Source organism: Molothrus aeneus, chromosome 18, assembly GCF_037042795.1.
Source record: "Molothrus aeneus isolate 106 chromosome 18, BPBGC_Maene_1.0, whole genome shotgun sequence".
Classification (NCBI taxonomy): domain Eukaryota; kingdom Metazoa; phylum Chordata; class Aves; order Passeriformes; family Icteridae; genus Molothrus; species Molothrus aeneus.
Genome location: NC_089663.1, coordinates 10277979 through 10331201, shown reverse-complemented (window position 1 = coordinate 10331201; position 53223 = coordinate 10277979). Strand labels below are relative to the sequence as shown.

Below are 53223 nucleotides of genomic sequence, written 5' to 3'. Positions count from 1 at the left end.
AGTGAAAGCCCTGAGGAAAAGCAGCAATGGTGGTGGGAGAATTTTTTTCCCTCCCAGTTCCCTCTCACCCCCAGTTTGGGAAGGAGAAGCTGCTCCCTTGGGGGGGTGGCAGCTCCAACCAAGAAAGGATTTCCTTTTATTTGTTCCCTTTTATTTATTTCCTTTTATTTATATATTTTTATTTCCTTTTATTGGGGCGTTTTTAGGCTCAATTCCCAGGGCAGGGCTGGTGGGTGTCACAGGCATATTTTATGAAAAATCCTTTTGCCGGGACTTTTTTCTCCTGAGAAGCTGAGAGGCCTCAGAAACGAAATGTGAACAATGGTTATCTGCTGCTGTGGGATGCAACAGGTGCATCTGGGATTGGTCCATGTGAATTGTTTCTAATTAATGGCCAATCGCAGCCCAGCTGTGTCAGGACTCTCTGGTCAGTCACAAGATTTTATTATCATTCTTTTCTATTCCTTGCTAGCCTTCTGATGAAATCCTTTCTCTTTCTTTAGTCTAGTGTAGTGTAGTTTTGGTATATCAATGTAATATGATATGATATAATATGATATAATATAATACAATATAATATAATAGATCATAATATAATATATCATAATATAATATGTCATAATATATCATAATATATCATAATACACATTATATCATAATACACATTATATCATACAATAATAAATCAGCCTTCTGAAACACGGAGTCGAGGTTCTCGTCTCTTCCCTCGTCCTGCGACCCCTGCGAACGCCACCACAGGTGGGAGCCCCTGCTCGCAGCCCTGGGTGGGGACATGGCCCCCCTGTGTCCCCCGGCGGTGGCCGGGCCGGTGGCGATGCCCAGAGACAGCAGCAGATGTCACTGGAGCTCCAGGCATGGAGCGGCGAGGAGGTGCCGCAGGGATGTCCCGATATTTCCAGGAATTTGGGAATTTTTGGGGGCGACCGCTCCTCCTGCCGCTCGAACCTTCAGCGGCAGGGATGAGTTGAGGCTTTGTCCTCGGGGAAAAACCTTCCCAGCAGCCCTAAAATTGAGCTTTAACTTCTTTTTGATGTTTTTGGTTTTTCAGCGTTGGGTTCTCCTCATTCATTTTCCCTCCTCTTTTCCATTTCCAGCAGAGAAATCCCAGGGGAGGAATTCCAGTCCCATCCAAGACCTCCCAGGCAAGGAATCCAACCCAGGAGGTCCCAGCAGGGACCATCCAGCTCCAGATGAAGACTGGGATGAGGATTCTCTGGGATGAAGCTGCTGTGGTGTTTGCTGATAAAGCAGAACCAGCCGTGGTTGTGAATTCCTGCGTGGAAAATGATTCCAAAGAGGGATTCTGCTCAAATCCATGGGAATAAGAGAGGAGCATTTATTCCCTCTAATTCCTGTTTCTCCTCCCATTTTCTTCTCAGCCTCTCCAGAAGGAATGGCAAACTGGGCTCGTTCAGGACCATCCTTTGAATCTCCTAATCTGTCGGTGGCTCCCCAGTTTTAATTCCAGCTCAGCACGTCTGAGCCACTCTGCTCTCCCAGCCCCTTTCCTCCTGTGCTAATTGGATTTGCTCCTTTGGAGCAATCAAAATTTGGATTCTCATCCTGGTGCTGGCCAGGCCGGGCAGGAGCAGGAATTCACAGGGGTTGGGAAATCAATTCCAGTTTGCTCTTCATCCGGGGGGCTGGGAAATGGGGATGGCAGCAGCACCTTTAGCAGCTGCCAGGACCTGAGGCAGGTCCTTGGCTGCTCTGGGAGAGGGGCCAGGACCATCCCTGGAGAAAAGCCATGGGATGGAGGTGTTGGCAAAGTCTTGGGCTCTCGTTCCACTCCTGTGAAATCCAGTGTGGCCAAGTGGCTCCTCTCCAAGGCTCCCGTGGCTCCAGGAGGTCACAGCAGCACCCACTGACCCAGCTCACACCCTCTGTGCTGTTTTCTGATTGCCTCCTGTGGCATAATTCATTAAAAATTCCATTTTATGGAGCTCTCCTCATGTCCTGCCTGATCCTTGGGCATCAGGAGCGGGAGAGAAACCTTCCCTGGCTTCCCAACTCCTGGGGGGGAAAAAAATAAAATAAATAAACCAAGCTTTTCCTCTTTAACATTTCACTTAAAAAACAGAGGAGCTCAAATAAATAAATCCCTCCTCTATCCGCTTTGGAGCCCAGCTTTTCCAAAAGCCAGCAGGGAGAAATCTCTTTATCTCCCAGGGCAGAGATAACAATGTAATTAGGAGCTGGGATCAATGGCTTTCATCTCATCAGCCCTCAGCCTCAAATAAATGGTTCTGTTCCCACCCCTCCTCTGGGCTGCTGGCTGCTGCAGTGCTGAGGGTCTTGCTGCCATCTGGAGAGGCCACGAAGAGTTTCCTGGGAGGAAAATCTGAATTTTGGGATGTTTATTCCACAAGGGAACGTTGGATCTTGAGTGGGAGAGGCCACTGGAGACGCTCAGGGGGTGCTCAGCTCCTCCTGTGCCAGTGAAATTCGGAGCTGTGTTTGAGTGGTTTGAGAATTTCTTTACTTTTTTGAGGAAGAAAAATCCAGACAGTAAATATCAGCTTTTTTTTTATTGCAGGCAGCAGAATGGGAGTGCAACTTACAGCAATTGGAGAGAGGAGTGGTCAGCAGCTTCCATCAATCCCAGATTCCAACAGACTCCACACTCCAAGAAAAGTAGCATGGGATAATGGGAAGGGAATTGGAAAAGAAAAGGGAACCTGATTAAGCCCTGCTTGAATATTAACTGGGCACAATGGTGACTGGTTTATACTGGGAGAGAGCCCAGGAGGTGGAGCCAGAGTGAGGGATGCACCCTGTGTGGGGGTGTTTGGGATGGGATGGGATGGGATGGGATGGGATGGGATGGGATGGGATGGGATGGGATGGGATGGGATGGGATGGGATGGGATGGGATGGGATCTCCAGCACTTGGGAACTGTCTCAATGCCAGGCTTAGCTGGGATCATTTGTGCACCTGCCTGTGCTGCCCAGCGTGGAAGGTGGCATTTCATTAGAAACAAGCACAAAAATCCAACCTTTTCCACCCTGCTCCCATCATCCCCTGGCTTTGCTTCCATGGTTTTGCTGTTTTCCAGCCAACACCGCTCCGTCCCAGCCTGGCTGTGCTGCTGAGCTCACCTCAGCTGTTCCTGGGGACTGCGTTCCAAAGAGCAGGACACAGGGAATGGGTTTGAACTGGGAGAGGGTGATGTTATCCCCAGCAGGGGTGAGAAAGGGATCACTCTCTCCCAGTCCCTGCCATGTGGATCCACCCCTTTCCACCCTGCTGCTGCACCAAGAGCTGGAAAACTTCATTTTCCTGAATCCAGGAGGGTTCTGATCAGCTGGGAATGGAAAATGTGCCTGGCCAGGAGCAGGATGAGAGCTGGGGAGCAGCAGGTGCTGCATCCTCTGTGTGGGGACACAGCCACAGCTCCTCTGGGGACATTCTGGGAATGCTGGGCAATGAAAGCAAGCCCCACACCAAAGGTCACGGATGGATTGGGAAGATCAGGATGCCAGCACCTGCCTTCCAAGCTGGCTGGAGCAGCTGGAATGAGGCTGGAAAACTGCAGTTTTCTGCTTTCAGAGATCTGAGCAGCTCCCTGAATCCATTTGGGTTGCAGAGATAACGGATTTCTCAGGTTTGCTGGGAAAAATCCCCACAAACTCCTTTCAAAAGCTGTCTGAACAAAAAGGGAATAAAAGCTGTGACAGACAAAAAAGGAGGGGAAAAAAAAATTAGTTTAGTTCAGGTCAAAGGGAATTGCCACTGAGAAGCCTTGGGGGTGTTTGTAAACAGGATGGGCCGAATTTGAGAGGGAAGGAGCCTGAGAAATTCGCGGGTGTCTCTGTCACTCCTCTTTGTCCCCTGATGAGGGTCAGCACCGTTAATTAAGGTCCAGCCGGGCAGAGCCCAGGAGCTGATCGGTATCTCCCTGATAAGAGCCCTGTCATGGAAACCCTGAGTGCCACAGCCAAGATCTCCAGAGCCTCGGCAAATCAGGGCTTTATTCAGCCTCCAACAAAGAGTATTTTCCTTTTAAAATCCGAGTTATTCAGCTCCGTGTGACTCCTGCTCCTTTGTAAAGGCAGGTGGCACTTCCAGAGGGGGAATTCAGGCCCTGCCTTATCTCCAAAGCTCTCCCAAAGGATGAGTTTCCAGGAGCTCTCACCCTGCTGGAGCTCGCACCTTTCATCCCCCGCTGCTCTCAGGGTGTTTTAAATGTCTCGGCCTTGCAAATTGGCTGTGATCGAGCAGCTGGAAAGTTTTCGGGGAAACAAGGCTTTGGAGACCGGCAGGAAAAGCGGGAATGAAAACCTGCCTGAGGGGAAAGCTGCTCTGCCAGGTGTAATCAAGGTGGGTTGAAAAATGCGCCCCTTCCATCCCCGCAAGGGCTCAGAGTGGGGTTGGACGGGGCTTGGAGCAACCTGGGACAGTGGAAAACAACGGGGGCGGGGGGAATGGGGTGAATTTTAAATTCCTTCCCAACCCCAAATTTTTTCCTGGGATTCGCGGAGGGAGCAGAACAAAGCAAAGCCCGTTAAGGAGGTGCTGAATTAAAAACCCGGGAAAATGGAAAAATAAAGCCCAGCAGGTCCCTGGGAAGGGCTCAGAGGAGCTGGCAGGCTCCGGTGCACCAGGATAACCCCGAGGCAGAGCTGCTTTCCCGGAGTGGGAATCTTATCGATCTCCTTTGTTGTACAAGCGCCGCTGACGTGATGATGTTTGGCAGCGGCGTTAACCCTGAAACATGAGCTGCGCTCGGGCCTCGTTATCTTTAATTGTTCGAAAAATGACCCGGGCATGGCGTTGGTGCCCTGGAAATCATCCCGGGGAGGCGGGGGAGGCGCTGGCGCCGCAGGTTGGGAACCCGCTGGGGTGACACGAGTGGGGGTCACTGCACCTTTTCCCCACCCCTGGAATCTCCTGGTCCTGCACCTCCTGGGAGGTCCCCTGAGCTCATGGAAGTGGCCACTGGCTGCTGTCTCCAGGGCAGGGTGTGACAGGAGGAGGGGGTGTGAAAAACGCCAAGCGCTCGGTTTTGAAATTTTAAAAGTTTAATAGCGATAAAATGGTTTATAAAAAAAATAGTAATACAATTAGAGTAGTAATAATTTGGACAAATTGAATTAGGACAATATGAGACAATAAATACAAAGAGGTACGGACAGTCCGGGTACCTTTTCTGGACAGCAGGAGCCCCAAAAAGGACCCACGTTAACAGAGGATTAACCCTTAAAAGCAATGGCCTGTTGCATATTCATACACCTCGTACATGATGCATAAATTCCATTCAAACACAGGATTCTGTCTGGTCATCATCAACTTCTTCCTCCGAATCCTAACAGCGCCTTGGAGGCGGGAAGAAGTTCGTTTCTTCTGATAAGAGGGCCATAAATTCTTTTTCTCTGAAAGATTCAGGTGTCTGCTGTCTCACTGCGAGTCCTTTCTTTAAAAAAAGTATCCCACATAGCATCGTTTCTATTTTAACATTTTTATGACCTAAAACTATATTTAACACAGTACTTAAGAGAATTAATACAGCATAACTTTCTAACACAACACACATAATATTCATTATAATATTCATTTTAATATTTGACAAAAGCCAATCATTAAATACATGCATTTTTTACAGGTGGCAACAGGGCCACCCATCCGTGGGACAGCTGCTGGTGTGGCAGCACAATGTTTATCCATCCCCGGTTGTTTTCCATGTCTTTTTCCCTAATTAACTTGAAACCCTTGTCAGGATCCCACGCAGGGGCTGGGGAGAAAGGCAGAGGGAGGTGGGGTGCGCTGACATTTAATTCAGGCGAGGATTTAAGGATTTACGCTGAAATGGAGTTTAAAATTCCTTCCCTGGTGCCAACCAGCTGCAGCCAAGATCTCGGGACAGCCGTGGCTGGGGAGTGCTGGTCTGTCCCTGGGATGGGGAGGGTTTACACCCCAGATATTCCAGATTTTGGAGAGGGATCTGACACCTCTTTAGGCTGCCACGGGCACTTGGGGCAGGTCCCTCTCTCCACATTTTGTTTTCCCCTTTTGAGGGATGGTGGGGTGGGAATTCATCCCTTTTGCTTCAGCTCCTGGAAAATCACTCCCTGCCTGAATGCGATGACCCAAATTTGCACCTCCTTAACCCTTAAATGCCGGTGAATTTGTGGAAGGGCCGCAGATGCACTGGGAGGAAATTTTCAGCATTAGTGTGGAAAGGAGCCTTTTAAACACCCCCACTTATTTATTGACGGCTTTGTGCCTCAGCGTGGAAAGGAAACGCAGCAATTTATTGACTTTTGGTTTTTCCCCCCAGTTTTTTATTCAGATATTTTCGACAGATACTCCTCAGGCCGTGGATCTCTCACTGCTGGGCTCACAGCAGCAGCAGCAGCAGCAGATCCTGGATGGCTCCTCCTGATCCACGGAGCCCTTGGGATGCTCGGGATGTGAGCCAGCCCCGGGATGGGATGCAGGGAGGGCGCTGCCGCAGGAGCCGGCTCCAGGTGCATCTTCCCGAGTTCCTCTCTTGCTCCAGAGGCGAATTCCTCTTGGAACTGAATAATCCCGGCTCTGCAGAGCTGCTGCTGCCGCCGGGAATGGCAACGAGCCGGCGCTGCGGAGCTGGGCTCGGCAAGCCGGGAATTCATCCTTTCCTCCTTCCCGGCGATGCCATCCCGACCCTCGGGGCATGTCCCCTTCCCAGGAGGACCAAGCTGCGCGTTGGAGCCCTGGGGCCAGGTTGGATGGGCCGGGATGCGGCGCTGGCGCGGGAAATCTGCTCCTTTGGGATGCGGGTGGTGCCGTGGCCTTGGGGACCCGAGGTGGCTCCAGGACAAGGAGCAGCCAGGGGCTGATAGACAAATAAACCCTGTCCACAGGTCCTTGTCACCATGTCCAGGTGTCCCCAGGGCTGGAGCTCAGACACCTCGGGCTGTCCCTGCAGCATCCCTGCTCCTTTGCTGCTGTCCCTGCCCTTCGAATCCTGCTGCTCTCCCGGGATTGCCCTTGGCTGTGGAGTTCCAGGGAGTGTTTCCAGCATTGTGTGATGCAGGAACAGGTGGAGAGCAGGAGGGTTTGTCACCAAACTGGGAAGCAGGAGCCTGGGGAGTGCAGCTTTGTGCCCTCCATGCGTCTGTCCCATTGTCCCATGGATGGATGGATGGATGGATGGATGGATGGAGACCAAAACCATCTTTACTCCTTAGTGGATCTGTTCCTGCACCAATGGAGCTGGGACTGGGGTCCTGAGCAACACCTGGAATGCTGCACATTTATTTAAGGGATGTCCAGGGGGGGGATAATGGACTGACTATGCCGTGGTTCTGGTGTCCACCTCTCCTGATGGAGCTGCTGACGTTCCTGCTCCGTTTTCGAGATGAGCCTGGCTGTGGATAAAATAATTTGCTGAGAATCATTAACCTAATGATGGAGGTTTTGGATAAACAGCTGCTAAGCCTGGCTGGGGGAAAATGAGCTCAATTGTTGCTCTGGAAAAAGACAAGGAAAAGGGATTGGGATGAGTGCTGGGGGCTTTGGGGGTATCAAAGCTGGGGTCCCCTCCCAGCCCCCCCAGTTCCAGGGGGGCTTTCAGCCCCACCCCTCTCCATCCTGGAGGTGGAAAGGAGTAGGAACAAGATGGGAGGACCAGAATCCTGCCTAGCCCTGGATTTATGGATAAAACCCCAGGACCACATCCCAGCCCTGCTGCAGGGTCAAAGGGGAAACTGCAAAGCAGCTTAGGGACCTGAAGCTTTTCCTATTTTTGGAAATGTTGGAGATGATGGGAAGTGACACTGGGCAGGAGGAAGTTCAGAGTGAATATTCCCATTTATCCCAGACAAACAGGTTTTCCAGGAAAGGAAATGTCACCAGCTCCATCTTTAGGTGTCGTTGCAATCTTTCTATTTTTATCAGAATTAACTTTGGAGCTGGATGAACTCTAAATGCCAATAATTAAACCCAAACAGCCCCAGGATCAGGTGCCACCCCCTGTCCCCAATGGGGCCCTGGCCCTATTATTTGAAATGGATGCAATTATTCTTCTGGCAGAGTAATAAGTTTCTGTTCTGCAGTACCCAGTGGACCCTAAAGCAGAACAAATGCTTTAATAAACCCAGGATGGGCCTTCCTGGAAGCCAGAATTTCGGGTTATTAAGGAGAGGAGCAGGTTTGGGAATGTTTAATAAATGATTGCCTGATATTTCTTGCTCACAACCTACCTCTCTGATTAGTAAATGTTTTCTGCTCACTGATTAACTTTGTTTATTTCTCAATTAGGTTCAGCACCGGCTGTCTCATGATTCCCAAATAATTGTTTGATTAATGGGCCTGAATTAACATTTTCATTAAGCCCCCCCCCCCCCCAGAATTAGCAGTGCCAGAACAGGCAGATCTGGGCCCTCAGAATGACAATTTTAGCCCATTAAGTAATAACTGTTCTATTGATTGGGGATAATGGAGCACAGGCAGCAAATCCATGGCTGAGTCACAGAATTCCCGGGGGAAGGTTGGGAATGCAACAACTCCCTCTGCCTCCACCCCGTGATTAAGGGGTTAATTGTTAATTAAGGGGTTAATTGGTTCCAGTTTGGGCATGGATTGGCGAGGGAGGGCTCCCAGACAGGGAGTGGAGTCACCAATTCCCTGGGGGGGATGGGATGGGGAATGAGGGATGGGATGGGGAATATGGGATGATGAATATGGGATGGGATGGGGATAAGAATGGGATGGGGAATGGTGAATGAGGAGTAGGATGGGATGGGGATTAGGATGGGGATGAGAATGGAGAAATGGGATGGGATGGGGAATGGGAGGGGATGAGATGGGGATTAGGAGGGGATGAAATGGGATGGGATGAGGATTAGGATGGGATGAAATGGGATGGGATGGGGAATGGTGAATGGGGATGGGAATGGGGGTGAGAAATAGGACTGGGATGGGATTAAATGGGGAATGAGGGATGATAACGGGGCGAGGATAGGGATGGGGCCATACCTAGGAATAGGGGCAGGAACAGGGATGGGAACACAAGGACAAAGAGGAGGACACTGCCAAGGAGCCTCTTGGCTGCTCATCCCCAGGGAAGGGAGAGGAGCCCCTGCTCGTGTCAGCCTGAAATGTGTCTGGAGATGCTTCCCCAGTGGGGAGAGGAGACTCTGGGGACAAACCACCCCTTTTCCAGCTTCCCAGGGGACGTGCCAGGCTGTGGGGGTGTCACTGTGGTGGGGATGTCACCCTGGCAGGGCTTTGTCACTCGCAGCACTCCAGAAGAGCCCATTGCTATGTTTGCTCTCACCACAACCGTGGCTTTTTCTCTCTTTTTTTTTTTTTTCTTTCTTTTAAATACTGGATTCTGCTCTCCAAAAGTAGGACACAGCCACTCCACGTGCCTGCTCCAAAGCTCCATAATCTCCTGCCTTTGGCCAGGCTTGGGAACGATCGTGCTGGGAGCTCTCTGGCCAGGAGCAGCTTTCCAGGGGCTCCAGATCCAGGGAGGAGAGGTTGGAGGGGATGGATCCCCCCAGGAACCCCTGGGATCTCCTCCTGTTTTGTGGGAGGGTGGCCTGGGGGCCATCACACAGGGATGTGGCTCTTCCTCCTTGCCACCACCCCACTGCCCTCACCCTGGCCCTGGAGTGCTCCTCATCCTCAGGAGGGCAGAGCAAACCCCTCTGCCAGGAGCTGCCAAGGGAGGGTGGCAAAATGAGGCAAAAATTGGGATTTTGGAAGGTTTTCCTGAATTTCTCCATTCCACATTGGAAGAAATCTGGGTTTGCCTCTCTGTTCTCCGGCTTCTCCCCCTCTGGAGTGCAAACCTGCCCCAGGGAGGGTGAGGAGCAGCTCACAGCTCATTCATCAGCCCGAGCTGAGGGAAGAGCCAAAATCCCGTGGCAAAGCCACGGGAAGCAGCTTTGCCTCTGGATTCACAGCTCCATGGAAGCGTGGGGATGGTCCCTGTGCACACAGATGGTTCCTCTGCTCCCCCCCAGCCAAACACCTGCGCTGCCACCAGGGTTTGGGGACCTGCTCCAGCTGGGAACCTCCTGATCCAGACCAAAAGCACCACCAAGGCCATGGCTGGGAGCAGCCACAGCCTCCAAAACTCCAAATGTTCACTGGAAAACCTCCAGCTCTGCCTTGTGTCCTGTCCATCCATGGCTGAGGATTTATGGAGCTGCCTCTTGCCCAGGTCAGGGCAGATCATCATCCCTGCCTGTGCTCCAGCCCTTCCCCACATCCATCACCCTTATCCCGGGGATTTCATCATCCCAGAGGCTCCCAGGAACTGCTGGAGGATTTATTCCCCTGCATCCCAACGCTGCATCCAGGACATGCTGCCCTTCCAGGGTGGGTGCAGCTGGGGAACCCCTCGCTGATCCAAACCCTTCATCCCTCCAAAAAATCCCTCCTTAAGCATTTTTTCCTCCAAAAGCCCCAAGTTTGCAGGGCAGGAAGAAATTCCAGTTTGGTGATGCCGTCCATGGATTCTCCTGGCAGGACCTGGCACAGTCTCATCCCAGTGCCTGCTGCACTCCAAGGGCAGCTTGGAACAACAACAACACCTGAGAGACAAACCCAGATCCATGAATTAGTGGGAAGAAATGGAAATTTGATCCCTTTTTGAGGTTTAAAGGGAAGGTGCTGTGCCTGAGGGGGGCTGGGGGAATGGGATGTGCCTCCCATCCTCCTGGAGCACCTGGAATACTCAGGACACTCCTGATAGGAATCTCCGTCACATTTTGAGTTTCACCAGCTCTGGAAAACAACAAAACCCTGCGCCCAAAACCAGCAGGAGGCGGGGGCATGGATTGCAAGATGCCCATTGCTTGGGAATTCCTGCCTGCCTTAAGGAATGCTTTGTGCTCAGGGAGACAATTGTGCTGCTGAGGACAAGGTGGGGGGATGGTTTTAAACTAAAAAAGGAGAGATTTCGATTGGATTTCAGGAAGAAATCCTTCCCTGGGAGGGTGGGCAGGCCCTGGCACAGGGTGCCCAGAGAAGCTGTGGCTGCCCCTGGATCCCTGGAAGTGTCCAAGGCCAGGCTGGATGGAGCATCCCCTCCTGCCCTAAATCTTTCTTTCCTGACCCAAAATGCTCCTCCCCTGCCCTGTGCCAGCAGCACAATCCCAGCATGTTGGTTTTTATAATTTATTAGCAGGACAATCTGATTTAGGCCCTGCTGACAAACGGGATGCTGTATTCCAGGAGTTTATTCCAGGAGTTTATCCCTGGGGGAACAAATAAACAAACACAGCGCTGGAAACCTCATGAATTTTTTAAAGAGCTTATCAAAACCTTTTTTTTTTCCCCTTTTCCCAGAGGCATGGTGGCTGAAAGGGGAAATATCCCCTCCATCTGCATTCCAAGCACTTCTTTCCCCTTCAATCCCTTAATCCTCTTCTTTCCAGCTCTAATCCACACGGTTGCCTCTTTCTTGTTTGGTTTTTTTATTAATTCCCCCCACTCCAAATAATCACAAAACCAACACCAAGACTCCAGAGCTCCGTGCCCAAACCCCCGGCTCCGTGAGCATCCACAAAAGCCTGAGCATTACATCATCCCAATTCCTATTTTTTCCCCCTCTTTTTTACCCTAGAATGACCCCGGATTTGCAGCCCCGGGGCGTTTTTTGGGATTGCAGGCAGCAGGAATTGGACATCCATCACTGGCTGAGCCGGGAGAGCCGCTCCCCCCCTGGGGACATCGCTGTCCCTGGCATCCTAATGAGTTAATTAAGGAAAAGCGGGGCGGGAGAGGTGCGGGCCCTCCGGGAGAGGCTCAGGAATTCCCAGGGAACCGTGGCTGCTTCCCGGGGGAGCAGGGCAACACCAGAACCGAGGAAAAGCCTTCAGCAGCTCCAGGGGGAGCAGGGGGTGTTGGATTCCCGTTCCAAAGAGAGGCTTCCCAAAATTCCCCCGCCGCTGCCAGGGGCTGCCCCGTCCTTTCCTTGCATGCATCTCCTGCCTCCAACCCCTCCGGATCCCAAAATTTGTCCCTAAAAGTCAGTTCAAACCCATCGGGGAAACTCTGCTCAGCCCCTTCTCGGTGATTCCAGCTCGTTCCTGCCCAGGCTGTGTGGCTGGAAAATGAATGTGGAAAGGAAGAGCAGGAAAGGGCAGCAGGAGCTCCTTATTCCACAACTTTCCTGATTCCTTATTCCCCTTCCTGCCCCACACGGCTCCAGGTGGAGCAGAGGCACCGAGAGCGCAAGATTAGCTAATTATTGACTTTTAATCAGCTGATAAATTGACTTTTATTCCCTGATAACTCAGCCCAGCTCCCCAGCCTGGGGATTGCAGGGACATTTTCCACCTGCAGAGGAACACCCTGGGAGGTCACCAGGGGTATAAATCCATCAGGAAATGAAATAAGGGCCCCTTATCCTGCCCTTCCCTGGATGTCACCTCACTGATAACCCAGACCTGGAAGCACAAGCACAGCCTCATCCTTGGGAAGGAGGCAAAACCTCTGGAAAAGCTCTGGGATGCTGCTCCAGCATCTGCCACGGGAATAGCAGAGACCAGCAGCAGAGAAACTCCCTTTCAGCTGTGCCCTGCACCCCCCAGCTGAAAAAAAAAGTTGAATTTCCACTCCCAAAAGGCCCCAGATGTGGCTTCAGTCCCAAATTAGTTTTCCCACACCCCTGCTCGTTATGGAGCAGAGCACAACAGCACCGGGCATCCCATTTAAATTGGAGATTCTGACCTTTCTGCTGAGGATCTTTCCAGCCCATCCTGTTCCCAGCTTTTTTTTAATTGTGTGTGTGTGTGTGTGTGTGTGTGTGTGTGTGTGTGCTGGCACTTCCTAATCCTCCAAATGAGATTGGATGCAGCTTTTTCAATATTAAAATGCACTGCATCCTCTTTTCCCCGAGCCCTCAGGTAATTAGGAGGCTTTTAAATGCCCATAAACCGGGGATGCAGGGGTGGAGAGGAGGGGACTGTCACTCCAGTGTCCCCACAGGGGTGGGGACCCAGAATTTGCCCTTTTCCAGTGAAATCCACCCCGGTGCTGGGCACTGGGAGCCACTGGCTGCATTTCCCTGGATAAGGCTGGCGCCAGGAACCTCCACAATCACTTTTGGCTCAAAACCCAGCGTCCCTGACGTAGGGATTTATCCGGGGACACTTCAGGACAATGTCAAAAGTCCCTCGTCAATAACCTCGATGTTTTTGGGATTAAAAAAACCCTGAAAACCCCGCGGGATTGGGTCCTTCTGGCGCAGCATCACTGGGAGCAGGGATTGGGACTCGCTTCCATTGCACCACGGTCCATAAGGAAAATAGATTTGCTGTCCCAGGAGGGTCCTGGGAAGCCAAACTTTATTCCAACAGATGGTGATCCCATCAGGAGAGGGATCTGGAATTGCATCTGGAGTTGCCAACACCCCCTGGGGAGCTGAGGAGGGAAGGGGTATCCCTGTTTTTAGAAAATACAAGGAAGAATCGCTGGGTTTGGGGGGATATGGGCGAGTTTGTAAAGCCCTTGGGCAATGGGATCCACCGGCCCAGCCCGTGGGAGGCCGCATCTCCCCCCATTCCCGCAATTCCCAGAGTTTAGCCGGAGGGAGGGAACACAATCCCGGGAGGATTGAAATAGCACAAACCAGCTCCTCGCGCCCAGGCTGGCACTGAGGCAGCATTCCCTGAGCATTCCCTGAGCATTCCCAGCCTGCTTTCCTATGGAAACGAGCGCCGCAGTCCAGCCGCGTCCCTGCAGGGTGGCTCCGGGCACAGGGATGTGAATCCCGCATGGATCCAGCCCTCCAGGAATGGGGATCCCCGCGGGATGAAGGAACCCCTGTGGATGTGTTGGACACCCCCGATTCTCCTGGCACCCGGAGAATTCCGCGCTCCCAGCCCGTGTCCCTGGATGTGGCTTTGGGAGCCGAGATTCCCAAAGATTTGGGAGAAGGTGCTGCCCTAATCAGCTTCAGGAGTTTCATCTGGAGCCTTTTGGAATTCTCTCCTCACCTGGAGGGAGTCGCTGTGTGCCACAGCTGGGAATTCTGATGGATTGGGATCACAGCAGAGCCAGCACCCGGGAGGGGATGAGGGTCTCAGCTGCCACCAGCACCCCCTAAAATCCCTCCCAGTGATTAAAGTTGGCAATAAAAGGGGTGGGGAAAAAATTCCCGCTCAGGTTAATCCCTTTTGAGTCACAATTTTTTTATTCCCAGACTCGGGAAGTTTTGGAATTAATTTTTAATTGATCTGACAGCACCAAAAAAAAAAACACCAAAAACCTCCACATATGCAAACAAATATACCCACATATGTATTTATATGTCTATTTATTTTGATATATTTAGCTATGATATATTTATTTAGAATAAATATATTTATACATTATTTCTATTTTATATATATTATTTATTATTTTCATATAAACAATAAATATATACTTTATAATAATATATTATAATATATACTTTACAATAAATATATACATATATAAATGCATTTACATTTATATATGTAGCTATATATATTTATTATAAGTATATTTATTTAGAATAAATATATTTATATATTATTTTTATTATATATATTATTTATTATTTATATGTAAACAATAAAGTTATACTTTATAATATTAAATATATTATAATATATACTTTATAATAAATATATACACATAATGTATTTACATTTATATATGTAGCTATATATGGAATGAATGCGTTTATCTATATAATTTTTTTTTTAATTTATATTTTAAATGTAGGTTTAATCCTTGCTGCCTCCATTCAATAATCCTCGGGCCGGTCCCGGGTGCCGGGAGGATGGACCCGGATTCCCGGGGGGGGATCGCGATCCTCAGCATCCCTCGCTTTGGGCGCAGCAGCGCGGCCGGGGCCACCCGAGAGCTGCTTCCCGGCGCTGCCGCATCCCTGAAAAACAGCGAAAACAAGAAATAAATTTTAAAAAAATTTTAAAAAAATTATATATATATATATATATATGTCCCGCCGGGGCGGCGGGAGGGAAGGGGTTAAGGCCGGCAGCCGGCGGAGGGAGCGGAGCCGCTGGATGGAGACGTTAAGAAGCGGCGCCCGGCAGCGGCTGCGGGCAGAGCCGAGCGGCAGCCGCCGGGCCGGGCTGGGCTCTCCTCGGCCGGCACCGGCATCACCGGAACCTCTCCCGGGCGGTACCGGCACCGTCAGAGCCCCCCCGGCAGCGGGGCCGGGCCGCGGGCAGCGCCCGGAGCCCCCCCGGCCCCGCCGCTCCCGGATGGAGCCAGCGAGGGATGGATGGAGCGAGGGATGGAGCGGCGGCGGCGGCGGCCGGGAGCAGGGCCCGGGGACGGTGAGGAGGAGGAGGAGGAGGCGGGGGAGGAAAAAGGGCTCGGGGGAGGGGGCAGAGGAGCTGCCGGTGCGGGGAGAGCATTGAAACCGGGGTTAAGGGATGATTAAAAAAAAAAAAAAAAAAAAAGAAAAAAAGCCCAAATTAACAACCGAAAAAAATAAGAGGAGAAAACAAACAACACTACCCCCACTCCCCAGATCCCCTGCGCAAAATAAAATTTTTAAAAAGGACCAGGGAGCTCCGCGAGCGGGGGTCGGCAGCAGCCCGGCCCGCCGGGAATTGCGCCTGGGAAGCGGCGGCTGCGGCTGCGGGAACTTGGGGGGCACCGGGTCCCCCCCCGGCTCTGCGGGAGTTGATGGCTCCCGCCTCATCCCGGCAGGGATTTTTCGCTGGTTTCCGCTGGTTTGGGAAGGGTTTTGCTTCGCTGAGGGAGCCAGGCAGGAGAGAGCTCTCCTCATCCTCATCCTCCTTCCCAGACTTTGTGCAGGAACATCTCCGCCGGGGAAATAAGGAACATAAGGGAACGTAATCCTGCCAGAAGCCTCTCCCCTGTTTATTTTCCTCTTCCCACATCCATGCTGGCAACTTCGGGGAATAATTTAACATAAAGATGAGCAGGGAGAGCAGAGGCAGTTGCAGAACGGCGTGAAGGTAACCTTGAGCTGAGCCCTGTAAACCCCGGCCTCCGTCAAGGCAGGATTAAAGAAACTTTCCTGGCAATCCAGAGCTGGGAATCCCAGCCTGGCCCTGGGAATTACAGCCCCGGGGTGCCCCTACCCTGCCTGGCCCTGGCCCACTGCACCTGCTCATCTGGTGAGTGCTGTATGCTTCCTTCCTCTGGGAATTTAGCTGGGAATTATCCTTCATGAGGGGCTGTCCCTTCCCTGGCCTTGGCAAAGAGCTCTCCTTTGGAACATCCAAAGCTGTTGAGCTCCAGGGGCTCCTCCAAGACAGGATTTGTTAGCATTTGTTGGGCTTTTTAGTGTATATTATTATATTATAGATATTACTAGCAATTATTGTGGTTTTGTACAGATTATATTACATCTATTTAATATACTATTAGCAGACACTATGGTTTTATATTTATTATTCTATTTTCTATGTTATTAGCCCCTACCATGGTTTTTATATACATTACATTATAATATTCCACATATTATTAGCAGGTATTAGGCCCAAGGAGAATTCCCCAGGGAGTTTTGCTCTGGTTTTTGGGATGCCTTTCCCAAATCCTGGTGCTGAAAGACCCAAGTCCAGCTGCAGCATCAGGGCTGCAGGTGCCTGGGTCCAGTGGGGCTCATCCATGTGAATGTCCCTGTCCTTTAGGGTCCTTGATGTTTGGGATGCTGGCAGATGGGAACCCCTGATTCCCCAAGGGGATTTGGGGATGGATTTTTCCTCCCAGATAAAAGCTTCATTCTTCCTGGGGGATCTTTTCCCCATGGGCAGCTGGGCCAAGCCTCAGCAGCTCCAGGCTCCCACCCAGAGTCACAATTCCCATGGCTGAGGCAGGATCCAGGAGCGTTCAACACCATCCCCAGCTCAGTCCAGATCCTGGGAAAAATCTCTGCTTCTCCCACCCCCCTTGGACCAGCAGGGACTGACTGAGCAGAGCAGGCAGCTCTGGGATGGGAATTTGTCCCTCCCAATGTGTTGGCTCTCTCTGGAGCCAGGAGCCCCTCCCGGGGCTGGGGAAGGAGTGTGGGACAGGAGGATCTGCCCCAGGCTGAGGGATGAGCCTGCAGCATCCATGGGAATGGCAGATCCCTCCCTGGATGAGGGGAAAGAAAGGAATCAGCTCTCCTGGGGAAGGAGGTTTTGAGGGAAGTGTTGCACGAAATCCTCCTTCTCACTCCATTAATGTCTGTGGGCTGTGCAAGGCATTGTCTGCTGCTGGAAAAGCTCGTTAGTTAATTGCCCCAGTGCTGCTGTAATCCCAGATTAACGAGGGCTGAGGCGAATCTCCATGGAGCAGACCTGAGCGTGGGATTTGTGGGGAGATTGGATTCTGCTCTTCCCTACCTGGGCAGTCCTTGGGGGCTCCATCCTGGGCTGGATGTGCTGGGTGCTCCCATGGGAAGAGGTTTTTGTGGGGCTGAGCTGCACCCACGAGGGGTCACTTCCCAAATCCCCCCCGATGGTCCCCATGGATCCCATTGGGATGGGATTTAGGCATGTCCAGCTGGGTGCACCTGGATTTCCCTTGGGACAATCTCCTTTTGGTGTTTCTCATCGCCTCCCCATGAATCCTGGAGCCAGGACTGGGCTCCAGTGCTCCAAACCTCGGGATGAAAGCCTTTGGCTGCTGCTGTTCCTCCTCGTTAAGCACAAGGAGGGAAAACAGCAGCATCCCGGCTTTCCCTGGAATCAGAAGCTGTCAGCTCGGGATGTGCTGGCAGCTGCAGCTCAGGAATGCTTCCCCACAGCCACAGGGACGTGCAGGTGACCATGGATGGAGTGGGCAGAGGATTTGGGGAGGATGAGCAGCGCAGGGAGGGCCGTGCATCCCCCGGGGTGGCTCCAGCCCCGGCGCTGCCTCTGGAAAAGTCCATCCCGTGTGTCCTAAACCTCCTTCTCCTCCGGGATTCAGGCAGCTCCGTCTGGGGGGAGCTTTGCTGAGCCAGCAGCTGGCTGGGATCCAGCTGTGCTTCCCTGGGGAACAGCCCCGGCCTTCCTCCCGCCCCCCTCCTCCTCCTCCTCCCGGCTCCCTCCCTGGGATGCACATCCCGGCTCCCCAAGCCTGATTGAAAACCGTGCCTGGATTTTGCAGGCTGGGCATGAAACCCCCCCGAACCCGAGACATGAAAACTGCTTAGGTTAAAGCCTGACACAGACACTCAGCGTCCTCCGAAGGAATTACATCACCTTTTCCAAGGGCTTGAGTGTCGGGAGGGTGGGAAGGAATGGGAGAGGGAGTCTGGGAGCATCCCTGGGTGTCGCTGAGACCCCACAGTCTGGGGTGGCCTCTCCCAAATACCACCGTGTGTGTCACCCAAAACCAGGGAATTAACGGGGAAGTGGAGGTTTCTCAGCCTTGGATGCAGGGATGGGGCTGATGCCAGCAGCAGGAATGCCGGAATGCCCAGGGAGGGATGCTGGAAGCTGGCAGGGATGTGGTGGGGGAAGGTTGGGATCCTGCGCCCAAATTTAATGACCCTGATCCCAAAGGAGGGAGTTTCCTGCTCCTTCCACAGCCCCACCCCAAATACCCGGGGCAGATGGGATAATGCTGCTGGAGAGAACTGGATCACCCACACCCCCGGGGTTGCTGCAGATTAATTAATTAATGAAAATCATAACGATGCTGGGAGGGGATCAGCTGGATCCCCACTGTGCTACCTCATTTCCATCATCCCACATTCCCTGGCCCCTCTCCCTGCCCCAATCTCTGCAATCCACGGCGATTTCCTCCCCTATTTCCTTCCCTGCCTTCGGCAGTGCCGGGTGCTTTTTAAATGATTCATGGCTTAAACCATTTTTCTTTATGAGCTGCTTTTCACACTTGTGAGGGGAATTCAGCCTCCAAGAACCTGGAACTGGCTTTGATGGAATTGTGGGTGGAGGAGCAGAACGTGAAGTAAAAACTCCCCATTTTCAGCTCCACTTGGGCCATTGTGGAGGAGAATACCCAGGGAAAGGAGCAGAGCCATGGAGATGGGATTACCTGGGAATTAGTGGCCTGGAGGGAACAACATTTCTTTGCTTCTGGGGGCTGGAGCAGCCTCCTCATCCCAGCTAGGATTGGTTTTGGGAGTGTCTCACCTGAACTAGAGCAAATTCCCACCACCATCATGGTGATCCCATCCCGTGCCAGCCCATGGATGTGGGGTTTGGGCAGGAATCGGCATCCTCAGGGTGGGGATCAGCATCCCTTGGGCAGGAATCAGCATCCCTTAGGTCGAGGTCTGGGAATTTGCAATGCCAGGCAGCTCAATGTCATAATTAAAAATGGGGTTAAGCTTCCTTAAATAACTTGATTAAACAAAATTGCCTTTCTGGGCCAGGCTGCAGGCCCTGGGCTCGTGCAGCTCTGTCCAGTGACTGGAATAAGCCAGGGCAGGATCCATCCTGATGTTCCTGGGTTTATTTATAGCTCAGCCCTGGCAGAAACGGGGCTGGTGCCCTGTGGGCTCTGTCCTCTGGAGAGCACAGGGAGCACTGAGAGGAGCTTGTGCAATTAGCACGACCTCATTTCAGAGGAGCCTTTTAGACCTTAATCAATTAGTCTGGGGCAACCCCCAAATGGATCCTGGATCTGAATCCCTCTGGATCTCGGTGCCTCATGCCCTGGGAAAGTGCTGAGGGCACCAATAAATCTCCAGAATATTTCAAAATCAGTTTTCATCCATAAGCAAAACCATCTCCTTAATTCCAGTCCAAACTCCTCCGTGGATTCCCAGCAAGGAGGAGGATTTGCAAACCCCACAAAATGGAAATCCCCCACAAAAACCCACCAGCAGATGGGCAAATCCTGCCCTGGATCTTCAAACTGAGCCAATAATTCCCCAATGAGAGGTTTTTCCTTTGCATCTCTGGCTGGTTTGGCCTGTGGAGGGGATTTAGTGGCTCCACAGGGAAGCCCAGGCCTGGGAAGTGTCTCACACTTGAGGATGAGGATCTGATCCCAGTGCAGCTTCCTGGGATGAGTCTGGAAGCTGCTGACTCAGCTGCTTTTAAGGCTTCCCCAGCGTAGAGGAGGCACAAATCCATTTCTCAGCAAAATGAAGGCAGAGAGAAGCTGAACAAATAAACTGGGCTTTCGTTTGAGGGCGACTGACAGCTCCCTGTGCTCGGCTGGCCCCTGGGAGAGGCACTGGAAGGTTCTGGATGCTCCAGGTCTGCCCTGCTGGGATGGGATAATCCTGGTTTATCTCAGCTTCATTCCCAGCCAAATGGGGTTTAAATTCAGCCCCATGCATCTCATTTGCTGCTTCCTTAACAGGTGGAAAAGGGTGAAAATCCATTTCCACGGGGCTGGAAAAGAGGATGGGCAGCTCCATCTGGAATTTGGGCTGCCCAAACTCTGCTTGGGCAGCAATTCCAGGCTGGCACTGGGGCGTGAAGGCTGAAGGGTTTGAGGGATGGCAGTGCCCAGGGTGCCCAGTGTCACTGGGGGTTTGTGCTGGTGTCCCTGGGGGTTGGACTGGTGTCCCTGTTTGGTGCTGGGGAGGATGTGGAGCTGCAGGAGCTGCTCTGGGATGGAGGCACACGGGGATTTCTGGTGGTCCCTGCACCCAGGTCGGTGGCTTTTAGTGACAGCATGTCCAGGGGACCTCCATGCCCTGTGTCCCATAAATCCTGCACCCCGTGGATTGGGCTCTTTTACCCCATCCCCTGTGTCCTTCCCTGCAATTCCAGGCTTGGCAGAGGCATTCCAGCATTCCCAGGGTGCCCAGAGGGGTGCAGAACCTGCTGTCCCCACGTCCTGCGGCGTGGGACTGAGGTCAGTCCCTGCGTCACAGCCCTCCCGTGGGGTCACCCCGCTGATGTCACCGCCCCTCTGCTTGCCAGCCCTATTCTCTCCCCGTCCCTGTGATAAGAAATGTTAATGAGGGGGTGAAATTGGATATTCCCGTGGCCTTCTCCTCCTAATGGAATTCTGGTGGTGGTTAATTTGCTGTTTTTAATGGGCCCTTTGTTCTCCCGGCCGGGGGGAGCCACGTGAGGGTGTTTGGGAGGTGGCGCCTGAAGACCAGTGAACCTTGGGGCTCAATAATTGCAGAGCAATTTGAAGACAAGCCCCAAATCCATAATTGATGGGCCCTTCACTCATCCCGCTCTCGCCGCTCCCGGACCTGTTCCCACCTCTCCAGGCGCAGAGGGATGGATAAACCTAGGTAAAGCTGGCAAATTATCGAGGATTTCCTTACCCTGGGGACAGCTGACACTGCTCAGGGAGGTGGGTTGGGTGTGGAGTGATGCTGAGCCGGGTATCCCGGGGCTGGGATGAGGATTTTGGCTCCTGGTGGGATTATATTGAGGCAGAGCCGGGTGTCCCATCGATGGATGAGGATTTTGGCTCCTGGTGGGAGTGTGGTGATGGATGTAGGCAGGGAACCATTCCCCGATCCCAGCTGGCCCCACATCCTGGGAAACCGCTGAGCTTTGGCTCTGGAGGGGCAGGGAGGGATTCCCCAACCCTGGCACTGCCAGCTGGGGGGGATTTTCCCAACACTGCAGCTCCCAGGGCTGGATCCCTCCCCTGGGATGCTGCAGGGGGCTGGATCACAGCGGGTCGTACCTGAGCGGGGGCTGGCAGGTAATTCCCTGCTGGATAATTCCCTCTGTTCCCTGCTGCCCCAGCAGTTTTCCATCCAAGCAGCCGCGGGGAGGCCAGGCTGAGGCCGCTGCATTGCGCTGGCTGGGGACTGTCCCCGTTTGCTTCATTAGCTTGGATGGCAAAGTGTGTCACCACTGTCCCCCGGCCACGCCGCGGGCTGGGCTGGCACCGAGCACAGCGGGGTCGGGGACAGGATGGGACCCCTGGGGACACCGTGGCGGTGGCGGTGGCAGTGGGGGCCAGGGGTGGCCACTCCTTCACCCCAGCGCTGCTGCACGGGGTGGATCCATCCTTAAAGCCCAGAGAGCGCTGGTGGGATGCAGGGAATGGCGCTCTCGGTGGCTCCTGCAGCCCTCAGCTCCCGATGCCGCCCGTCCCAGCTGATACTGGGAGCGCTGGTGCCGGGCCCGCCTGCCGCCCCCGGGAGCCCGGAGCTGAGCCCATTATCTGCTCCAGACAATTAGCAGAAGCATTAATGGAATATATGCAAATGCGCAGTAATTGACCTGTGACTCCGCAGTTCATGATGGAGAAGGATGAGCTCCAGATGGCTTAATGAGAGTAATTTAAGCCCCTTCTTTATATTCTGTGCCAGAGCCTGGCAGCGCCCAGGGAGGGGAGGAGGCGAGGTGGCACTGGGGACACTGGGGAGCAGGGACAGCCCTGGGGACGCTCCCTTTGCTCCCCAAACCACCCCGAACCCAGCTCCCATCGCAACCCCCGGAAGGAGGATTTGTTCTGGATAAGGGAGAGCCAGAATTCCTGGTCAGGAAGTGCAGGGGAGCGGCCAAACACCCCCGGGACCACCGGGCTGGGGGCTGCTCTGCCAGCATGATCATGCTGGTGCCACATCCTGCACATGGAAAACCCAAACTGCTGCTACTCCGAGGTTACTCAGCCTTTACTCCAGCTGTGTTGGGGAGGGCTGGTTAGGGGTTGTGCCCTTCCACTGCTCTGCCCCAGCCTCTCCAGCCCTGAGCTCCACAAAATTCCCGTGGCAGAGCCAGAGGTATCTGAATAACCACTCTGGGAAACCAAATTAAAATATTGATGTATAATTCATGCCATATGTTCCACCAATATTTTTTATTTAATCAACTGAAGACAGATGGCAGGAACATAGAGGCCATTAAACTAATGGCACTTTGTCTTTCCATTTATTTCCATCTCCTTTCCTAAAATAAGAGGAGACCGTGACAGGCAGCACACCCTGGGCACTCGGATGTGTCAGCAGGGGCATTTCCCACGTGGCATTTTCCCAGGAAAGGCTGGAGCAAATCTTCCATAGCTGGGGGGGGGGGGGTGGGAAGGAGAGAAATCCAGCTGGATTTGTAGGGAAATCCATCCTGGTGGGGCTGGAGGGGACTGTCCCATCTCTGCCCTTCCCATGCCAAGGCCTACCAGGGATGGTCCTGGTGCTCCTGGGACAGCACCATCCTGGTGGCAGGGTGGGAATGCCACCAGGGGATGCTCCTGGCTGGAAGATAGAGGATGTCATGGCAATCTCCAGTCCCTGGGGACATGAGGAGCTGGAGGGACACCCAGCAACGTCGTGCTCCTGCCCCTGTGGGATGCTGGAATATTGACTGGGATACCCATGCACTGCCCATGCATGGATTTCACTTGGGCTCTGCTGCTGCAGAGATGTTTGAATCCCGGGGTGCAATGTGTGTGTGTGTGCACAGCTCATCCTCCTGGGGGTGAAATTGTGTGAAACTGGAAATTTTCCCTGTCCCAGAGCCAGCCTGGAGCACCTCTCCTGCACGACAAGGCAGAGACGTGCAGGCTCTAGGATTTGGGCTCACCCCACCAGCACCGCTCCCACTGCACCCAGTTACCCACCTGGCAGAGGTGGGACTGCCCCTCCTCGGGGCTGGAAGGTGATGAAGACCACAGGTGGCCTTCCTCACCGCCTGGAGGGACAGGGCCACCATCCTCCCGTGTCCCGGGACGCTTTCCTGAGTGCGCCTCTCTCTCTCTGACTTGCAGGTGGAGATTTCTTGCCCTGGGAGTGAGCTGAAAGAGGTTTCCTTACACAAAGGCTCCCAGGCAGCATTCCAGGCTCCAGGCGCGTCCAGGCACCTTCCATTCTTTGTCTGAAAGGGCAGCGGGGCCGTTCCCATTCCAGCGATGCCTGACGGGGCCGGTGCCGCCGGGAGCGAGGAGCTGCGGCAGCTGATCGGCTTTCAAATCACCTCCAAACCTCGATTTCCTTAACATGATCCCTCCATCAGCGCAGTCCCCGGGGCACAGCCGGGCAGGAGAATAACCCGGGGCTGGAGGTGACAGCCAGCGCTGGAACACCCCGGCCACCACGCGGGGACTCAAAATCCACCTTCCCCAGCACTCCAAGACTTTTTTTAGGGTCGGGCAACGGCTCTGCACGACCTCGCCCTGCAGCTCTCACCCCGTTTGCTCACCGGGATTCACCTCCGAGCCGGGCGGGATAATCCCATCCTCGGAGCATCCCCGGAGCCGCAGAGCAGCTTCCCCGCGGCGCCGGCTGCCGCGGAAGGGATGAAGACGCTATGGCCAAGCTTTTGCTGAAACTCCAGCGGTATTTTCGGCGCAAACCCGTGCGTTTCTTCACTCTGCTGGCTCTGTACCTGGCGGCGGGGAGCTTGGTTTTCCTGCACTCCGGTTTCTCCGGGGAGCCCACGGTGCCGGGGAGCCCTCGCAGCCCCGCGGCCGCCGAGGGGCCGGGGCTGCCCTACCTGGGGGTGATGCAGCTCAGCCGCGGCTTCAAGGCGGCGGCCACGATGCCGGCGGGAGGCCGACGACACGGGCCCTGGTTCAAAAGCACCTCCAAGGAGCCGTCGGACAGGGGAAAATCCCGGGATAACGGCGGCCCCCGGAGCCGGGCGCTCCGGGGCAGGAGCGGCCGCGAGAAGGAGGAGGACAGAGGTGGGTCCCTGCTTCTGCCTCTCCATGGGGGCATCACGAGTTGGGGAAGTGGTGTCTGGGCTAGACAGGACCACAATTCCCGCCCAGGAAATGTGTAATTATTTATTTGTTTATTTATTAATTTATAAACCACATGCACGCGCTGCTGGAGCACTGAGGTTTTCTTCCCCCATCCCACGGGGATGCTCTGGGGAGCAGCATCCCACTCTGGAGAACATCAGCCCAGAGAATATTTCCAGAAGGATCTTCTCCCTCCTTCTTTCCTCTCCTCCCTCCCCAAGTGCCAATAATGTGCTTTTATTTTTCCATCTTCACTCTTTCCCCCTGGTTCATCACCGAGCCCCCCCCTTGCTGTTACAGGCGATTTTGGGGGTGGCAGCTGTGCCCCATCTTCCTCCCACCCTTTGGCTCTGCCAGGGGCCAAATTCAGTTTTCATTCTGTTGGCCTGAATCAACCCAAAATCCAGGTTTGTGTGGGTGTTGTGTCGAGGCAGGGGCTGGCTGTGATTCCCATGGAAGTGCAGACAGGGCTGGGCTGTGGCCCCTGGAGCCAGGAGATCCCTGCCTGGCTGGGGTCTTGTCAAGTGGATTCATTATTAATGATCAAAGATAAGAAAATGGAATGATTCCCACTGATTTTTAAAATGGCATTTATTTATCCTGAAGGCAGCCAGAGCTGTGCATTCTGTGGGATTTGGGTGGCTGGACTCCAGCAGGAAACCCCAAACCCACAGCAAAATGGGGCTTTCCCAGGGGTCCAGGCTTGATCCCCCCAACCTGGACTGCTCCCAGGGCATGGAGGGCTCCTCCTCCTCCTCCTCCTCCTCCTCCTCCTCCTCCTCCTCCTCCTCCTCCTCCTCCTCCTCCTCCTCCACCTCCTCCTCCACCTCCTCCTCCTCCTCCACCTCCAGCAGGACGTGGTTTGTTCATTCCAGGAATGATGCATGGTCCAGGCATGGAAGCCAAAGGAAAAGTGATGCTCACGGGATCTTGTCCTGCTAAAAGGAGCTGAAGGGGTTCCCCCGTTGTGACCCCGCTCTGAGGGGTCTCTGGGGTGTTTTGGTCTCTCTCTTAATGCAAACTGACTTCAGTGCAGCCTCAGCAGATGGTCCCTGAGCCCAGGCTGTCTGTCCCTATAAAGACCCCAAGCAGTGTCCATGTCCCAGGCCATATGTGCCAGGTGCTCCAAGATTAACCTCATCCAGCACTGCCAGCAGGGATGGGATGCTGGGCTTGGGATTCCTGGGTTTATCTGCTCCCAGCTGCTCTGGGAATATTTTTTTCCCCTTGGAGCATCTTGGCTGCTCCTGAGTGGGATGGTGTGGAGAGAAATTCAGCAGCTTGAGGAATCTCACGTGCCCGGTGTTCCTGGTGTGGCTGGCAGAGCTGCCCTCACTTCCCTGCTCCTCTGGAGCACTGGGATATCTGGCAGGAACAGGTGGATTTAATGGTGTTGGTAATTAAGTGGGGACAGCTTAACGAGGTGGTTGTGGAGGCTCTGCCACGTGAAATCATTCCAGAGGGAATTCTGCTCCAAAAATCAGCTCTGGTTTAGAGTGTGATGTGCAGTTCCCTCTTCCTCCTCTTCCTCCTCTTCCTCCCTCTCTCAGCAGTGTCAGGTGAAGGTGTGGGTGGAGAACAGCCCTGCCTGCCAGGGAATGGCCTCATCCCCATGGGAATGCAAATCCCTGTGGGAAGGGGCATCTCCTGCCTCCAGCCAGGGTGCATTTTTAGGCAGTGAAGCCAAGGGAAGCAGGAACAGACCCCAACCCTCAGCCACATCCATCTCTGGTGCCTCCCTGGACAAGCCCAGCCATTCCCACCTGTGATACACAACCAAGCAATTCCATGAGGATGCAGGGAGCAGCCACCCCAGGCAGGGAGCTGGAGCCATCCCTGTATCCCCAGCTCTGGGAAAAATGGGGTGCTTGGGGAATTTAATGACGATCACTGGGTGGATGTGTGTGTCTGCTCACAGCTGTGTTTCCAACAGGCTCCAAAATTCCTCCTGGAGGTGCCCACCTCTCCCTACAAACTGCCCACCCAGTCCCACCCTCCTCCTTCTCTCATGTCCTTGTCTGTCCCTAATTATTCCAGCTGGCTTCCCAATAAGTGGCAGCACGCATATGTCAGGAGCGCTGGGTTGAAGGTAATGCACATCAGTCACTGGATCTGTGCAAATGTCTGGAGCCATCCCACACCCACTGGAATCCTCTGACCTGCCAGGACCTGCTCATCCCTGTGGGAATGCTGTGTGGAATAACTGGGAGTGATGGCTCTGCTAGTTGGAGTTACCTGGGACATTTCTCTCCATCTTCCTCCTCTTTGGCCTCCAGGCTGGCTTGGGAAGGTGGCTCCAGCACTGCTGGGGTCTGTGCTGTGCTGGGATAATTGGGAATGGGGGGGTCTGTGCCACCATGGATGGGGTGAGGTGGCTCAGGGACCCCACGGAAGTGTGGAAAGCAGGGGGGAGGTGAAAAGTGTTATCCCAGAGTGTGGCTTGGAATTGGAGTGGCACAGTGAAAGAAATTCCTTCCTGTGAGGATGGGCAGGCTCCGGCACAGGGCGCCCAGAGAAGCTGTGGCTGAAACTGTCCAAGGCCAGGCTGGACAGGGCTTGGAGCACCCTGGGATAGTGGAAGGTGCCCCTGCCTGGTTTGGACCCAGAGTTTCCAAAGCAAACAAACAGGGAATGCTGCTGCACATCCCTATTCAGGAAAAAACCCAAGCGGGGTGGGATCAGTGAGGTGTGACCCTGTCCCCTGTGTGTCCCCAGCCCGGTACATCGGCTGCTACGAGGACAACACCCGGCAGAGGACCCTGCGCGGGATGTCCTTCTTCGACTACAAGAAGATGACGGTGTTCCGCTGCCAGGACAACTGCGCCGAGAGGTGGGGACAGGGACAGGGCCTCCATGAATCCCAGCACCCCATCTCCAGCAATCCTTTCCCGCCATCTCCATGAAGCCTTGCACACTGTCCCTCCCAATTCCTGCACGCCAGCTCCATCAATCTTTTCCCACCATCTCCATGAATCCCTGTGCACTGGCTCCATCAATCCTTTCATAGGATAGGATGGGATAGGATAGGATGGGATAGGATAGGATAGGATGGGATATTTTCAGTGGCAAGTGCCCTTAAAGGATCATTAACCCAAAAACCTCCCATTAACTGGGAGGCACTGCTGATCCCAGCACTGGCCATAAGCAGGAATATGGAATGGAATGGAATGGAATGGAATGGATGGAATGGATTGAATGGAATTAAATTATCTGATATTATATTATATGATGGATTAGGATATGATAGGAAAATAGGGTAGGATAGGAGATAGAATGGAATGGAGTGGAGTAATAGGATAGAACAGACTAGGAAAGAATAAGGATAGGATAGGAAAGAATTGCAGAATGGGATGGAATATTGGATTGGATAGGATAGGATAGGATAGGATAGGATAGGATAGGATAGGATAGGATAGGATAGGACAGGAAAGACTTGCAGAATGGGATGGAATAATGGATAGGATAGGATAGGATATTTTCAGTTGGAAGTGCCCTAAAAGGATCATTAGCCCAAAAACAAATCCCTGGGATGCACTGCTGATCCCAGCACTGGCCATAAGCAGGAATGCTCCATGGAATGGAATGGATAGGATAGGGTAGGTTAGAATAGAATAGGATAGGATAGGATAGGATAGGATAGGATAGGATATTTTCAGTTGGAAGTGCCCTAAAATGATCACTAACCCAAGAAGGAATCCCTGGGGTGCACTGCTGATGCCAGAAAAGCAGCAATGCTCCTCCCAACACCACTGGAGCCGGGGGGGATGTTCTGAGACCCCGTTTCCCCTGGGCAGGGGGTACCTGTACGCGGGGCTGGAATTCGGGGCTGAGTGCTACTGTGGGCACAAGATCCAGGCATCCAACGCCAGCGAGTCCGAGTGCAACATGGAGTGCAAGGGAGAGCGGAGCAACACCTGCGGCGGGATCAACCGGCTCTCCATCTACCGCCTGGAGCTGGCCCAGGAATCCGCCCGCAGGTGTAAGTTGGGGGCTGACCCCAGCTCAGCCCTGGGATGGGGGGGAATTCTCTTGGTGCTGGAGGGGTGATCCTGGCATTCCCGAGCCAGGCTGTGGCTCCATGGAGGTTTTTGGAGAGCGGTTCTTGAGTCCTGGGGTGGTTTTGCTGCTGCAAACATCAGGAATCTCCTTGTGGGGAATGCTGCTGGCTGGGGTTGGGTGGAATGAGGAGCCTCAAGGACTCCTGCTGGGATTCAGGGAATTTTGTGAGGCTTTGGGTGGAGGTTTCTTTCCCCATGGCCAAACAGGACCGTCAGTGTCTCCTGCGTGTGCTGCAGGATGAAGGATGTGTGGGAATTCCAGGCAAGGCTGAGGGTGCTCCCTTGTTTGGCTCCCAATTAGGCAGCTCTATAATCACCCACATTCCCTGCTCACCTTTCCTCATATCCAAGGAATGGGAAAGAGGATGGCAACAACCAGGTATGCACAAGGGGCTGAGGGTTCCAAGGACCAGGGATGGGATTCCAGGCCTGACCAAACCTGGCCCCGCTTTCCTCCCTGGCCCTGCCCCTGCTCCATCCCTGGGATCATGGAGCTGATAAAAACAGCCAGGAAAATAAAATATCCCTGACTTTGCCTCTGGGGTTTTGCTCTGATTGTGACTGCACTGCTGGAGGGGCCAGGAGCCGCTGGAGCAGTTGGGAATGCCGTGTCACACAGAGTGGCAGCAGTGTCATTTTTGGAGTGACACTGGGGCCTGTCTCTGTCTCTCTCTCCCAGATGGAAGCGCAATATTCCGGGGGTGCTTCCGCCGGCCGGAAAACGTCTCCATCGCCCTGCCCGCCAGCCAGCTCATGCTCAACATGTCTGTGGATAAATGTGTGGATTTCTGCACAGAGAAGGTACTGGGATAAACTCCTCTTCTTCTTTGTTTCCATCATCATCAGAGTCACACCGGGAGATCTGAACCCAGTTTAGGAACATCATTTATCAAAAAAAGGGATAAATGGATTTGTGTCCCTGCCACGGGAGGGAGTGGAGCCAGCAGCAGCCCTGGGAGATTTTGGGAATGAGCATCCCAGAATTAGAGTTTAGGTTGGAAGAAGCATTTAAAGGAGCCTCATGGGGTCCTGCTCTGTCCAGGGGTCTCATCCTGGGGCACAGTGCCTCTGGGCAGGGGGGAAAGGTTGGGAACTGATGGAGGGTGGATGCTGGAGTGGGCTGGAAGGATGCTGGAAGTGGTCTGGAATGATGCTGGGATTGGAAGGATGGTGGAATGGTCTGGAAGGATGCTGGAAATGGGCTGGAAGGATGTTAGAAATTAGGTGAAAGATGCTGGAGTTGGAAGGACGCTGGAATGGTCTGGAATGATGCTGGGATTGGAAGGATGCTGGAAATGGTCTGGAATGATGCTGGAATGGTCTGGAATGATGCTGGAAATTGTCTGGAATGGTGCTGGGATTGGAATGATGCTGGAGTGGTCTGGAATGATGCTGGGATCGGAATGATGCTGGAATGGTCTGGAATGATGTTGGGATGCTCTGGAAGGATGTTGGAATTGGAATGATGCTGGAATGGTCTGGAAGGACATTGGAGTGATGCTGTAATGGTCTGGAAGGATGCTGGAATGTTCTGGAATGTTCTGGAAGGATGTTGGAATTGGAATGATGCTGTAATGGTCTGGAAGGGTGCTGGAATGTTCTGGAATGTTCTGCAAGGATGCTACAGACCACCCCGCGCTGCCCGGCAAGGGCGGGCGCAGGGGCGCGAAGGCCCTGCTGCGGCTGGGGGGCGGTGCCAGCGCCGTTCCCTCTGCCCATCCCGGCAGGAATTCCCGCTGGCAGCGCTGGCGGGCACCACGTGCCGCTGCGGCTTCCCCAGCACGCTGTTCCCGCTGCACGAGCGCGAGGACGAGCAGCTCTGCGCCCACAAATGCGCCGCCGAGGAGTTCGAGAGCTGCGGCTCCGCCGACTTCCTGCTGGTCTACCAGACACAAGTGCAGGGTGAGCTTCTCCCCCACCTTTACCCCGCCAAAAAAAATGAATTTTCGCTCTCCTTCTGAGGATGAAAATTCATTATAAAGGTCAAAATTCCCATCGGGTTAAAAATGATGGGAATTTTGAGTGAGTAGAAGGGTGTGACCGTGTTCACAGGGGTCCGAGGATGAGGGGAGAGACGAGGATCTGACTCCATGTTTCAGAAGGCTTGATTTGTTATTTTATGATATATATTATATTAAAACTATACTAAAAGAATAGAAGAAAGGATTTCATCAGAAGGCTAGCTAGGAATAGAAAAAGAAAAAATGATAACAAAGGCTTGTGGCTCGGACTCTCTGTCCAAGCCAGCTGGGCTGTGATTGGCCATTAATTAGAAACAACCACATGAGACCAACCACAGATGCACCTGTTGCATTCCACAGCAGCAGATAACCATTGTTTACATTTTGTTCCTGAGGCCTCTCAGCTTCTCAGGAGAAAAAAATCCTAAGGAAAGGATTTTTCATAAAATGTGTCTGTGGCAGAAGGGAGACTTCTACTCACTCACCTTCTTCCCTATGGCACTGTTCGTATCGTGATCTATCCTGCAATTTGCAGCATGATTTGCCTCAAACCCTTACATCACCAAATTCCTCACTTGCCTACTATTTTTCCTAATTGCAATACTCATCCTAATCATTGCCAACAACCTCAGTGTGAGGATCCCATTAAAAATGAGCGGGTTTTAATTCCCCTGGGAAATCAGCGCTCCCCTGGTGAGCTGTGGCTGCGGCCTGGCTCAGCTGCAGGGCACAGCAGATTCTGCCTCTGGCAGGATTCCTCCTTCCCAGGGTTTCCCCACCTCTCTGTGATCCCACGGGAGTCTGCTATCCAGACAAGCTCCAGGGAAAAAAAAAGTGGGGTGGAAAAAAGGCTGTGACCAGGCAGAACATTCCTGAGAGAGCAGTGAGCCAGGGAAGCACTGGGAGAAAGGAAAACCGTTCCTGGGAGAGGAAAGGGCTGAAGGGAGCAAGTGAGGACCCAAATTCGGGTGGTTTTGGGTCAGTCTTGTCACAATCCGTTGGTGTTTGGGGCTGTGCTGGAAATGCTGTTCATTGATTCATCCAAAAAGCAGGAGCGTTTCTTGGCACAGGAATCCCTGTTAGTCACTCTTCCCTAAGCACACAGAGCTGGGAATGACAGAGAACTCTTGGGAAAAATCCTCTTAGGACTTTTTGGGTGTTTGGGACTCTTTGAGGTGTCCAGAACCCTTTGGGATGTCCCTCTAAGCCTTAGGCAGGGCCCCTATTCCTGGCCCAGCCCCTTCCCCAAGGTTTTCCCGGGAGAGGCAGCGTTTCCTCAGACATCCCAGTGGGACAAGCAGATTTCCGTGACACATTCCTGACGTGTCTCCCTGCAGACAACCGCTGCATGGACAGGAGGTTCCTGCCCAGCCGTGCCAAGCAGTTGGTGGCCCTGGCCAGTTTCCCTGGAGCTGGGAACACCTGGGCCCGGCACCTGATCGAGTTGGCCACTGGCTTCTACACCGGCAGCTACTACTTTGATGGCTCCCTGTACAACAAAGGTGAGGGGAGGGCACTCCTGGGGTGCCACCCCAGCTGGGGACAGTCCTGGTGACATCCCAGGGGCTGCAGGAAGGGCGGAGCAGGGCTGGGCGTGAGCGCTGCTGCTCCATGGGGTGGTTTGGGGTGGAGTGTCCTGGTGACGGAGCTCCTCCCTGGGAGCGTGGGGAGGTCCTGGCAGGGACCAGCCCAGAGCAGCTGTGGCTGCTCCATCCCTGGGAGTGCCCAAGGCCAGGCTGGACAGGGCTTGGAGCAACCTGGGATAGTGGAAGGTGTCCCTTTCCAAGGAGGTTGGAATGAGAGGAGCTGTAAGGTCCTCTCCAACCCAAAGCATTTGGGGATTCTGGTTCTAATAACCCACCCCATTCCCAGCTCCCCCAGTTTAGAACCACTCACAACAGTTTCACCTGGACACCTTGAAGGTTTCTCCTGTCGCTCCTTCACTTTTTGTGGCTTTGAGAGGAAATTCTCCGTCCCTGCTCAGCTGTGGTGGAGTTGGGATCTGTATCTGTGCCACGTGGTTGGTAGAGTCTGTACCCAGACTATTCCCTAAATCCCCTAAATTTTCCTGACATTCCTTCCCAATTCCTGCCAAATCCAGCCTTGCAGGAGGGAGATGCTCAGTGAGGGAGCACTGTCCCAGCCCCCAGGGTGCAGCAGCATCCCAGGGAAGGCAGCAGCACTGGGAAAAGCCTTGGCTGGGTTTTGCTGAGCCACACGAGCGTGGGCTCCGTGTTCATTCCCTGTTGGAGGGGCCAGGAGGTATCCAGGCAACCAGCAGATTTATCCACTGCTGAGAGCCAATTACACCTCTCTAATTGATGGAATACAGCTCCTTCCAGCTTATCCCCCTCTCCAGGTGCATTCCAGGGGCTGGGATTGATGCTGGCTCAGCCCCATGCTCAGTGCAGGGTCCCCTTTCTGGACCCCCCACGGCATCACCCCCACCTTGGGCTGATGTGCAGCCCCACAGGCACAAGGATTTCCCCTTCTTTATTTATTAGAGGTCTCTTCCAACCTCATTATTCTGTGATTCTGTGATTACTGGGAGAGGTTTCAGCTGTGCTCAGGGCGGTTATAGCCATTAAATCTGCCCTTGACCCCTCAGAACAGGCACAAGAGCTGAGTGTGGCCAGGGAGATGTCACCCTGAGAGGCCCCTGTTCCTGTGAGCCACCCACTCATCAATTTTATGAGACTCATAACATGGGAAAATAAATGATTTCCATCTGGGAGAGGGATGCAAATCCTCCTTCACGCCCCAGCTGCTTTCATCATCCAACTGGATTTTGCAACCTGATATCCCTGTGATGCTCCCTTTCATGGAACCCTGGGATCCTTTGTGTTGGAAAAGCCTTCTGAGGCTGAATCCAACTGTTCCCCCAGCACTGCCAAGGCCACCACGTCCCCAAGTGCCACATCCACACGGCTTTTAAATCCCTGCAGGGATGGGAGCTCCATCACTGCCCCGGGCAGCTGTGCCAGGGATTGATCATCTTTTGGGTGGGGATATTTTCTTTTATATCCCATCCAAACTTTGCCAGCACAGCCTGAGGCCATTTCCTTTAATCCTGTCTGGTTTCCCCTGGGAGCAGAGCCCAACTCCCCCTGGCTGTCCCCTCCTGTCAGGGAGTTGTGCAGACCCAGAAGGTCCCTGAGCTTCCTTTTCCCCAGGCTGAGCCCCTTTCCCAGCTCCCTGTTACTCCCACTAATCCCAGCTCTATCCGGGCAGGATTCAAGGGCGAGCGGGACCACTGGAGGAGTGGGAGGACCATTTGCATCAAGACCCACGAGAGCGGGCAGAAGGAGATCGAGTCCTTTGACTCTGCCATCCTCCTCATCCGCAACCCCTACAAGGCCCTGATGGCCGAGTTCAACCGCAAGTACGGGGGCCACATCGGCTTCGCCGCCCACGCCCACTGGAAGGGCAAAGGTAGGGCAGGGAACCCTCTGGGAGAGCTCCAGCCCGGCTGCTGGAGCTGGGAATTGCTTGGGAAAGCCCAGCAGAGCTGGAGTTGGGTGTGCATGGGGGAACTCTTGGGCTGTGCCACCATTTTGGGGACAGTTCTTGGTGTAACCGTCGCCTCTTGGTTGTGGGTTCCTGTGTTGGGTGGGATAAGAGGGGAAGGGATGGAACAGGACAGCAGGACCAGGCAGGGATGGGCATCTCCTGTCCCCAGCCCATCCCTGTGGTTTCCAGGTGTTATTTCCATGTGTCCAGCTGCTCCCCAGCCACCACCTTTCCCACGCACAGGCGCGTGCCAGAGGCTGCTTAATTACAGCAATTTCCAAATTGCTGTTGTGGGATTGACTTCATTGGAAAGAGTTAAAATGTTTAGCTTGATTGAACATCTGCTACCCTTAATTCTGAGTTTATTTAAGGGGAGCTTTGGCTGCTGTGGCTGGGATGTGCCTGGATTTCGTTATCTCCATGTGCTCACAGTGCTGGGCACAGCCCAGTCCTGCTCTCCCCATCCCATAAAACCAGCGGGGTGTGGTGTCACCCACTTCCTCAGCCAGTGTCTCTGGGCTGGCACTGCCCTCACTGTGGTGGCACAGAGCCTCTTGGTTGATTTTTTTCCCCATCCATTTGTGGATAGAGCCAGGATTGGTTTCCCAGCATCACAGGGAGCCTCCTGAGCCTTCCCAATCCCAACCCCCTCCCCAGCCTGTCCCAGGCTTTGTGTCTGAAGGGGAGGGAGATCCAGAGGGGACCATGCTAGCACAGCCTTGTTTGGAGGCACTTCAAATACATCACCAAATTCTTTCCAGAGGATGTGTGGAGTAATTAGGGTTAATTGTCAGGTTAATTAACCACTACTGGGAAAGATTGAGATTTTCCATTGCATGGTTGGGGACCCCATTCCCAGCTGGAGAGGCTCCTGAACACGGAGCTTGAGGGTCCCATTCCCAGCCTTCCCTGCAGCCCAGCTCTCCAAATTATTTTCTTCTCCCAAGAACTAATTTTGGGGCAAATTTGGGAAAAAAAACCCCCGGGCCCTCTCTCCAGCCTCACCTCCAGTGCTGAGGGGGTGTTCTCCCATTTCTCCCAGCCCATTCCCAGCACTGCAGAGGCCAAACCCCTGTTTGGTTCCGTGGCATTAATTTTACAACGTCCCTGGAGCGGCTCCAAAGCAAAGTTTTATGTGCTGTGATTACACAAGGTGAATTGTCCTGGATCTGTTTAATGGAACACATCCTGTGGTTAACGATTCCTCAGGGAATTTAACCCAGTCCAGCTGTTAATCAGGCCTTGGTTTTGTGGGGAGGACACGAGGAAGAGGGAGATGCCTGGAGCTTTAATGCAGCGCTGCCAGGAGAGAGGCGGCTGATTATCGGTGTCTCATCATCCCTCTCACCACCTGATTTGAATGGCAGGATCAATTAGCCAGAAGGTTAATTGAGATGTTCCAGCAGGGATGGGAGAGGACACAGGGAACATCCACTCACATCTGTTGGAACCCTGGATGCTGAGAATTTTAAACTTTCTGTGCCGAAAGGCACAGACCCCCAAGAGAACACTGCATTTGACCCGGGGCTTCCAAAATTGATTAACAGCACTGGGATTATGGGTGTGGAGTTGGTTAGAAGTGTGTGAAAAAACTTAGATTTGGGGATTTAGTATATGGTGATATATGGGAGCCAAGATGGAGGATTTTGGGCGTGGGTTAGGTGTCTTTTTTGCACCTTCTTCTTCAGGAATCTGGGTCGTTTTCTTCTCGGAGTCTCTGTGGTCAAGATGACCCCGAGGTGTTAGAAAGCCTCTTTTCCCAGCCCTGAGATCAAAGAAAGAGTCAGGATTCTTTGGCTGTGGTTTTCAAAGTTGTTTATTTTCTGTTATCTGTAACATTCCTTTTCTGACCTGCTGAGGTCTGTCTAGCAAGTCAGTCCGTGGCACACTGACCGCCTTCAGGACGGTGTTATCTTTTATACTAAAAACTTCCTGTACATTATTTACCGTTATAATTTTCTAATACCTATCACCTATATTAGAGAGTTTGTCTCTAAAGCAATCCAAAAATGCCACCATTACAGCAGAAGATGGAGGCTAAGAAGAAGAAGGAGAAAGACAGAACACGCCCAGATTCCTTCATCTTGCCTCCTGAACCCCTATTCTAAAACCCCCAAAATTCTACATTTTTCAATCTGTGATAAATTCACTATCACTCTACTCAAAATCCTGTGGCTTGTACATCTTCATACAAAGCTGGTAGTTTTTTCCATGGGTTAAAATCAAAGGCACAGGTGTCTTTGACTCCATGCCAAGGTCTCCAAGCCCCCTGCCAGGGTCCTGAGTCCTCCAGGGCAGCCAGAGGAATGTCCTGGGCTCCGACATTTTCTCTAACTGGCTGAAATCCCAACACACATCCCCTTCTCCTTTTTTTTTCCCCCCAGAATGGCCGGAATTTGTGGCCAATTATGCCCCGTGGTGGGCAACCCACACTCTGGACTGGCTGCGCTACGGCAAGAAGGTGCTGGTGGTGCACTTCGAGGACCTCAAACGCGACCTCTTCGTGCAGCTGCAGAGGATGGTGGCCCTGCTGGGTGTCACGGCCTGTGAGGACAGGCTGCTGTGTGTGGAGGGACAGAAGGATGGCAACTTCAAGCGCTCGGGGCTGAGGAAGCTGGAGTACGACCCCTACACGGCCGAGATGAGGAAGGCCATCAGCGGCTACATCCGCACCGTGGACGCCGCCCTGAAGCTCCGCAACCTCTCGGGGGTCCCCGAGGATTATTACCCCAGATGATGGTGACCACAGCGGGGGGATGGTGCCCAGGGGTGGCTCTGTCCTCCCAGATTCTGCCTAATTCCACCCAGTGGGTGGCTCCTCTTTTAACCCTCCATGTGCTGCTGTAGCTGTCGGTCACTCCCTGCATGAGCCGCCGCAGGTCCCCAGCCACTGCTGAGCTTTTTTTTTTTGGCCAACCTGGGGACACGGGTGCCCTCCCTGCTTCCCTCGGGGTCCCCTGCTCCTGTTCTGGCTGCCCCAGCCCTCCTGGGAAGGGCAGTGGGATGTTTGTGTCCCCTCATGCTCTCCTGGGGACATCAAGCTGCTCAGGCTCTGGTGCACCCAGAGCTGAGCTCCTTGGGGTGGGTGTCCCCAAAATCCCAGCCCTGCAAGGATTCCACTTGTCCTTGGATGGAATCTTCAGCCTTCCCAAGGGAGGATGGACCAAGGGTGTGGCACTCTCGCGGATCCTGCCTGAGGTTACGGGATGGCAAGGCCATGCTGTGCAATGTCCCCAATCCTGGTGGCGGTGGCCCATGGAGCCATCCTGTGGCTCCCTGAGAATTCCCTGGAATTCCCCAGCCACAGCACCAGGCAAAGTTGCTGCTCCAGCCCTTGCAGGGGCCCATGACCCCCACCAGTGCGGCAACAGCTGGAAGCTCCCCTTCCTTGTGGATGCAGCTCCAGAGTGGGAAGATTTCCCCGGAGCTGCTGGGACCCACGAGCTCATCCAGGCCTTGTTTCAGAGCCCGTGAGCCAGATCATCCCCTCAGGAGCATTTCTGGGGGGCCAGGAGCAGTTTAGGGGAATAGAAGCAGGGTCCACACTGCACCCAACCCCCGTGGGGAGCAAACCCTGGGGCTGAGCTTTGGGGTGTCCCAAAGCCAAACCAAAGGATCCCACACACCGGGAATGTGCCGATTTCCCGGCTGGCTTTATGCACAGCTGCATGTGGTCCCTGGCTGTCCCCTCATCCCACGCCACCCTCCCCATCCTGGCTTTGTCCCAAACGAGCTCCCCAATGCTCCCAACTCGCAAAACCCCTTGGATGTAGGTGCAAAAGCCATATATTGTACGCAGCCTTTTCTAGAGTTGGAGATTCACCAGTTGGCTTTTAACTCTTGATCCCGATAGAAATGCAGGCACAGGTCGAATCCAGAGACCCTGCTTGGTCTCTATTCCAAGAGAGAAGAAAACCCCCTGGAGGAAAAAGGAGAATTTCAATAAAAATCTATTTTTCTAATGTGTGTGTGGAGCAGAGCTGGGCTGCTCCTTGTTTTTTTTCTTTTTGAAGGAGGTGGGGGATTGCGATCAGAGGGAGCAGCTGCCCCATTTTTAACTCTTTTTAACTCTTTTTTAACTCTTTAACTCTTCCCTTGACACACAGCTGGAGGTTTTTTTGGGATTCATGGCAGTGGGATTGGAGCTGAGCCCACTCCTCTTTGCTCGTGGCAGCCCCGGGTTTGTCATGTCAGAACAAGCCCTCAGGGTAACCCAGCAATTAAAGGAGAGGTTTCGTTACTGCTCTGCCTCCCTGTGTGTTCGTGGGACCACCTGAGCACTCCCAACTCATCCCAGAAAAGGGCTGTGGGAGCAAAGGGAGAACAGCTCCTCTCCCCTTTAATCCCATTAATCCATTTCTGTATTTAAACCCATTAACAGGTGTTTAAATCCCATTAATGTCATTTCTGCGCTGACAACACAACCAAAGCTGCTCCTTTTTGGGAGCTTCTGTACCTGGAGAGTGTCCTCACAGACAGATTTGATGGGATGTGTGCTAGGAAGGGGGAGATTCACTGCAGGATTCATTCCTGACCTTCCTCGGCACCAGAGTGAGAGCTGGGTGCAATTTATCCTTTATTTCTAATCTGGAGTTGATGAAATTCCTATTTTTTTTTTTTTTTTTTTAGCAGGGATGAAGCCTCGGCCTCGGCCTTGATTTGTTCTGACAGGCCCCGGCCGCTGAAGGGGCAGCGCTGCCTCCCTCCCCTTGGAAGTAATTAACCCCTCAAAGCCAATTAATCGCCCAGATAAAACAATTAAGGGATGACCTCGCGTGCGGCGCTCAGAGCCTGGGCTGCAGCTCGGGAGGACGGAGGGGAGGGGACCCCACATCTGCACCTCCACAAACCCCACAAAAAAACACCCCTGGGAATCTCCCCGGCCTCCAGCAGCACCAATTTACATCTTCTCTTTTATTTTCCCTGCTTTTATTGCGCCACAATTGCCTTTTTTTTTTTTTTTGCCTTTTTTTCCCCCCACACATTTAAATTGCACCGAAATGGAGCAGTTGGAAGATATTATGACCACGTCAGGGCGTGCTGCACATCTGGCTGCACCTCTGGATTCTGGGACTCCCCCTTCCCCTCATCCCACTGATGCAGGAGCAGCTTCCCCCTCCCGGAGCTTCATACTCTGGGTTTTTATTTATTTATTAAACGCTGGGCTGTATTTTAACCGCGTGGAACTCGCACTTGAGGATAAAATTCCTATTCCCCCTGGGAAAAGGAGCCAACCACCCCTCCCGCATCATTTTCCTGGGAAAAGCTCCTGACATTTAAGAGCCCGCCCGGCTGCCCGGGGGAGGCAGCGCTCAGCCTTTCCATGAGGGTTTGAGAAGCTGGAATCTTTCCTCTTGACTCAGCCTGAGCATCCCTGGGTGGGCACAGCCCGCCCTGCCCTGCTGTGGGGCTCAGGGGACCGTGACCCTTGGATTCCTGCAGGAAAAATCATCTATTGTTGGCAATCTAGAAACCCCGGGAGCGTTTCCCTGCCTCCCGGTCCTGCTGCAGCGTTCCTCCCTCCAGGGCTGCAAGGGTTTCTCAGCTGTTGCCGTGGCAACGGCGTCTGCACCAAAAACTCCCGCATTTCCCCCGATTCCGGGTGGGGTTTGTGCTCCCTGGACGCTGCGATGATGGAGGGGATGGCGAGTGTGGGTCTGGGATCCCTTTCTGGCAAAGGGAGTGGATGCTCCTTTGGGTCTTCCTGAATCCCCCAGTATGATGCAAACAGCGCTGGGGGGGGCTCAGAGAGAAGGAATTCCCCCTCTTCCCAAATTAAATCCCATGAAACTGTGTTAAAAAAAAAAAGAAAAAAAAGGGAAACCCCCCCCCCCACACACACACACCCCTCAGCAGCAGCAGAACTTCCATAAAAACCCCAGAATGGGGAGATGGGCCATAAATCTGAGAGCAGCCATCTCCATCCCTGACAAAACCAACAGGTTTATGTATCAGCTTGCCTATTTCCCCTGAAATTTACAGCTGACAACGTGCCTGAACACAGCAGGGGTAATTTAAACCTGGCTCCAACCTGCCTGGCTCCCAGCAAAGGGAGAGGGGAACATGTTTGGTCCATTTTTTTACCCCTTAATTTTAAATTTCATTCCAACTCGGAATAAAGGCAGTGATTTATGGGAGAGGGAAAGCACAGCTTTATTTTAGGGCCGTGACAGCCAAGTGAAAAAGAGCTGTCATTAAGGATGGTAACACATTCCACAGGAGCAGGGTTCGTTTTATTCCAGGGTAATTTCTCCCAGAAAATGAGACCCAGCCTTGGGTTTGGGGTGGGAGGGGGGTAAATCCAGGGAAGCAGCAGAGGGAATAGGGCAGGTTTGGGATGTGCTGGGTGAGGGGCACTCCCGCCACAGCTCCCATTGGGCTGCAACAACACCCCTGGGGTCTGGGGGTGCTGAGCCCCACAGCACAGGGGGGACCCGGGGCAGGGAGAGGGGGGATGGCTGGGAACAGGAATTGGGAGGTGGGGACTGGGGGTCCCAAGGCTGTGGGCTGGGGGTGAGGATCACAGGGATGTGGGTGGGGGTCCTGGGCTGGAGGTTGGGGTCCCAGGGTTTGGGATAAAGGTCCTGGACAGGGGTTGGTGCTCCAAAGCTGGGGATGGGGGCTCTGGGATGGGGGATTTGTGCCTCATCTCCAAAACCTGCTGTTCTTCTTTACCACAAGCCTTGAACTGACCCTAAAATCCTAAAATCCCCACAACTGCCCTAATTCCAGATTTCATGGGATGGTGGTGGTGCTGAATCCAGCTGCATCCCAATTTCACCGGTTTCTGCCCCAAAAGGTGCAGCAGATCCCGGCACCATCAGCTCTGGAGCTGCAGCTCCCCCCACCCCAGCCCTTTCCCTGGATGCTAATTCCAGTTCGTGCACGTTCCCCTGGAGCTGCCCGTGGTCATTAACCTCCTGCTGCCGTTAATCAAGAGGACTTTGTTAATTAACAGCTAAGGATGTCTCCAGCTGAGCGGCGCAGGGGTGGGATTGGGGTCACCTGGATGCATCCAAGGATCCTTGATTTAATATACTGGAGCTTCCCAAAGCCCTGGGGGAGTGCAGCCCCCTCCCCTCCATGAACAAAATATCCAGCGCTGCAAAAAACCCGAGGAATGCTGACAGGATCCACCCTCAGCACCCTGGGAGATTCCAGAGCTGCAGCTCCTGCAGTATTTTGGGAATATCAGAGGAATTGGGGCAATACTGAGCTGCATTTCTCTGCCGCTCTGCCAAAATGGGAAAAAAAAAACCTGGCTGAGGAGGCTGAAGTTTTCTGAGGAATGTTATTTTTTTTCCCTGCTTCTATTTTATAGACATATAAAAATGTGGTTTTTTTAATGCTGCCTGGGTGAGCTGTTTGCTGCCTGTCTCAGTGGGTGACACAGGAACAGAAATCACTGATATTCCTTGGGAAGCTTAATTCAAAGCTAACAGGGTCCGGCAGGAAAAACTCAGTGGATTCTTCCCTTTTCTTCCCAGACCCTGTCAGGATGAGGAGAATCAGGACCAGGAGGGCACAGAGCAGCAGCACTGGTGTCTGAATGGATGTTGGGGTGGAGCACTCGGATCATGCATGGGGGATCTCCCAAAGCCCACCCAAGAGGCTCAGATCCCACCTCAGCCACCCAAGCCCCACCCCTCTTTCCACAATTCCAAATTGGACACCAGGGCTCAGGAGTACACCCAGGGAAGTGACTGCTCAGTGAAAAACCCTGGCATCCTTTCCACTCCACGCATCGAGGTATTTGTCTGGAAAACAGAGGTTTTATTAAATAAGCAAACAGCTACAAAGATGCACCCAAATGTTTGGGATACTTGGGATTGCCAAGCTGCCATTACAGGGATGATTTAACCCCAGGGTAAGTACCAAGGCACTGCTTTTTTTTTTTTGTTTGTTTCTTTTTTTTGGAAAGCTGTTTGGAGCAATAACAGATGGGCTTGGAAAAAACAGACACCAGAATTAGTGAGGAGCATCCTGAATCCATTATGAACATCCCAGCACCAGCCTGAGGGGCTGTGGGATGGCATCCAGTCCTTGAGGCTTCATCCCACTGCTCCCACATCCAGGCCTCCTCCAAACCCTGAGCCCAAAAAGCTCCAGAGGCTGCTGGCTCTGGGTACATCCCATTCCCACTGCTCCCTAAACAGATCCTCTGCAAGTTCTGTGTGTCCCTGTGTGTCCATCTGTCCCATTCATCCCATCTGTCCTATCCCACTCCTAACAGGATCCAACCTTCCAGCAATATTAATTAAATACTGGGGAAAATGAGCAAGAGGAGCCTCCTCCCACCACCAGAGAGGCCCTTCTGCCTCCTCAGGCAATGCATCTTCCACGGGTATAGATCCAGCATGGATTTTGGGGGAAAAATCTCTGTGGATTGGGGCTGGGAGTAGCCCTGGGCTTGGCAGTGCTCCCCAGGGAAGTGGGTGCATCCCAACCCCTGGAGACACAGGGACAATCCAGGTGCTGAGTGTCCCATCACCCGGAGGAGGTGACGAGATCAAGGCGGAGCAGCAAGGAGTGCCAGGGCGGAGAGGATGCTGGATAATCCATCTGAAATCCTGATATCCTGAAATCCTGAAATCTGAAATCCTGGCGTCCTGAAAACCTGAAATCCTGAAATCCTGGCATCCTGAAATCCTAAAAACCTGAAATGCTGAAATCCTGAAATCCCTCTCCTGCCACAGGATTTCAGGATCTGCTGCCTGGAAATAGCTCCCTGCCTTTTCCTGGGGGATGTCTCTCCATTTTATTTTCCATTTTCTGATTTCCAAAGAAAGCTATAAATAAACATTTCGGCCTCTGTGGGCACCTGGGAGCAGATTCTCAACAGCCAAAACCTGCACAAAGCCCCCGAGGGGCCTCCTGAAATATCCCCAGGGCCACTGGGGGCTCCCTAATTCCAGCTCCAGAGATTCCTTGCTGTCCTGGGAGTGACACATAAATGAGGGTGACACCAGGGCTGTGCTGAAGGAGCTCTAATGGAGAAGGAGCTCCAAAATTAACTGGGTGTGAAACTGGATTGAGGTGGTGGCTCGGCCCATCCTTCGCTGCAGAGGTCGGTGTGTGGCAGCAGAGTCCCCCAGGAGATTCCCAGAGTGTCCCAAGATGTGCATGAGGGGACAGCAGGCCCTCCCCAGAAGCTCATTCCCAGCTCATGGGCCTGTTCCTGGTCCCAAACACCCATCTTTTCTGCAGGATGTACCGTCTGGGATGTGCCCACCAAAAGGAGGGTTAAAAACACGTTTCAAATTGACCTTTCCCTCTTTCTTCTCCCAGTTTTCCATGCTGGTGACCCTGTGGGTGAGCCCAGTCCCCACACTGGAAGGTGGCCCTGGGTCTGGATCACTTAGAAGGCATTTGAGACTTCCCAGTTCTTTGAGGTGGGATAATCCAACCCCTCCTAAGGACACTTCCCAAAAAAGTCACAAACAGCTTGTTCCGGTACCAAAATACCTCAGGAATTTACCATGAGGAGCCACACACAGACATGGGACAGAGCAGTGTCACCAGTTTGGCCATGACACAGGAGATGCCTTCCTTATACCCTGCACCCCACCACGGTGCCTCTGGAAACACCAGGAAAGCCCTTCCCGGGTCAGACAATGCACAGTTTGGATGGGAATGCCCAAAAATATTTTCTTAGCTTGGTGCAAGGGTTTTTGCAATCCCACACAAGATCAAGGGTGGTTGTGTCTTCTCCATACTTTGGGGGTCTCCATCCCCTGCCAGCCCCCAGGCAGCAACACCAGTCAAAAATGGGCTGTAGGACAGTGCTGGACAATGCTGGACCACACCAGGGCTGGTCACCATCACAGTGCCAGCACCAGGGGATTCTGTCCCTCCTGCAGGCCGAGCTTACACAACTGTTGTCTCTTTCTCAGTCATGGAGGAGACCTTGGAGAAGCTCCTGTGCACGATGCTGGAGTGTCCTGTCTCCTCGCTGAGGGCGTTCACCAGCCTGGAGAGGAGGGTCACCTTGAACTTCTTGAAGTCCTGGCCCATGAAGACGTAGAGGACGGGGTTCATGCAGCTGTTGGAGGCTGCCAGAGCCGTGGTGAGCGGGATGAAGATCTCAAACACAGACCAGGGCACCGCGTCGGGCACCGTCTCCAGCAGGTTCAGCAGGTGGTAGGGGCTCCAGCAGAGGAAGAAGGTGACAATGATGGTGACAATGATCTTGAAGGGCTTCTTGGACTTGGCCAGGCGGTTGCGGCGCAGGTTGAAGACGATGGCGACGTAGCAGAAGGTGATGATGGTGATGGGGAGGATGTAGCCGGCCAGGAACCTGGTGATGTTCACGGTGCGGTGCCTGGCCAGAGCCAGCCCTGCGTAGGATTTATTCCTGGAGAGGGAGAAGTTGCTGAAACAAATCACGGAGCTCCGGGTCTGCGCCGTGTCCCGGAAGACGAGCGAGGGGCAGCTCATGACGATGCCCAGGGTCCAGATGACCACACAAACCCCGTAGGCCAGGTTGGTGGAGCGGTGGTTCTGCGACCACACCGGGAACACCACGGACACGTAGCGGTCGAAGCTGATGGTGGTGAGCAGCAGGACGCTGGTGTACATGTTGAGGATGAGGAGGAAGGAGTTGAGCTTGCACATGACCGTGCCGAAGATCCAGTGGTAGCTCATGGCCGTGTAGGCGATGTTGATGGGCAGGAAGATGTTGAAGAGGAAGTCGGCCACGGCCAGGTTGAGAAACCAGACGGCGTTCACCGACTTCTTCATCTTCAGGGTGATGATGGCGATGACGAGGCCGTTGCCCAGGATGCCCAGCACGCAGGACACGCTGTAGATGATGACGGACAGGATCCTGGTGATGTCCTTGGGGTCGTGGGCCGGGTCTGCCCACACGCTGCCCGTGTCCTCGTAGGTGTAGTCGGGGTAGTCGCTGTAGTTATTGTTGAGGCCGTCCAGGTAATCGGACAGGTTGGGAAGTGCCATTGTCCGTGGGAGCAGCAGCAGCTGGTCCGTGTGATCCTGGGGAGTTGGGATGCTGGGATCTGCAGCCAGGGATCTTCCCCTGCTGAGCAAACACTTGGTGAGTGAGGAGAGCGGGAGGGACAATGGCCCCCAACACGTGTGGGAACCGGGGACAGGGAGCAAAAGGACAAACACTGGAATGGGGGATCCCATGAGAACCCCGCTGGTCCCGAACAAGATGCTCCCACAGCTCCTCCCTGATTTCCACCCCCATCCGTGAGACATCAGGACGTGATTCAGTCCCTCAGCTCCACCAGGATGTGGCTGCAGCCTCATCCTGCAGAAAACGTTGATTGCCCGCCTACTTCCAGGGGGAAAACCGGGATAATGCTCATTAACAGCTCATCAACAGCTCTGACTTTCCAATCTGCAACATATTATGGCTCTCTTTTTTTTTTTTTTTTTTTTTTTTTTTTGTACTGAATCGGACTGAAAACCCAAAGGGAAGCACCCCACTGACACCAGGCCCCCTCTCACCTCTCTCCTCTCTGTCGGGATGGGGGACAGGTGGCACTTCAGTGTCCCAGGGCACAGCGGCAGCTCCCTCCACACCGGCCTAAGGCGTGAGCTGTAACATTAAAGCCAGGATCAAAGAAGGGCCACTCACCTCCGGATGTGGGGTTAAGGGAGGAAACCCAATCAGGGTGTGGCAACAATTAACCCTGTGCAGCCTCCCTCTGGGGACTGTGCCGGCCTGGGACCCTCCTCGCCTCCAGTCTGGGGAAGGTGGGGTCCTGCCATGACCCCAGCAGCTTTTGGGATAACCCAGGACAGAAATCCCATCCTGTCCTCTCTGTACAAGCACCCAACATGAGCAGCATGCTCAGGTGCACACAAAGAACCGAACAATCAACCACAGGTTACTCATAATTAAATAATAATTAATTCAAGGTATAAATAAGGTGCACATTGTCTGCACGATCTATTTTGTACCCTGCAATCCCACAGGGTTGTTTTCCTGATTCAGTTGATGCCCTGTATGTTTAAATATGTTAATTGTGGTAAACCAGCAGCATCACCTGCCAGTATCAGACTCCATGCTCCAGAGCCTGGATTGAGGGGGTTCAACCTCTCCCCTATGAGAATCCAGGATATAAAATCCCCTACCCGAGTCAGGGGGGTTAAAACCAAAATCCCCAAATGCTGACAAGAAGCACAGAGCATCCCACCGGGAAATGTCCTCACAGGAGGGACGTGGGGACGTCCAAGGACCCTCCCTGTTCCCGAGGAATTTCACCCCAAAGGTCCCTGAGCCTCACCCTCCCGCCAGCCCGGCTTTGAAATTCCCATGGTGTTTGTGCTGGGAGCTATTGTTTCTCCCTGGGCTTTTCCTGCTGTTCCTTCCTGCCATTGCTGCTGCAGAGTCCCCAGCCAGGGGTGAAATCCCACCCTGTCACCTCCCCCTGGCCGAGCTCCTGGGCACGATAAGCAGCCAGAACAAACGAGGGTCGAGTGCAAAGTTTGGGAATGAGCTGGAGCTGGGGAGAGGCCTCGTCCCAGGAAAAGCTCGATGGCCACAGAGATGAATTGAAGTCAATGATCCGGTGGAAGGAACAGAATCAGCAGAACTGACTCTCGCAGAGATGTTAATGGTGATTAACGAGGCATTGCTTTACGGAACAGGGGTTTCAGGTCATCCCCTTCCCAAAGGCAGAGCTCCAGAAAGGTGGGGGAGACCAGAACCCCATATCCATCCCACCCCACCCCATTGCCTCATATCCCATCCCACTTCACTGCCTCCCATTGCACCACACCCCATTGCATCATATCCCAATCCCATCCCCACCTCCCACCATCCAGAGAACCCCAAAGCTCCCTGGACTTGCTCCACAGCCACCTTTTCACCTTTTCCACTGTGGTGTCATCCATGGGGCAAGTGAGACACTCCCACCCCTCACTCTTACCCCACATTCAGCCCCTGCTCCAGAGGGACAGGAGAAATTCCCACTCCTCCTCCCACTGTGTCCACTTCCATGTTTTTAATGTAAAATCCTCCCTTTAGTATTATTTTTAATTGCTGGGCCTGATGACTTTCAGCTCATTCCAAAGCTCATTTTATTGGATTATTTATCTGAATTCTCTGTTAATTTTGCCCTGCCAGGTTGGGCAGGGATTGGTCTCTGTTCCCAGAGAGCCGGGGTGAGGATGGCAGAGAGCAATGGGAACACCAGGACTCTGCTTCCCTGTGGGATTTGGCAGAGGATGGGTTTGTTTCCAGGGAGCAATCCCAAACTCCACAGGAGCAGCAGGCCAATCCCACCATGAACATTCCAGATGGGCACCAGGAGCCCAGACCTGCGGGAAAATCACCCAGCAAACTCCCATCTGCCTCTCCAAAATTCTCCCAAAAATGGAGAATATCAGGGGCAGCTGCATGAAGCCTCCTCATTTCTCACAGCAAAAAAAACCAACTCCAAAGTCTGGGAGGAAAAACGAAAAAAAAAAAAAAAAGCCACATAATACTAAGAGTGTTTCATCGCTCCTCTCCGGGCTGCAAATTCCCTGCTCAAGCCAAAACCACTGTTCTCCCTTCAATCTATTAATCTTTGTCCTCCTACCTCAACAAAAAGGAGCAGAGGATTTACCCAAAATAGCCTTTTCTCCGTCATTCCCGCAGCTGTGTTTGTCTTGGTACCCAGGGAAGGCCGGGTGGGATTCCCGACGGGCGGCTCGAGCACCGGCAGCATCCCGGCACATACCGGGGGAGGATGAGGTCAGGGATGTTGTTCTTGGGAAGGCAACAGGAAACCGAGAGAACGGCAGAAAATGTTCAAATCCAGCTTTTCTGGGCGAAAAAACTCTGCCCTGGCCGAGGCAGACGGGCGGGGCACGGATGTGAGCGGGGAAAGGCGGCGGGATCGGACACGGGGAGGGCAGGGGATGCTCGGGCAGCGGATCCCAGCGCATCCCAGCGGGCAGGGCGGTGCCAGAGCCCCGCTCCAGGAATTCATAGGGATGGGCAGGCTGCCAGCACCGCCTCCTGCCCGCCGGGCCAGGCTTTTAGTGGGGCAGGTTGAGGAGAACTGATAGAACCTAATCAAATCAAATCAAATTAAATTAAATCAAACCAGCAGAGCAGCTTTGGAGTACATCAGATCCTGCCTGAGCTGTCAAAGTGCATCACGCTTTGATGTATATCATGAAATGAATCCGGGCTGGGACCTGCCAGGGCTGGCCCTGCAGCACTGGGGAAACTGGGGGAGCCCTCGGGTCGGCGTTTGTCCCCCCTAAAAAATTCTCATCCCCGTCACGGGACAACCAAATCCCCCGGGATCAGCCGGGTCCGTGCCCGCCCTGCTGCCGCCTCCTCCCCGGCAGCTGCTCTGCCTTTCCTTCCTTGGAGCACTTCCCTCTCCTCTTCCCACCGAGGTTTCCGAGGTCCCAGCGCACCCCAAACCCCAAACCCGCTTCCTCCGGGCGTGGGAGGCGCGGGCAGCTCCGGCACAGCCCCCGGGAGAGGGGAATTGCCGGCAGATGTTCGGAGCTCAGCTCTGGGAAGGGCTGGGGGTCAAATGGGACCTTCACGTCCCTCTGGAGCTGCTGGGGCCAGACCCCGCCGAGCCCTGCCACAGTCCTGGATGTCCCTGGAGGGCAGGGATGTCCCTGGGCACATGTGACAGGTGCTGGTCCCGGTTCCGTGGGATCAGCTCTGAGGGCTGGATCCCAGCATCCCTGAGAATTCCATGGCATCCCATGCCCCAGGGAAAGTGGATGGAAACCCCGTTCCAAGCTGGCACCTGAGGCCACCCCATCAATCCCCACGTACTTCCAGCCCGGGGTTACACAGGAGGGACATCCCCGCAGGGATCCAGCTCCCAGGAATCTCAGGGAGCAAGGCACCAAATGGCAAAGCAGCTCTGGGTACCCAGCTCCAATCCCCCTTTATTTTAGCAGGTGATTGCCATGGCAACAGATGCCACAGGGATGAGGCTGCCCAGCATCCCACTCCCCACTGGGACGCCCGGGATGAAGCCCCCATTCCTGGGTGTAAATCGACCACCACCCCATCAAAAGGGAGCTCAAACCTCCAAACCCTGAGCTCCAGCCTGCCCAAAAGCTGCTCCTGGCTGTGATTCCAGCCCTGCCACCACCCCTGACCCCTGTGTCCCACTCCAGCAGGCTGGGAAGGGCACAGGGACGTGGGATGCCATGGGAGAAGCAGCAGCAGGCTGAGAATGAGCTCCTGACAGCGAGGATCCAGGCTGGAAATTCTCCCAAACCTCCCCCAACACCTGGAGACCCCCAGAGCAAAGGGAGGAAGCACAGTTAAGGGAGAAACTGAGGCACAGAGGGCAGTGGGAAGCTTAATCCCTACCTGCATCCACTCAGACACATCCCAGTTCTCCATCCTGGATCTGGGACCCCCCTATCCAGCAGCCTCGGGCATCCCCAGCCTGATCCTTCATCCCTGAGGCTGCACCACGCCTGTGTGAACGGCACAGGAAAAAGGGAATAGCTGGAAAAGGCAGCCTTAAAAAAGCTGCTGTGCCCAGGGTGGGACAGAAAAACATGAGTCAGTGTTTATCTGGGCACAGCCAGCCAGGCTGAGCAGGATAGGATGGGATGGATCCCACAGATCCTTCTGGCCACGGTGTGGGGTCACCCCCATGGGGAAAGCACCCCAATCCTGCCAGAAAAAGGGGTTTAACCTCAAAATTTGGGTCAGGGAAGGCCCCTCCCAGGGTGAAACTCTGGCAGAGGAACCCGGCCTTCTCTGGCACCAAGTGTTGAAAGAGCCACCCCGTTGGTAAAATCCTGGCCTTTTGCTCCATCCCTTCTGTTCTTGGGAAGGTTTGAGGATTAAAGGGGAAAATTTTGGGCGTTTGCACCTACACAGGCAAAGATTTCCTTGAAACAGGGCAGTTTGTACTTCTGAGCTGCCTAAAATGACTTGGCTTCAAAGATAATGAAAGTTCTTTCATCTCCTCTGCTCTCCTCTAATAATCCAAGGTTTTCTCCTGGCGCTTCTCAGGCAATAAAAAGACAATAAAACCTCCCTTTTTCAGAGCATCCTCCCTGCTACAGGGGAGTGATGTGCAGCTGTGCTGTCCCTAACCATGGCTTGGGCCTTGTCAGGGGACAAAACCTTGGGGACATCGCTCTGGATTCGGGGCATACAAAGGGAAAGAAACCCAAGAAAACAGAAATAGGGCTGCAGGAGGGACGTGACCCCTCAGGGGACGTGACATGGCTGGGGACAGCAGGCTTAGCCCCCCCTCGAGTGAGGAAGTCACCCTGGATCCAGGGAGCATCCTCCCAGCTGTGCTCTGTGTCCCCAGCTGAATGCTGATCAGCACAGCGAAGAAAAGCCACCCTGTTCTCCCTGTCCCCAGCCAGGGGACACTGCCACACTGTCAGGGCATCAACCCCCCCCAAATGCACTGCCAGCTCCTCTCCCTTCTGTGCTTTTTCCCATCCTGCAGGCTGCAAAGCCCAGTTTCCAAAAGAGGTTGGGATTTTAGGGAAAATTAGGGGGTTTGGGGTGAAGGACAGTGGGGATCCCAAACCCACTGTATAACAACAGGGCAGCAAAAAACCTCAACTGGTTGCAAATCTCCAGCAAACCCTTCCTCCCAAATCCCTATAAAAAATACAAATTAACAAATATATATAAACCCAGAGGTGTTTACCTGAGCTGGATAAATCCCCAGGGAATTTTCAGCATTTAGAGGTTGGATCAGACACCTCTGCTTCTCCTACGGCCCCGTTAGGGCTGGCATGGGAACCACCCTGGGCTCGTGGCTTTGGCATCCAGCTGGAGCTGACACGGATATTGCCGAGCCTTCTCATCCCGAGGAGAAGCACATGGGATGGGAGGATGAGGAAAATAAACCAGCTGCTGGCCTCAGCAGAGCTGCAGGGGGAAGGGGGAAGCTCTGGGGGAGGATGTTGGGTTTGCAGAGTTTGGCTGGACACAGAAGGGGATGTGGCAGCAGTGACACGTCCCGTCCACCACGGCTGCCCACAGTGGCTTGGGAATCTCCTGGGAGCCTTTGGGAAGGGTTTGGGTACCCTCAGAGGGTCCCCTCGGGCTCCTCCACCCTGGCTGCCCCTCATTCCTGCTCCCCAGGCACCCCAAATCCATGCCCTGCTCCTGGGAGGCTCCTGGCCTCACACACACAGGAGAGGGGGGACCCAAAGCCATTCCTGGGGTGCAGGGAAGAAGAGAAGCTGCTCATCAGGTCCTGCCCATCCCACAGTGCATTCCCGGTGAGGAAATCAGCCTGGAATGGTTTGTACCCCCAAAGAGAGGGCCACCAGCCAAGGGCTGTCCCCAACCATCCTGACCTCAACCCTGTGCCTGCCAGGAGCTGGAAATTGCCAGAGGCATCCACGGTGCAGCTCAGAACCAGCCGAGCCCTGGACACAAATCCCTGCTCTGAGCCGGGACAGCTCATCCAGAGTGAGATAAAAAACACCTGGAGCAAAAGCTGCACCGTGCTGGCTCTTCCAGCAGAGCCCCCACCTGCTCCGTGTCACCAAGATCCACCAGTTTTCCAGGGGACAAATCCCGGCTCCCTCAGAGCTGGGAAAGCAGCACCCACGTGTGAGCAGGGGACAGGAGGTGATGCCAGCAGGGAGTGGTGGCAGGTGGGAGGGAGCTCGAGGCCCCCAGGTCCCGTGGCGTGGGGACATTGACCCCGTCCCACGCCGAGCAGCTCCCGTGAGAGCCCAAAAAGAGGAATCGGAGGCACTGCCAGCTTTGCACAACTCTGTGTCGCAACATCCCCGAGCTGAATCAGGGCTGAAAAAATGCTGATGTGCCGGTTCGTGGGGCTGCTACGGGGAAAGGAGAAGCCCCAGAAGCGTGAACCGGGCAGGGTTCACTGTGCCAACCCCACTGTGGAACCAGGCTGGGGACTCGTCACCGGCTCCCTGGTGTCCCTTTAATCCCAGGACCCCCGGGATGGGGTGGCAGCTCCGGGATATTCCACACTTGAGGAACCTGTGGCGGGTCCCCAGGTGCAGAGGAGCTGCCTCAGGACAGTGGGAAATGCAGCCCAAAATTATAAAAACCATGAGAAACAGGGACCCGGCACAGGACGGATCTGCCCCATCGCTCTGCCACCACATCCCGTCCCTTCTGCGCCCCCGGTGTCCCCACCGAGTGACATTTCCCGATACCTCGTGCGGTGCCAACGCTGTCCCGCTGCTCCGCGCTGGGCAGGACGAGCTGGGGGCGCCCTGGGTGCCAGCGGGATCCCATTCCCAGGCGGATCCCGGCGTGCCGGGACAGACACAGGCACGGTGCCGCTCCCCGCCGGTTTTAAGGGAGCGGGGAGGGAGTTGCATCCATCACCAAAGGTTTTCTTGGCAGCGCCCGCGATGCTCGGCGAGGCAACAGCTGGGAGAGGGTGTGACGGCGGGAGCTGGGAACGCTGGCCTGGATCACAACCCAGCGTGAGGAAGCAACAAAGCTGCTTCCCGAGGGGCCTCCTTTCCTGTGCCGCCCCCCGGGCCGTCCCACGGAGGGATAACGGAGCCCAGGGCGCCCCGCGGGGATGCTGCTCCAGCCGGGAGCACAACGGGAGGCAGGTGGCTGCCAGCCCCCCCCGGCTGTGCTGTCCCCACCCTGGGTCAACCGCTGTCCTCTGCTCCCCCCACCGCCCCCAACTCCTTCCAAGACGTTGAGTCACTTCCCCTTCAGGCAAAATCTGGCTCCCAAACGCCGCTCCTGCTGCTCAGGGGCTGCTTTTCCCGATGGATTTCATTACCACCAGGATGCTGCAGCTGCCTCCAGGCAGCCCCCCCAGCCCGCTGAGGCTCTGTGGTGGCAGCTCTGTCACCCCCCAGCCCCTCTGACACCTGCAAGAAAAGTTCTTTGGGGGCCACAGAGGGGCTGGGAGAGGCTCCAGGGTCTCCTGGGTGGGAGGGGTGGGAAAGGCCGGATGCAGGGATGGGGCTCAGGGGGATAAATAAGAGGTTTTTGGGGCAGACCCCCAGACTGGGAGCACTGAGCAGCACAACCCCCACCCACACAGAGCAGGAGGTTTGGATAACCCCGGGCTTGATGTGGCACTGGGAAAATTCCTTCCCTCCCCACGCAGATCCCGCGCTCCCAAGCCTCAGGCATCCCAGTCCCAGCAGCCATCCCAGTCCCAGCAGCCATCCCAGTCCCAGAATCCATCCCAGTCCCAGCAGCCATCCCAGTCCCAGC

General features: G+C 54.0%; 2 protein-coding genes across 7 annotated transcripts; one reads left to right on the top strand and one right to left on the bottom strand.

Annotated features, from left to right (window-relative positions):
* The first annotated feature begins 15060 nt into the window (after window positions 1-15060).
* WSCD2 (WSC domain containing 2) lies at window positions 15061-38032 on the top strand. Its single transcript, XM_066562180.1, has 9 exons — window positions 15061-15294; window positions 23567-24481; window positions 27257-27371; window positions 28336-28520; window positions 29279-29400; window positions 30327-30501; window positions 31898-32062; window positions 33792-33992; window positions 36455-38032. The coding sequence occupies exons 2-9, from the start codon at window positions 24106-24108 to the stop codon at window positions 36805-36807; spliced, it is 1692 nt and encodes a 563-aa protein (XP_066418277.1). The 5' UTR covers window positions 15061-15294; window positions 23567-24105; the 3' UTR covers window positions 36808-38032.
* Window positions 38033-41822: 3790 nt separating this feature from the next.
* CMKLR1 (chemerin chemokine-like receptor 1) lies at window positions 41823-52422 on the bottom strand. 6 transcript variants are annotated; one of them, XM_066562455.1, is made up of 4 exons: window positions 50696-50762; window positions 49381-49490; window positions 45543-45633; window positions 41823-45105 (listed from the first exon to the last, which is right to left on the bottom strand). In XM_066562455.1, exon 4 carries the CDS (start codon window positions 45024-45026, stop codon window positions 43938-43940), a length of 1089 nt encoding a protein of 362 aa, XP_066418552.1. In that variant the 5' UTR covers window positions 45027-45105; window positions 45543-45633; window positions 49381-49490; window positions 50696-50762; the 3' UTR covers window positions 41823-43937. The 6 variants fall into 6 exon arrangements, with proteins under 6 accessions (XP_066418552.1, XP_066418550.1, XP_066418557.1 ...); XM_066562453.1 differs by lacking the exons at window positions 49381-49490; window positions 50696-50762 and adding an exon at window positions 52191-52422; XM_066562460.1 differs by lacking the exon at window positions 49381-49490 and having other exon boundaries at window positions 41823-45108; window positions 50696-50808.
* Between the last annotated feature and the right edge of the window lie 801 nt (window positions 52423-53223).

What these genes read in the sequence shown, in the direction of transcription:
- WSCD2 (XM_066562180.1), top strand. Translation starts at nt 24,106, where the DNA reads ATGGCCAAGCTTTTGCTGAAACTCCAGCGGTATTTTCGGCGCAAACCC. An exon ending in CGAGAAGGAGGAGGACAGAG is followed by an intron (nt 24,482 to 27,256) that starts GTGGGTCCCTGC and finishes GTGTGTCCCCAG; the next exon opens with CCCGGTACATCGGCTGCTAC. An exon ending in CGCCCACTGGAAGGGCAAAG is followed by an intron (nt 33,993 to 36,454) that starts GTAGGGCAGGGA and finishes TTTTCCCCCCAG; the next exon opens with AATGGCCGGAATTTGTGGCC.
- CMKLR1 (XM_066562453.1), bottom strand. Translation starts at nt 45,026, where the DNA reads ATGGCACTTCCCAACCTGTCCGATTACCTGGACGGCCTCAACAATAAC.